Here is a 72089-nt window from a genome sequence, read left to right as displayed (position 1 = left end):
AATCAACACTCCTGCTTAGCAAGGATTGTGCTCTAGTAATACTCTACACTGAGCATCACTTTGATTATATGGCACCGATACTTGTGCTGATGCTAGGCCTCCCCACCCAACATCCTCTGCACTGTTGAATCATGTATTGTTGCCCATGGCCCTGCCACTGCCACTGTTGCATCTGTACAACAACTCCCTCTACATTTGTGCTATTGTTGGTCCTTTCTCCCAACACTACATTTGCACTGCAACCCCTTCTCATCATGTTGCATCGTGCTACTGCTAACCGCTAATGCAATGCAACTCAGTTACTAAGAACTAATTGATCCACCAAACTACTGACATCCCTTTCAAGCTAGAAACACTCCCGATGCTGAAGCTCTCTCTGTCATTATCTCATGCTCCCTCTACTACCTCTACGCTGCTGCAACAACTCCCTGCCTCTCGCACCACTGCAAACCTCTCTGTGCCATCCTGCACTATTACAACCTCCTCCATGCCTCTCGCACTGCTACAAACCTCTTTGCACTGCCCGGGACTACTGCACTGTAGCACTCTCTGCAGCTCCATTCGCATCCCTTTCTACCGACATCCGCCATCCTTCTACTTCTCACTTCGGGGCTCCCATAGCCAGGTATAATCCAAGAGTTTGGGTACCTCAAGGATCCTACCCCTCATCGCCTGTAGTCTTCCTAACTATAGATCGATGTCTCCCCAACTCTTCTCTAGAGGTACATGAGAACTCATGGCACAATCATCATCCTCTTCTACCTCCTTTTCTGCCTTCGTTGGCACTGCCTTGGAGTCGGACGTCTCTCCCTTATTCTTCTTCCTCGGAAACTGGTTCACATAATGCCCAAGTTCCCCACAGTTGAAGCACTTTATCTTGGAGAGGTCATTTTTCTTCCTCTTCTCTTGCTTTCCCGCAGATGCTAGAGCTACATCCTCTTCCTCCTCTTTCTTAATCCAGACTCCTTTGCTGCTACTTCTCGTCTTGGACAACCCTCTAATCTCTTCTTGGCAAAGAGCTACCCACAATTCTTCCCAATCTGGAAGATTCGGCCTGCCCAGAATACTCTAGACAAATGTCTCCCACTCCTTGGAGATTGCATTTATGGTGGTCCTCACCAACAACTTCTAATTCGGTGTGGCCCCTATGGAAGTCAGTTGGTCCCGGATCTCCTTCAATCTACTGAGGAAGTGATCTATCTGCTCCCCCTTCTGCATCTGGTATGATCGCAGATGATTCTCTAGTAACATATTCATCTGCACGGAAGTCTGCTGGTACAACGTCTTCAAGGCATCCCACATTTCCTTTTTCGTCTCCTTCTTGACAATATGTTGGACCACATGATCCTTGACCCCATCAAGGATTATGCATTTTTCCTTGGCCATTGCTTCCTCGTACTTTTCATTGTCAACTGGGTCAACTAGGATAACCATTGTTCTCGAGGCGAAGGCCTTGATGTGATGTCTATCTAGAATGGATAGGATCCTGGCCTTCCAGACGACAAAGTTGGACGCCCCATCCAGCTTGTCCTGATCCCTCAGTCCATTCATGGCCATCTCTCTGCTCTTCCTTTCGACTCCTCTAATTCTCTACTTCCCTCTGGAAGTTCTCTCTTCAACTCCCTCTAAGTCACTACTTCTCGTCTGGAAGTTCTCTGCTAGACTCCCTCTAAGTCTCGATTTCCCTACTGGAAATCCACCTACCAATCGTCAAGTCACACCTCTTCAATCTCCTATGCACCTGCAACACTGATTTGGATTTCTTGGCTAGAAATCCGCCCAGGTAGAGACTTCCTCTACCTTGGTTTTGCCCCATTATGTATTGTTATATCTCGGCAGCAAAAACACCCCACCAGCTTCACTTCCCGCAATCTACGCACAGCTTCCTATGCCCCAACAACTGAAGGACTAAGCCTCTAGGCTCTGCGCAATCCAGACACTGGTTTAAATTCTCCCTTAGCCAACTGCGTCAACCCTCCTGGTGTATGTGTGGCTCTTTGTGAGTTTTTTCTTCCCTCAGCCTCTGCTTTTGCCTCTCTTTGGCCCTAACTAATGACGAAGTTCCTCTGCATCAACCCTTCTCTGCAGCTTTCTGCAAGGAACAACTTCTGTCACTCGAGACAGTTTTTTCTACTGCAAATGCTCTACTTCAGCTGGTTCCTTCAGCTCTCCTGTGATCTGCAACGCTCTGATACCATGTTGAAATTTCTAAGTATTACCCATTAGAAATTTTATCTGTATTCTCTGGGTTATTTCTCCTACTTGTTAATTACAAAAAAGTTATTTAATCATATAAATACTAAACTAAACACGATACAGTCTCAACCATATACAGATCAAAAGCTGAAAGAAATAGAAAACACACAAGTGACACCGTTGTTTTTGGAAAACTCGTCCTCGGAAAAACCCAATTTGGGAAAACGGTGCAGCAATTCTGAGGGTTATATTATTATGCAGTCTTTCTGAGTACAACTGGGTGCCAAACTGGCTCACCCGACAGAGAAAATAAGATGGCAGTAATACCTCTCTATTCCAAAGCAAATATTCGGAAAGTCTGCCCCACGAAACCCTCTCCAACACAATCTGAAGCTCAACATTAGCCCTCCTGGCCTCTGCATCAGCCCTCAGAGGCTCTATGCAGCCTCTATGACCCTCTACCTCACTCTTGCAGCCTCTGTGTGGATGACGCAGGCCCTTCTAGCTTCTGTGCAGTCGCTTCTGCCTCTGCGTGGCTCCCTCTGGCTCAGCGTCTGCCTCTCTCTGTTTCTGTGTTGGTATCTCGGCACTGTTTCTCCCTCTTTGTATCGTACTCACTGCCCCTCGCTGCAACTGATCACTGATTCGATTTCTCTTAGCAAAACTCGCTCTAAAAAATCAAATGATTGATCACTCTAGTGTTTTCTCCAACTGATGCTCAAGCCTCCGCTTATACATTTCATGTTGGTCCTTCAACAGCCGAGATTACATCTCTAACAAATGACTAAGATTATATTTGGCTTGATCCATGTCATTTAAAACCTTCTAACCCAGTTTTATATTAATACTCATTAATATTTTATTTTTCCTAAGTTTAGAGTTAGGAACTCCGTTAAAAATATTAATTATTTTAATATCTCCTAAACCAGGTAGAATCTGCCCAAACCATTTCTGGGTCTTGGAGATCTCATGTGCTTTAGCCTCTCCACTAATTTTCATGGCTAGAGCACATCCGATGCTACCCCAAATCAATAGCAACAACATTGACTTAGAATGAATTATTGACTTTATGTTAGTACAATACTACCATATTATATTAGAATTACATAGTTGTTTTGTAGTTAATTAATATTATATATAGTTTAGTATTAATATATAGTCAAATATATGTATATATAATAGGTTAATATTTAGTAGTATATGATAGGTTATAACATTAGGTGATAATTTATACAAATCAATTTGATCTAACATAAGAATAACAATTAGTATTAACTTAACATAGTGTCATAAGGCTAGCATTAACAATACTTAATATAACTTAGTAGGATTAGATTAGAATAAAATTTAATTTAAGCTAGGATAACCTTTAGGCTAGTCTTAGGTGGCAGGGTAACTGGACTCATAACCAATCGAAACCACCATATCAAATGGAAAAGGATTTTCTCTAATGTCCCGACCGGGTGGCTTCCCCCCCAATGTTGAAGCAAACATTTCGAACCTACAACATTTTTGGCGCTAGAAGGAGGGCTTGAGCTAGTTAGCCCGTGTGAATTCTTGTTTTAACATTTTTAACTAGCTATGGCTCCTACATGCATTCCTAGTTTGGGTCACGCTTTTAGCTCACACAAGCGTACTAGAGGTATGTCAAAGAAATAACTTGAATCCATATCTGAGTTGCAATATGATGGTGAGAGCGACACTATTTCTATTGTAGATCATGTCAATCAATTTATACATAAATGTAAATTTTTTAAAATCACTAAAGACAATGAAATTTGCAGGTTATTTACTCTATCATGAAGAACTGTGATTGGGAGGTGGTGCCGAGACCAAAGAGCAAGTATGTGGTTGGTTCCAAATGGATTTACAAAGTGAAGCATGAAACTGATGGGAGTATCAAGAAGTACATGACCATATTTGTGATGAAAGGCTTCTCACAAGTAGAGGGAGTTAACTATGAGGAAACATTTTCCCTTGTGGCAAGATATTCCTTAATCAAAACCATTTTCCCCTTGGAGCCATCATCCCTGAAGAGAAAATACTTCTTTCCTTTGATGGAAGCACTGATAGCATCAAATCCCACTTCCATTGGCACAATACTACTCCTAGTGACCTCTAGAGCTGCTATACGCTTTCCATTGGCACAAATGTCCTCTTAAACATCGTCCACGGTCTGCTCCATGTATTTTTACTGACATAGCAATTTAACCTTAAGAAACAAATAAAAGTACATGCGTTGATGCTACAACATGTCCTCCAGTTTCAAAATGGATACAAGCATAATATGAGTAGCATCCAACAAATTATCTATGACCAAGCTGACCTAAAAATGTTTTGTAGGGTCATGAGAGTTAGCCATGGATGAAGTGTGAAGGGACGCACAATTTCCTTGAACAACACAGAGGAGAGGAAGAACAAATAAGCTAGAAACAACTTGAGACACCTTTGCATTACCGGAATGGGTGGTTGTAATATGGAAGGAAGATCTACTAACACATGAGCTAGACATCCACCATAAATCTGACTCCATAATCCAAAAGATTGGTTGGATGAAGGATTGATAGGGCATCGATTGACATCGATAAGTTCTTGTTCCTATTTGAAACATTACTCATCATTTCCTAGGAGAGACAAACGGTCTTCCACTAAGAGAGGCATAAATGGATTAGACTCCTTTGTCTCGGAATGATAAAAAATTCCATCAAATTGCAATTCCAATTAATGACAGAAAACAAGGAATTAATAACTGTGGGTTTTGAGAATCAACGAAAATCAAAGTTGAGGATTTTGACCACACTACAATGGGCGGGATTTATGGACATCCATGTGCCCATCCTTGTAATGGAAGTGGAATATATCATGACTCTATGACTTGGTTTATAAATTTTCCACAAATCAATTTTCTGCCTCATGAGAACAATTAAGTCCCCACTCTTTTACATAAGTATTTCAAAATTTATACTAAGAATTAGGATAGAAAAATTCAATTTTGTCCAATTCAATTTTCCCTTGCCCAATTTTGGAGCCTTTTTTTACTAACTCATCCGCTCCCACATTCAACTCCCTCAGTATATGATAAAATTCAATATTTTAAAATTGTGAGGTAGCGTTGATCACTCTTTGAGCCATAGGGAGACATGTGGAACTTCTCAATCATCTGGCCTTGGTCATTTATTGAATGATGATCAAGGAGTCTCCATAAACTGAGAGATTAAGAATATTACTTTCTATGGCCACCTCCAAACCTTTCCAAAGTGAAAGAAACTCAGTTGAATCGTCGTAGCAGTTCCTAACCCCCAAGAAAATTTGGACAATATTTTTTCATTGAGGCTCATGAGAACCCCTCCCTCTCAGCTTGCCTTTGTGGGTTACCTATAGATGCACCATCAAATAAAAGGGAGAATTAAGGTTTCTCCAATCTCCATTTCAAGATTTCCTTTTGACTTATCTCGAGACAAGATACTTGATTCTTAATCGGTTTGCCTTTGCCAACTGCGGATAAAGAAAATTTCCTGTCAACAGTTATCTAGGTACATTTTGCTTCATTTAGATCCTTTAATTCTCTGTCACTGAATCCACAAACAAAAATTGATTCAAACAATAGGGAGGAGTCTTTAGATGCCACCATCGAGGGAGACAACCTCTCATTTTTTAATATTGCTTTATTTCGCGTAAGCTAGATAACCCAATAAATGAATTTTGGGAAGGCCATCCAACAACTAATTAGAAGGGAAGAGGCCTTCCAGTTCTAAGGGTAATGACCCCATTTTTCAAAAATATCAACCCATGATTCCAGGATGTGATAAAGGAAAAAATTGGGTTGAGCGTGGTTCTCCAGGCCTCAAAGGGAAAAAGGGAATTGTTGGAAGAGATGGGGATAGATTCCTCAGAGCGAAAGCACAGGGCACATCTAGAGGGACCAAGAATGTTTCTTTTCTAAAAAGTTTCAGTCATAAGGATTTTTTGATGGACTAGGGACCAACAAAAGATGTTAATTTTTAGAATACATTCATTGTTCTAGATTTTAGACCGAATAGTTTATACTAGGTGGAGGATGGGAAAGATTTTTGACTAATAGGGAGTATCCAAGCCTAATAGAATAAGAGAGGGTCAGGCTCAAGGTCTAGGAACGATGATCCAATAAAGAGGATGAGATTGGAGCCATTCCTTTTAATAATTGAATAATTTTATACCATTGTGGATGGAGAATTTCAGGAAGAGGTGGCATAAACCATCCCTTCCAACGACTTGATTCATCCTAAAGATACTTTGTTAGTCAAATTTTTAATCCCTTTCTCTTACGACCATATAGCTAATTCCTTATATTCCTCATGGGAACCCAATAAACCATAATTACATAATGCATCCTTCCAAAGGTTGATGTGAGCATCATTCCCAGATCTCCATCTGAGATGATTTACAATTAAGGGGGGAAAATATTTACAAAGCTTCCAAATTTGAGAACTCGGGCCAGTCCATTGAACCTCTCCAACTCTTAATATTTGATTCTTCCGAAAGTATTTGTGAATAAATGTCATCTTCCACCACTCTTTTGAATCAGATATCAGTGTCCAAATTATTTTAGATCCCATTGCTGAATTCATGAACAAAGGGTCTTTGACAACTAATCACCATTTTCTTTCTTTAAACAGACTATGTTCCATTGGACCAAATGGAATTTTTTTTCATTCTTCCCCTTTGCCATAATATTTCCATAACATAATGCTCATTTGGGACAACACTGACTTTAGGCAATCATACCAGAGCATATATAGAGCGACAATGAGGAAAGCACATACTTAACCAAATTAACCTTATCGACAACATTCAACTAGGTTTCTCTCCATAATTGAATCTTTTTTTGAATTTGGATAACATATCAGCCAAACTATCACTACTTAGCGTTCCCAACACTTGGGTATTTGAAGAATTTCCAATTAGCTGCAAGAGAAAACTGTAGAATTTTTTAAATCTCCTGAAGAGTAGAGATAGAGCAATTCCATCCAAAAAATTGACTCTTACCCTTATTGATAAGTCCTCTAGAAAAATTTAGGTAAAAATGAAAGGTATGTTTGAACCTCATAGCAATTTTCTTAGATGTCAAACCTAATAAAATGGTTTCATCCGACGAATTGGGAATAGTTGGCATCTTTTGTATTGGGGTTATAGTTAAGCCTTTTGGTTTTCCTTCAACCATGGCTAATGCCAAATTTCTGCTTAGAGATTTAGCCATTAGGATATACAAAGGAGGAGACAGGGGAAATCCTTGTCTTAAACCCTTGGAGGCTTGAAAGAAGGAATAGGAACATTCTTTAATCAAGGGGGTAATCCAATGGTTTCCAATACAAGTAGCAATCCAATTGATGAAATATTCATTGAAACCCAATTTCTTCTTGACATCAAATAAAGAGGAATGTAAGACTTTGTCAAATTCATTTTCCATATCCAAATTTATTATCATACCTGGTTCTCCACACAATTTTCTAGGGTGAATAGCTTCTTGAACCAAAATAACATTGTCAATGATTTATCTATGCCTTATGAACCCTCCTTGATTTTCAAAAATAAGTCTAGGAAGGATTTTTCTGGTCCTATTGGCTATAATATTTGTCATAATTTTGAATGTTGAATTATAAAGAGAAATTGGTTTAAATCTAGAGAAGGATATTGTCTTTGCTTGCTTAGGGATTAAAGTGAGAAATGAAAAATTTGTATTGCCTCCTAGCCTTCATTTCATAATGGAGGAATTTTACATTCTTATTAGGTATTTTTTGATAGTCCCCGAGAAAAGTATGAAAGAACAAATGGGGAAGCCATCGGGACTAGGGGCTTTGTTAGGGTTGAGAGACCAGCTAGAATTGATTACCTCCTCTTCCAATGTCAGCATAGTTAGTTGGAAATTATCTATATCATAAAAAAAGAAGTCAGGACAAAAAGAAAAGAATGGACCTCATCTTGATCATTCTCCTTGTTCTCTATGTATAAACTTCTAAAGAAATAATGGGCCTCCTGATTTATCTCTTCAAAGGATTTCAACTTCGCTTGACCTTCTGGGACTATTTCCTTGACTCAATTTCTGAACTCTCTTTCCTATTCCTTCTTTTGAAAGAAGGTTATATTTCTATTACCCACATTTAGCCATAGGCTTCTGGATTTGAGACACTAATACTCTTCCTCTTGCCTCCCAAGGATTTCAATTTGTTTGCATATCCTTTTTTCTTCTTCAATAAGAACCTCTAACACCTCTTCCTCTTCCATCTGATTTTGATGCGATGCAAGGTGAATGAGGAGATCATTTTTTTCTTGTTTTGTTGGTTTAAAATTAGATTTCACCCAAGAACAAAGAGTCTTCTTAACATTATTCAATTTAGATTCCCACATGAAAGATGAAGAGCCTCACCGAGAGAGAAAAGGCTTGAATATGTAAGTCTTTCACCCCTTCTTTCAGCATCCACCCTCGGTTAAAGTGAAATGGGATAGGCCCCAAAGCCTTTGGTGGATTTATTATGATAGCCACAGGACAGTGATCAAACTCTCGTCTTACAAGAATTGACAAAAAACTATCAATGACCCTAACCAACCAGTTATTTTTTATTAGAGCTCGATCGTAATGTGAGTGCTTCCAATTATTTTATTAGTGTAATTTTCCTTTTTTGGCACAACATCCATGAGATCCCATTCACTAAGGATATCCTCCAATCTCTCTTGAAACAAATCTTTGACATTAGATCCTCCTCGCTTCTCCATGGAGAAGAGAACATTGTTGAAGTCACCACCCACTATAGAGTCACTATGCCATTGGTCCTCATTTAACTTTATTAACGAATCCCAAAATTTCTCTTTGTCACTATAGGTAACCGGAAAGTAAATATTGATATACAATGGCACTTCTCCACTAGTTTTTTCTTTTAGTTTAACAACTATCCAAAACCCGAATTTGAAACTACCTTTTAACTTGTTCATAGAATCAATTTAGAGAGGTATTTGTACCTCTAGAGGCTCTAGACGAACTCTAGGTGATTTAGGAGTTAGAACTCTAGAATGATTTGGCTAAAATCGACATGCCTTCCTCTTTTAACTTCATTTTTTGAAGAAAAAATTTCTGAAGGTTTTTTCGATCTCATGAGATATTTTACAGCCTAAGATCTCGAGGGGTTTCCTTGTCCCCTTATGTTCCATAAAATAGATTTCATCGAAACTTGGAGGCTTTAGATTTACCACTTTTTGACCTGGTAGTTGCTTGTTACATTATCTATGGTTGGTTTCCCAACTTGATATTTTGTTCTGCCTTGGCTTCTTTGACATCTTTGTTCATAGGTCGCCCTTTTGCCTTATGGTTCTCAATCTCTTGGTGTTGTGGGGAAAAGTATCTGATGCGGATGACCCTATCCCTACTCTAAAGGTGACAGTCTTTAGCAACAACTGAAAGTAAAGCTTTGATGTTTTCCTTTATGAAAGTACAGAGAGAAAGAAGAAATGATTAACTAACCTGGTGTCCTTCGCTTAGTCGATCTTGATCCTCTCTCTTTGTCTCTTGTTCCCAGCTCCTTACTCTCTTTGCCGGTCCAGCTACACACAGATCCTGCACAAAACAAGAGAGGAAACTACAAGATACATGTACTCATAACTGATGCATGGATTAGAGTGAATCAAATATACATGTAAATACAATACATCAATGCAATACAAGTATATAGGAGAACATGCAAAACTTTATTGATAGAAGTAACAGGGTTCTGAGAAGGTTACAACCAATGATGGCTCCAATCCAGCAGCACCTCCCCAGCAGCAAGAACTCTCCTCTTCACCTCTAGTAAAACAATCACCCAATAGCTCTAACTGTAATCCAACAGCACCTCCTTGCTTTACACAAAATTCCAGCCCCCTTAGACCTCATAGAAGAGCTCTATATATAGGAGAGAAGAAGAGAGGATGAGTCAGCTTGAGGCTGGCATAGAGCTGACTAGTGTCCTCTCCCTCTTCAGTTAATCTTCAGTTCTTGAGTCCACTTGGAGATCCTTGCTTACACATGGTGATCAAGTACCTCTTACTCATCACAGGGCGAATCTCATGAACCAAGTGTCAGTTTGGAAGCTTCCTGGGCAGTTGACACCTTGCAGTATGACTGTGCCACTTGGCCAATCTCGCCCAGCGCAGGTAGCCTTCATTACTTTTGACTTTCAGCGCAGGTACAGAGTGGGACAGTTGCATTACAGCGCAAAAGCTCAGTTAAGCAGCTGACATGATCCAAAATAAGCCTGTTTTGAAGTGCTTTCAGGTGGAGAACTGATTGGAAGTGCTGTTGTTTGATGACCTTGTTCTTTTAGGGGTAAGAACAACATGTTTAGGGACTGAGGATCCCTGTAATTATTGACATTCCATGCTCCATGATGCGAGGCACAAAAATGTCTATAACAGTTGCCCCCTAAAGTATGAGGCCGTTTATCGGGTGAAATGCTTTATCTAGAGGATCCGAAGTTCGTTCCAGTGCTGAGGAGAGTGCCCTGTAATACAATACAATACAATACATCATTTTTCATTCATCATTATTCTCATGATCTAGCTGAGGCGGGCATTCCCATGCTCAGCTTTTTATAAATACATTTTGGTACATATGACAGACAATCGTCTGAAGATAGACTGATAATTTTCTGCTGAAATTATCATCCTTTGAGTAGGATGATCATCTGCTGCAATGATGTACATGGCAAATGCTTTTATATTTCCTGAATATATATCGCAGCCCGGATGGATGAAACTAGATCCGGGGTCTTCAAACTCGTTCGATCTTCACTCTAAGTACAAGTCGATCCATGTGAGAATTGCGCTGAAGTCGAACATGGAAAGACATCGCTTGATTACCGGTCAATAATGTAAACCGTTAACAAGCGCGAGAGGAATCACCAATAATGACGATGACCCTCAAGGTACTGCAGTACAATTCACGTGGCGTGAATAAAGGACTTGGCGTCGAACGCCACGCAAAATCTTCTGGTCGAAGGTCATTGATGTATACCTGTCGCCGGAAGTGAGAAACTTGCCATTGAGGCATGCAAGCTTCAAAGTACTGATGGGGGTGTTCCTAGATCAACTTCTTGGATAATGAGCTGAAGTCGACAAGAAGCGATCCGTCAAAGGAGGGCCTTAATGAATCCCACATCAATGACACGGAACGGAGCTAATGACTTTAGTGGAGGTGAAAACAAATTGTGACATATGATTCAGGGTGGCGATCATGAATGGATGAAGGATAATGTATGGCAGTGGATGGGACACGGTTGACACTTTCAGAAAGACCCCTCTTGAACATATCACGACACTGATGCGATGGATCGGTAGCATTACCCCAAACATGGATGGTGTGGCGAGGACCATGGTGATAGGACCGGTGAATGAAACAAACCAACCCGATGTGATACGGAGGAAAAGTGTCATGTTCAAGAGTGACTTGCTACCATTAAACTTTGAATGTTCTCCCAATTTTTCCCCAGTCATTTCTGACCAGTACCTCTTTATTTTTGTCAAGCTTGAGGAGGATAACATATGCTTGTTCTATAACCTGCCCTTCGGGCAAGCCCATCGCTATGATTTAACGAGCCTAGCGATAGGGAAACTCGTTCTCGTCTAAAGACAAGTTTGTCGCTATTTAATCATTTTAACGAGTCTAACGACAAGGAAAACTCGGTCCTTTTCATTTTTAGAGAGTCTGAAAAGGTACAGAAAGTCAACTCCATGATTCCTTTTTCGTCAGCAAATCCCTGAAGTCCGAAAAAGTATAAAACAATACAGAAGGGATGGCTGTTCGGTACTTTTAACGAGCCGAACAAGACAAGCGCTCGATCCTTTTGTGCAATAATCCCTCAGGTCCAAAAAAGATTAAAATTTAGAGGAGGGATAGCGTTCCGGTCATTTAACGAGCTGGAAGGCCAAAACTCGGCAAACTTTTCATATTTTACGAGTCAGTGAAAAGAGCTGAAAGAAGACTCGTCTTTTGAGGAACGAGTGATAAACAGGGATAGCTACAGATTCCAGGTACAGGTTGGAATTTTCCAATCACGGCAGTGTCGCAAGGATGGCTAGGTGAAATCACTCTTCGCAGCTGTTTCTCAAAAGAGGTAAACACACAAATGGAAGTGAATGATCGGCCAAATGAACAGTGGAGGTGATGGATGAAAACACGATCAAGGTTCTTATGGCTGATGAATTTACGATCTCAAAAGGTTATTTACCGGTTCATTTTTTCCATGAGCTTGAACTCTGAGGGAAACTTTTGCTCACACTTTTCTATTTTTTAACGAGCATAAATTCAGTCCTAAAACTGCTCGGATTTGCGTTTATTTTTTAACGAGCATGAACTATATGCTAAAACTGCTCGATATACCAGTCATATGAAGAACGCCTCTTGTAAGGACCAATTTTTATAGAGCTTATGCCTTACCACAGCTGTGCTCACTTTTAGCAAATTTTACTTTTGCCCCACAGGCTTTCTTTCATGCAAGTTTGGACACGGCTAATCTTAAAACCAGATAAATAACCGCCCCTAGCTTGCACTCCAGAAAGTTTGCATGCCCCCAGGTATAGGATAGAATTTCGAGGCTGCCCCTCCTCTCCCCTACTTCTGCTTTTCTTTGGGTGTTCACATTTATTTGTCATCTTGCTAATCTAATGCTAACGATACTTGTCTTCTCGTTATTTTAAGGGGTCTTACGCAGTACTCAGGCTTCCCGTCGGCCCACTTTTAACAAACAGCTATTTATGACAATAGAAGAACACTATTCAAAGATAAAACATTGGTATTATTGAGGGAGGCTTGCCTCTTTCTTATTATTCCAAAGACGGTTCGATTTGCTCCCGCAGATCAATCTCTTTCTTCGGCGGTGCCTATCATTGGGTTGTCCTAAGATGGTTACCCTCTGTCACAACAATACGGTCTCCTTCTTAGTAGACTGCCCCTGCTTATCCTTCAAAACATATGTTTCGATGGGCGAGGCTTGAATTTAAAGATGGTGACTACTTGTTGTAATAAGGGAATTCCTACTTGGGCATTGCCCACTTTTTTAGACAAAGGTGAATGATTCCCAAACACATAACTTTAACAAAAGATCATTATTCCAGAACAACCCCACTTCCTACGGACGGGGTACGGACTAGTCATGTTCTTCTGCGGAAATTCTGTCTTATACCCGGAGTTTCTTCTGCCCGAAGCAGACCAGGGTGCATGCCCCCTGGGTCCTAGTCTTTCTTTCCGAATCACTCGCGCTCATCGGGAAGGAGGACCGGGGGCGGAGGCGAATCTTGAGTGAACAGACCATTTAGGATTGGTATTTGACTATTTGCGATGCGAGATCCCGGAAATGAAAGTTGGTCTACGAGCTTGACCACCTTTCCTTCATGTGGAAAACACATTACTCTAAAGAGTGAGGAGACTATCGCTCCCATGCAATAAATATAGTCGCGTCCAAGGAGTAGGTTATAATCCAAGGGTCCTTGAACTACCAACACGTTCATCCTGACGGTCTTCCCCTTCAATGTAACAGGTACATCGGGGAGGGTCCCTAATGGTTGACTGGTTCCTTTATCAAAACCTGAGAGATTTCTCAACTCAGGTAAAAGCGCCGGGGAACCCAGTGCTTTCCAAGCAACAGAGGAAAGGATACTCACAGACGCCCCTTCATCAATGATAGTACCTGCCATAATCATTCTATAGATCTGGACAATGATTCTGAATGGTACACTGGCTGGTAACCGGGGTCTGCCTAGTTGATTCCAATCAAAGGATACAACCAGGTTGCTTGGCGGTGGGACCGAATATACGGCCGGATACGACTCTGATGACGTTCCTTCCTGCGATAAAGGAATGGGCGCATTGCCCTGATGAAAAGAACCTGGATGGTGTCATCCTTGTTCTCATCAGTGAGGGTGTCGCATGAAGACGACTCTTCGGCGACGGTGTCATTTGAAGACGGGTCTTCAATGACGGGGTCATTGGACGATAGAACCTCTGAAGGAAGAACCGGGCCAACTGCCGTATCGACCTTTAGACTTTCGTCTAGTCTAGATTCAGTAGGTTCACTCTCAATGACCGACACTTCAGCTGACCACTTGAGTGGTTCAACCGGATTTTCAACTATCGAGGGATTAGGCGCGAGTTTTTGATATCCAGGTGGAAGTCGCACCGGTGACACCGGGCGATCTTCCAAAACTCTCTTGGCCTCATCTAAGAATGGACATTTGTGAATGGCATGATGACCTTCACACAATAGACAGGGTGATCTTGGTCCCCTTCTTCGTCCTTCACTCCCGCTAGTTGACGGAATGCAATCAACTTGACAACCAGAGGTTGATGCTACCGGATTGTGCAACCTTGGGGACCAGTCCCTTAGTATCCGGGGAATACAAGGACAATCACGATGGAAATGGATCCCTTTGCAAATGACACATGGCGATTTAGGCCCGGCCGGTGCTGTGTGTGGGTTTTTGTCAGCTTTCTTCTTCTTGCCCCCAGTCGCCTTCGCCAGAGGCTCCTTCTGCTTCTTTTCTTTCTTCTTCTTTTCCTTCTTCTCCTTGGGAGGCTGACTTTTGCCGGCTCTACCTTGCGAAGATGAAGGATCAGAGGAAGTATCATAAGAAGTGGAAGGCTGGTGGGTAGTTCTAGATTGTTCTGACTGTTGATTCGACTGCTCAGGATTAGTGGCGATCTGGACTACATTAGTTGAAAAAAGCCATACAGGGAGACCAATTGTCAATCCTGGAAGAGACAATGTAGCCATATGAGGCGCACCAACATCTCCCCAAGAGGAGAAGGGATTTGGACTTCCGCCAAGGTTACTTCCTTGGTTGGTGGGCTCCATACTTTTCAACTGAAAGATCAACGTGGGAATAACAGGTGATTATGTTCCGCTTTAAAATAAATTTTATTAACGACGCTTTTAGACACAAACTTGCTTTTTCATGTTTTAAGAGTCGAGAAAAAGCTAAAGATGACTCTAGTCGCCTTCGATGTATTAACGAGCCCGAAGTGACAAATGCTCGGTTGGACTTTTTCAGTTATAGAGTTTGAAAAAGGCCAAAAGAAACTGCTCTGGAGATCTAGGCAGAGGGTGTGCCAAACCTTTCGCGAAACCACAGAATACGTTTTACGGTACGGGTGGTCGATCTTCGTGAATGCTGTGTTCACTGCATCGCGATCAGTAGGGCGGCCGACACGGTTTCCTAAGGATAAAGGATAAAAACCTATAGGGGTCTCCCAATATACGCGACGGTACGCGGGAGCTCAAGTCCGTGTTAGTGCCACCGACTCTCAGGAGGAATCACCCACCTTCGTAGAGATCGACAATCACTATGTTTAACGACGCCGGAACACGTCTCTACCTAGACCTCTAGATGTTTGCGTTAAATTCCAAAGCGTTGTTATGTAAATTGAGTTTATTTTAATGTTGATCTTTCTTAACAGTTTGCCTTTCAGGTTCGCCACGAGATGTATATATACAACTTCCTATATGCAATCTAAGAATGAGAAGCAAATCTTTTCAATCTTTCAACTTTGAAAACCTTAATCTACTTGAGGGAAAAGAAGGACACAACTTTTTCCACAGATCAAAGAACACACACTAAAATGCACATCTTCTTAAATCGTCAAGCATACAGTCAAATGCAAAATGCACAATGCATGTATTTCTTTTCGTTATCCTTAATGTTGATGCTAGACAAAAAGGAAACTGTTGTATAATTTTGAATCTAATTTCAAGTAGAAATAAACAAGCTTGTCCACAATCAAAAAGACACCTTATGATAGACTCGTTTAAAAACACAGGAAATGTATAGATTCAAACCATGAAATGAAAAGCAAACAAACTCAAACAGCCATGAACAGTAATGAAACTAGCTCTTAAGATCACAAAGACACTTTTACAGTTCAGGATCTAAGAGGCCACAGCTATACTGGTTCGCTTTTCACAATGGGAAACTGTAACTGAAATAAGAAATACTGAAAGAACATTCACAGTTTCATCACACAACTGAGGCGGAATAATGTCAAGGAGAAGTGGCTTACAGCAAGTACAATAACCAGCAAGCAATCAGCCAAAAAACAAGTGCAAACAGGGCCAAGACACAATAGGAAGACTGAGCAAGACAAGGGCTAACTGGACCAGCGCAGGTTCTAGTCTGCCAATTTCACTCTCAGCGCAGTTCCCGAAGGGAGTACCTGCGCTGTAATGCAGACTGCCTGTGTACAGCCTGCACTGACTCACGAGAGTTTCGTCTACAAAGAATTCCGGGTCATAAAAAGCTCAAAAATGCACTGTTTTTGATGAAATAAAAAGCTATAGGTCAAGTACAGGCTAAGGGATGATCAAGAGGATGAAGATCTATCACAAAGAGTAAAGAGTCTTTTGTAGATAGGCTCTTCAAATCTTGAATTTGCTCAGCAAATGAGCAAGAGTAGCAGTCCCTCTACTTCGCTTTTGATATAGTCAAAAGCTTTTCGATTTGGTACTCTTTTCTTCAAGAAATGAATAGCAAAATACTACAAACACCAACAAGATACTAGGCTCCCCAGCGGAGTCGCCAGTTTGTTGTGGGGAAAAGTATCCGATGCGGATGACCCTATCCCTACTCTAAAGGTGACAGTCTTTAGCAACAACTGAAAGTAAAGCTTTGATGTTTTCCTTTATGAAAGTACAGAGAGAAAGAAGAAATGATTAACTAACCTGGTGTCCTTCGCTTAGTCGATCTTGATCCTCTCTCTTTGTCTCTTGTTCCCAGCTCCTTACTCTCTTTGCCGGTCCAGCTACACACAGATCCTGCACAAAACAAGAGAGGAAACTACAAGATACATGTACTCATAACTGATGCATGGATTAGAGTGAATCAAATATACATGTAAATACAATACATCAATGCAATACAAGTATATAGGAGAACATGCAAAACTTTATTGATAGAAGTAACAGGGTTCTGAGAAGGTTACAACCAATGATGGCTCCAATCCAGCAGCACCTCCCCAGCAGCAAGAACTCTCCTCTTCACCTCTAGTAAAACAATCACCCAATAGCTCTAACTGTAATCCAACAGCACCTCCTTGCTTTACACAAAATTCCAGCCCCCTTAGACCTCATAGAAGAGCTCTATATATAGGAGAGAAGAAGAGAGGATGAGTCAGCTTGAGGCTGGCATAGAGCTGACTAGTGTCCTCTCCCTCTTCAGTTAATCTTCAGTTCTTGAGTCCACTTGGAGATCCTTGCTTACACATGGTGATCAAGTACCTCTTACTCATCACAGGGCGAATCTCATGAACCAAGTGTCAGTTTGGAAGCTTCCTGGGCAGTTGACACCTTGCAGTATGACTGTGCCACTTGGCCAATCTCGCCCAGCGCAGGTAGCCTTCATTACTTTTGACTTTCAGCGCAGGTACAGAGTGGGACAGTTGCATTACAGCGCAAAAGCTCAGTTAAGCAGCTGACATGATCCAAAATAAGCCTGTTTTGAAGTGCTTTCAGGTGGAGAACTGATTGGAATTGCTGTTGTTTGATGACCTTGTTCTTTTAGGGGTAAGAACAACATGTTTAGGGACTGAGGATCCCTGTAATTATTGACATTCCATGCTCCATGATGCGAGGCACAAAAATGTCTATAACACTTGGCTGGATGAGTCACTATTCTAGTTCAATCCATTTTTGGTGCTCCTTGTGAGGACCTTACTAGTTCCTTCTTCTAGTTGCTCTCATGATTCAAGACCTTTGTTTAATCCTTTATGGGCTTGAGGACTCGAAACCACAAATTGATCCTTTGACTAAGTTAGACTTGCAACCAAATCCAACTCAACTTCTTGGAGATCTCCATATTCTTCTTCTACCACTACCACTTCTTCCATGGGCACAATTGCCTGGGGCCAAAGCATCCTTCTCAACCCCTTCCTGCAATAGGATGTCAAAAGGGTTAGCATAAGTGGAGGTCATATTTTGTCCAAAAGGTTTGTTAGTCTTGGCAACACCTTTCCCTTTGGTGGAGAGACACTTTTGGTATTTTCATTGACCATCTTATTGGGTAGACCCTTCTCTAAATCCACTTTTACACATATTTTTTGCATAGGAAAATTGTTGCCCTTTAGGCTCATCCCAGTCAAGGTAGTGACTAACACCATTTGATATTGTTTTTAAGCAGTTGTTGCTCCAGTAAGATAACGGAAATCGAGGTATATTGACCCACACTCACATCACCTTAGGAACATCATCGCCTGGGTTGAATCAAGAGACCATGTGTTAAGATACATACCTATGGAGTGAAAGAAGTAAGGTTCGTTTCTGAAAACGACATTGCAATCCTCCTTGCATTCGAAAAGTAGAGCAAAGAACTCAGTCCCCACTTCATATGCATTGAGGTGCCCCTTCATCATTGGCTTCCAACTCTTTTTCTTCCACTGCTCTATGGACTTGGGAGAAGGCCAAAGGCCCATGAAATTCTCGACTAGAGCTCTGTCATGGAAGGTCAGGTAGGTTTTGTGGAAACTTTGAGAAAGGATGATGACAAGTATATTCTCCACCTTTTTAACGAATTTTGTATGCAAATTCCTTTGAACACATATTAGTCTTAAGGTTGGAGATCAACACATGAAAGCAACCTCCTCATCCCCGGGAGGGCTTGAGCCCTTACCCCCTACGACCATTGTAACTTATGTTGAAAAATCATCGACATGCGTAGGGTGCTAGGGTCTGTGAAATCCTTCACATTTGAATAATAAGAGTTTTCTCATGCCTTTATTATTATTATTATTATTACAAATAATTAATATATAAACTAAACATATATACATTTAAAAACATGGAATAAGATTCTTAAACACAAAGATTTACCTCTACTTTACCATAGAAATCTTTAATATGTAAATAGGTTTTGTTACAATACCATGGGCCATGGTAGCTTATCAATACCACATGGAAAAAAACAAAAAAAAAGGTAATTCACTTCATATGACACTCGTTTATACGACATTTTTTTCATTAATCAATTTAATTAAAAGAGAAACAATGACATAATTTTTTTTTGGCTGTGAGGAAACATCCAAATAAGGTGGAGAATTGAACTAGTGACTTAACATCTAGGAGTGCCTTAACAAGACACCAGATCACTATCCATACAAGACCCTTGAACAAAATAATAACATAATTACTTTAAAGAATTTTCAATTTATATATATTATTATAATCTTTTTAAAATATTTCATAAAAAATTCAATTCCTGTTATCTACTCAATAATTATCAATATTTAAATTAAAATTCTAAAAACCCTATTTTAAAATATAACCACGAGTAGTAAATATATTTTATTATTAAAATATATAGGTGATTTTCCGACCTCTGAAGAGTGATTCAAATATATTTTATGAAAAAAAGGGTTATTGAAAGAGTGGTAACAAAAACAAGGCGGATATCTATGCCTCTATCGATTCACATCTTTGTGGGGTTTCGTAAATTGCAGAGCATCTTATCTCTGTTGTGAAAGGACATTTAATGCATAAAAGTGGAGAACGTGGACAGCCACTTGCAGAAAGTCTGTACTTTGTAGTCTGGACGGCATCATTTCGTTGGTAAATAAAATTATTTTAATTAGGTAAATAAAATTAAGAAAATTTATATGGTATTTGTATTTATATTTTATTATTTTTTAAGATATTGGTTTTTTTCTTGAGATTATAGCTATGACTAAATTTATAATAGATGAGTACAACATAATTAATATGAAAGATAATAGGCTTAGGATTTCTTCAGATTTTAGTCAAAACCACTTGCAATTTAATATAGGTTGGTAAAAGAATGCCAATGTTGACTAAACAATTGGATAATGGAGTAGGAGACCATTTTGTAGAATATTGATAACATTGAAAATAATGTCACATCTAAATTCAAGGAGAAATGTTTGTGTGATAAAAAAAAGTAGAGAATAAAAGAAGATTAAGGTACGAGAGAGTGGTCATTAACTCTAATCTAGAAGATCAAAACTAGTTCTATGTTATATCTAACTTAAAGAAAAAAATCAACAATATTAAAATAAGAACATAAACTTTTTAGTGATACACAACATTGGATATTTCCTACAACGTCATGTGATGAAAGAATTTTTCATCTTTATGATACTAAAAAGATGAGGGTTGAAAAACACTTTCTCTTAAAATGTCCTACATGTGCTCACATTAAGTCTCAATTTCACAATATTTTTTAAATTACTAAATTTCTTAACCTATTAGCTCAACAAAACTATCAAAATTTAGAAAAGTTTTTTTCTAATTTTTTCAAATATAAAACTATTGTTTCCCGAAGAAAAAAATAATATTTTTATTTCAAGAAGAAATTATGTACATTCCATATATATATATATATATATATATATATATATATATATAGAGAGAGAGAGAGAGAGAGAGAGAGAGAGAGAGAGAGAGAGAGAGATCAACCTCCTATACAAATACTAACTAAAAATTGTTCATAACCTTTGCCATAGGCACCAAAATAGACTTCTCAATCCATCCATTTATGACTTGTGTGGCAATACTCAAGCTATCCTTTATGTGGGAATACTTCTTTATCAATGTAAAACAAAATAAGTATCAGATCTTATGACGTGTTAACTTTATCCACTCATGATATCAAAAATTTGAAGTTACAAGTCACTTAATTTCCCACTTATTATATTTTTATAAATGAACTTCTTTGTGAATCATGACAAAAGTGTCCAATTGTATCTAAGTTTTGTAGAGTAGGATCCCCTCAAATCATTAAATGTTCATATACTTTCAACCTATTTGTCCATTAGTATAATATGACCATGATTAAGTTCATCCAAGATTTTTTTTCCCAATGATTTGACTATTACCTTGGAATTCCCAACTAATGAACTATAAGTCATCCTTGTTTCAATAAAGAGGTTGATGTTAGGTCACCAATCCTGTCCAAATTTAGTCTTAACATTCTATTGTAAATAGTGAACTAAGCATTCCGAAATAAATTATTGCATCTCATAATCCCATCAACCCCAATCCTCACTTCCACCCTGGACCCAACACTCCAAGCCAATTACTTCTCTAGAATTGGGAAGGAAGGCGCAAGAGAATTCTAATCATTAGAAACATTATAGATGTTTTTGTTCCATGTTCAAAACCAATCCAAGATCAAATCATTAACCATATATTTATTCTCTATCAGCCTACTCCAAACACTTGAATTTAAACATTGCCACAAAGACTTAGCAACTAATGCTTTTCCAAATATGATATCATTCTTAAGACCCAAACCACTCACTTCTTTTGACCAAGTGATTTTTTCCCAATTAAATAGATATATACAGGCTTTATACTAAGCACTTCCCCTCCACAGGTAATTAAAATAGATCATTCTAGCTCAACCATGATTCCCTTCGGAATGCAAGCAAGTGCCAAAATACTAGAAGTTCTTATATAACAATATTAATTAGAACCAAACAACCTTCATGGGATAACCAACTTTTGCACCAAAAATTAATTTTTGATTAAACCTTCCCCAATTACCACTCCTAATCCTATTTCATGTGGTAGTTTGGATTCAATGTAAACCCTAGATAATTACAGCTGAAAGAAATAGTAAACACACAAGTGACACCATTGTTTTTGGACAAATCGTCGCGAGAAAAACCCAACTTGGGAAAACCGGTGCAACAATTCAGAGGGTTATATTATTATGCAGTCTTTCTGAGTACAACTAGGTGCCAAACTGGCTCTCCCAACAGAGAAAATAATCTGGCAGTAATACCTCTATATTCGAAAGCAGATATTCGGAAAGTCTGCACCACGAAACCCTCTCCAGCACAATCTGAAGCTCAGTGTCAGCCCTCCTGGCCTCTGCGTCAGCCCTTTGAGGCTTTGCACAGCCTCTACAACCCTCTGCGTCACTCCTGCAACCTCTGCATGGATGACGCAGGTCCTTCTGGCCTCTGCGCAGTTGCTTCTGCCTCTACGTGGGTCCCTCTGGCTCAGTGTCTACCTCTCTTTGCTTCTACGCTGGTCTCTCAGCACTATATTTGCCTCTCTATCTCTTACTCACTTCCCCTCGCTGCAATTGATCACTGATTTGATTTCTCTTAGCAAACCCCGCTCTAAAAAATCGAATGACTGATCACTCTGGTGTATTCTCCAACTAACCCTCAAGCCTCCTCTTATACTTTTCCCGTTGGTCCTTCAATAGCCGAGATTACATCTCTAACCAATGGCTAAGATTAGATTTGGCTTGATCCATGTCATTTAGAACCTTCTAACCCAGTTTTATATTAATACCCATTAATGTTTATTTTTCCTAAGTATGGACTTAGGAACTCCATTAAAAATATTAATTATTTTAATATCTTCTAAACCGGGTAGAATCTGCCCAAACCATTTCTAGGTCTTGGAGATCTCATGTGCTTTAGCCTCTCCACCAATTTTCATGGCTAGAGCACATCCGATGCTACCCCAAATCAACACTCCCGCTTAGCGAGGACTGTGCTCTCCTAATACTCTACACTGAGCATCACTTTGATTATACGGCACCGGTACTTGTGCTGATGCTAGGCCTCCCCACCCAACATCCTCTGAACTGTTGCATCATGTACTGTTGCCCATGGCCTTGCCACTGCCATTGGTACATTTGTACAACAGGTCCCTATACATCTGTGCTGCTGTTGGTCCTTTCTCCCAACACTACATCTGCACTGCAACCCCTTCTCATCATGCTGCATTGTGCTACTGCTAACCGCTACTGCACTGCAACTCAGTTACTAAGAAGTAATTGATCCACCCAACTATTGACATCCCTGTCAAGCTAGAAACACTCCCGATGCTGAAGCTCTCTTTGTCATTATCTCGTGCTCCCTCTACTACCTATGCGCTGCTGCAACAACTCCCTGCCTCTCGCACCGCTGCAAACCTCTTTGTGCCATCCTGCACTATTACAATCTCCTCCATGCCTCTCGCACTGCTACAAACCTCTCTGCGTTGCCCGAGACTACTGCACTGTAGCACTCTCTACAACTCCATCCACATCCCTTTCTACCGACATCCGCCATCCTCCTACTTCTCACTTCGGGGCTCCCGTAGCTAGGTATAATCCAAGAGTTTGGGTACCTCAAGGATCCTACTCCTCATCGTCTGTAGTCTTCCTAACTACAGCTTGATGTCTCCCCACCTCTTCTCTAGAGGTACATGAGAACTCATGGCACAATCATCATCCTCTTCTACCTCCTTTTCTGCCTTCGTTAGCATTGCCTTGGAGTCAGATGTCTCTCCCTTATTCTTCTTCCTCGGAAACTGGTTCGCATAATGCCCCAGTTCCCCACAGTTGAAGCACTTTATCTTGGAGAGGTCATTTTTCTTCCTCTTCTCCTGCTTCCCTGCAGATGCTAGAGTTGCATCCTCTTCCTCCTCTTTCTTAATCTGGACTCCTTTGATGCTACTTCTCGTCTTTGACAACCCTCTAATCTCTTCTTGGCGAAGAGCTACCCACAATTCTTCCCAATTTGGAAGATTCGCCCTGCCCAGAATACTCTGGACAAATGTCTCCCACTCCTTGGAGACTGCGTTTAGGGCGGTCGTCACCATAAAATTCTAATCCGGCGTGGACCCTATGGAAGTCAGTTGGTCCTGGATCTCCTTCAGTCTACCAAGGAAGTGATCTATCTGCTCCCCGTTTTGCATCTGGTATGATCGCAGATGATTCTCTAGTAACATCTTCATCTGCATGGAACTCTACTAGTACAACGTCTTCAAGGCGTCCCACATTTGCTTTTTTGTCTCCTTCTTGACAATATGTTGGACCACATGATCCTTGACCCCATCAAGGATTATGCATTTCGCCTTGGCCATTGCTTCCTCGTACTTTTCATTGTCAGCTGGGTCAACTAGGATAGCCATTGTTCTCAAGGCGAAGGCCTTGATGCGATGTCTATCTAGAATGGACAGGATCCTGGCCTTCCAGACAACAAAGTTGGACGCCCCGTCCAGCTTGTCCTGATCCCTGAGTCCATTCATGGCCATCTCTCTACTCTTCCTTTCGACTCCTCTAATTCTCTACTTCCCTCTGGAAGTTCTCTCTTCAACTCCCTCTAAGTCTCTACTTCCCGTCTGGAAGTTCTCTGCTATACTCACTCTGAGTTTCGATTTCCCTCCTGGAAATCCACCTACCAACGGTCAAGTCGCACCTCTTCAATCTCCTATGCACCTGCAACACTGATTTTGATTTCTTGGCTAGAAATCCGCCTAGGTAGAGACTCCCTCTACCTTGGTTTTGCCCCAATAGGTATTGTTCTATCTCGCAGCAACAATAGCCCACCAGCTTCACTCCCCGCAATCTACGCACAGCTTCCTATGCCCCAGCAACTGAAGGACTAAGCCTCTAGGCTCTGCACAATCCCGACACTAGCTAAAATGCTCCCCTAGCCAACTGCGTCAACCCTCTTGGTCTATGTGTGGCTCTTTGTGAGCTTTTTCTGCCCTCAGCCTATACTTTTGCCTCTCTTTGGCCCTAACTGATGACGGAGTTCCTCTGCATCAACCCTTCTCTGCCTCTTTCTGCAAGGAACAAATTTTGTCACTCGAGACAGTTGTTTCTGCTGCAAATGCTCTACTTCAGCTGGTTCCTTCAGCTCTCCTGTGATCTGCAACGCTCTGATACCATGTTGAAATTTCTAAGTATTACCTGTTAGAAATTTTATCTATATTCTCTGGGTTATTTCTCCTACTTGTTAATTACAAACCAGTTATTTAATCATATAAATACTGAAATAAACGCAAGACAGTCTCAACCATCTACAGATCAACAGCTGAAAGAAATAGAAAACACACAAGTGACACCGTTGTTTTTGGACAACTCGTCCCTAGAAAAACCCAACTTGGGAAAACGGTGCAGCAATTCTGAGGGTTATATTATTATGCAGTCTTTCTGAGTACAACTGGGTGCCAAATGAGCTCACTTGACAGAGAAAATAAGATGGCAGTAATACCTCTCTATTCCGAAGCAGATATTCGAAAAGTCTGCCCCACGAAACCCTCTCCAACACAATCTGAAGCTCAACATCAGCCCTCCTAGCCTTTGCATTAGACCTCAGAGGCTCTGCGCAGCCTCTACAACCCTCTACGTCACTCCTCCAACCTCTGTGTGGATGACGCATGCCCTTCTGGCTTCTGTGCAGTCGCTTCTGCCTCTACGTGGCTCCCTCTGGCTCGACGTCTGCCTCTCTCTATTTCTGTGCTAGTATCTCGGCATTGTCTCTCCCTCTTTGTCTCGTACTCACTGCCCCTCGCTGCAACTGATCACTGATTCGATTTCTCTTAGCAAACCCCGCTCTAAAAAATCGAATGATTGATCACTCTAGTGTTTTCTCCAACTGATGCTCAAGCCTCCACTTATACTTTTCCTGTTGGTCCTTCAACAGTCGAGATTACATCTCTAACCAACGACTAAGATTATATTTGGCTTGATCCATGTCATTTAAAACCTTCTAACCCAGTTTTATATTAATACTCATTAATATTTTATTTTTCCTAAGTTTAGACTTAGGAACTCCGTTAAAAATATTAATTATTTTAATATCTCCTAAACCGGGTAGAATCTGCCCAAACCATTTCTGGGTCTTGGAGATCTCATGTGCTTTAGCCTCTCCACTAATTTTCATGGCTAGAGCACATTTGATGCTACCCCAAATCAACAACAACAACATTGACTTAGAATGAATTATTGACTTTATGTTAATACAATACTACCATATTATATTAGAATTACATAGTTGTTTTGTAGTTAATTAATATTATATATAGTTTAGTATTAATATATAGTCAAATATATGTATATATAATAGGTTAATATTTAGTAGTATATGATAGGTTATAACATTAGGTGATAATTTATACAAATCAATTTGATCTAACATAAGAATGACAATTAGTATTAACTTAACATAGTGTCATAAGGCTAGCATAAACAATACTTAATATAACTTAGTTGGATTAGATTAGAATAACATTTAATTTAAGCTAGGATAACCTTTAGGCTAGTCTTAGGTGGCAGGGTAACTGGACTCATAACTAGTCGAAACCACCATATCAAATGGAAAAGGATTTGCTCTAATGTCCCGACTGGGTGGCTTCCCCCCCAATGTTGAAGCAAAAATTTCGAGCCTACAACATTTTTGGTGCTAGAAGGAGGGCTTGAGCTAGTTAGCCCGTGTGAATTCTTGTTTTAACATTTTTAACTTGCTATGGCTCCTACATGCGTTCCTAGTTTGGGTCACGCTTTTAGCTCACACAAGCGTACTAGAGGTATGTCAAGGAAATAACTTGAATCCATATCTGAGTTGCAATATGATGGTGAGAGCGACACTATTTCTATTGTAGATCATGTCAATCAATTTATACATAAATGTAAATGTTTTAAAGTCACTAAAGACAATAAAATCTGCAAGTTATTTACTCTATCATGAAGAACTGTGTATGGGAGGTGGTGCCGAGACCAAAGAGCATGTGGTTGGTTCCAGATGGATTTACAAAGTGAAGCATGCAACTGATGGGAGTATCAAGAAGTACATGACCATATTTGTGGTCAAAGGCTTCTCACAAGTAGAGGGAGTTAACTATGAGGAAACATTTTCCCCTGTGGCAAGATATTCCTTAATCAGAACCATTTTCCCCTTGGAGCCATCATCCCTGAAGAGAAAATACTTCTTTCCTTTGATGGAAGCACTAATACCATCAAATCCCACTTCCATCAGCACAATACCACTCCTAGTGACCTCCAGAGCTGCTATACACTTTCCAATGGCACAAATGTCCTCTTAAACATTGTCCACAGTCTGCTCCATGTATGTTTGCTGACATAGAAATTTAACCTTAAGAAACAACTAAAAGTACATGCGTTGATGCTACACCATGTCCTCCAGTTTCAAAATGGATACAAGCATAATATGAGTAGCATCCAACAAATTATCTATGACCAAGCCGACCTCAAATATTTTTGTAGGGTCATGAGAGTTAGCCATGGATGAAGTGTGAAGGGACGCACAATTTCCTTGAACAACACAGAGGAGAGGAAGAACAGATAAGCTAGAAACAACTTGAGACACCTTTGCATTACCGGAAGGTTGGGTGGTTGTAATATCGAAGGAAGATCTACTAACACATGAGCCAGACATCCACCATAAATTTGACTCCATAATCCAAAGATTGGTCGGACGAATGATTGATAGGGCATCGATTGGCATCCATAAATTCTTGTTCCCGTTTGAAACATTCCTCATCATTTCCTAGGAGAGACAAATGGTCTTCCACTAAGAGAGGCATAAATGGATTAGACTCCTCTGTCTCAGAATGATAAAAAATCCCATCAAATTGCAATTCTAATTAATGACACAAAACAAGGAATTAATAACTGTGGGTTTTGAGAATCAACAAAAATCAAAGTTGAGGATTTTGACCACACTACAATGGGAGGGATTTATGGACATCCATGTGCCCATCCTTGTAATGGAAGTGGAATATATCGTGACTCTATGACTTGGTTTATAAATTTTACACAAATCAAATTTATGCCTCATGAGAACAACTAAGTCCCTGCTCTTTTACATAAAGATTTCAAAATTTATACTAAGAAATAGGGTAGAAAAATTCAATTTTGTCCAATTCAATTTCCCTTGCCCAATGTTGGAGCCTTGTTTTACTAACTCATCTGCTCCCACATTCAACCCCCTTAGTATATGATAAAACTCAATCTTTTAAAATTGTGAGGTAGCGTTGATCACTCTTTGAGCCATAGGGAGACATGTGGTACTTCTCAATCATCTGGCCTTGGTCATTTATCGAATGATGATCAAGGAGTCTCCATAAACTGAGAGATTAAGAATATTACTTTCTATTGCCACCTCCAAACCTTTCCAAAGTGAAAGAAACTCAATTGAATAGTCGTAGCAGTTCCTAACCCAAGAAAATTTGGACAATATTTTTTCACTGAGGCTCATGAGAACCCCTCCCTCTCAGCTTGCCTCTATGGGTTACCTATAGATGCACCAACAAATAAAAGGGAGAACTAATGTTTCTTCAATCTCCATTTCAAGATTCCTTTTGACTTAGCTCGAGACAAGATACTTGATTCTTAATCGGTTTGCCTTTGCCAACTGCGGATAAAGAAAATTTCTTATCAACAATTATCTAGGAACATTTTTCTTCAATTAGATTCTTTAATTCTCAGTCACTGAATCCACAAACAAAAATTGATTCAAACAATAGGGAGGAGTCTTCAGATGCCACCATTGAGGGAGACAACCTCTCATTTTTTAATATTGCTTTATTTTGCGTAAGCTAGATAACCCAATAAATGAATTTTGGGAAGGCCATCCAACAACTAATTAGAAGGGAAGAGGCCTTCCAGTTCTAAGGGTAATGACCCAATTTTTCAAAAATATCGACCCATGATTCCAGGATGTGATAAAGGAAAAAATTGGGTTGAGTGTGGTTCTCCAGGCCTCAAAGGGAAAAAGGGAATTGTTGGAAGAGACGGGGATAGATTCCTTAGAGCAAAAGCACATGGCACATCTAGAGGGACCAAGAATGTTTCTTTTCTAAAAAGTTTCTGTCGTAAGGATTTTTTTGATGGACTAGGGACCAACAAAAGATGTTAATTTTTAGAATACATTCATTGTTCTAGATTTTAGACCGAAAAATTTCTACTAGGAGGAGGATGGGAAAGATTTTTGACTAATAGGGAGTATCCAAGCCTAATAGAATAAGAGAAGGTCAGGCTCAAGGTCCAGGAATGATGATCCAATAAAGAAGATGAGATTGGAGCCATTCCTTTTAATAATTGAATAATTTATACCATTGTGGATGGAGAATTTCAGGAAGAGGTGGCATAAACCATCCCTTCTAACGACTTGATTCATCTTAAAGATACTTTGTTAGTTAAATTTTTAATCCCTTTCTCTTACGACTATATAGCTAATTCCTTATATTCCTCATGGGAACCCAATAAACCATAATTACAGAATGCATCCTTCCAAAGGTTGATGTGAGCATCGTTCCCAGATCTCCATCTGAGATGATTTACAATTAAGGGGGAAAAATCTTTACAAATCTTCCAAATTTGAGAACTCGGGCCAGTCCATTGAACCTCCCCAACTCTTAATATTTGATTCTTCCAAAAGTATTTGTGAATAAATGTCATCTTCCACCACTCTTTTGAATCAGATATCAGTGTCCAAATTATTTTAGATCCCATTGCTGAATTCATGAACAAAGAATAAACAGACTATGTTCCATTGGACCAAATAGAATTTTTTTTCATTCTTCCCCCTTGCCATAATATTTCCATAACATAATGCTCATTTGGGATAGCACTGACTTTAGGCAATCATACCAAAGCATATATAGAGCGACAATGAGGAAAGCACATATTTAACCAAATTAACCTTATCGACAACATTCAACTAGATTTCTCTCCATAATTGAATCTTTTTTTTTGAATTTGGATAACATATCAGCCCAACTATCACTACTCAGCGTTCCCAACACTCGGGTATTTGAAGAATTTCCAATTAGTTGCAAGAGAAAACTGTAGAATTTTTTAAATCTCTTGAAGAGTAGAGATAGAGAAATTCCATCCAAAAAATTTACTCTTACCCTTATTGATAAGTCCTTGAACAGATAGCGATAAACTTGTCCTTGGCAATAATAATTGAGGTGCAGCATTAAATTAATGTCTTGGCTTTTCGTAAATTGGAGAGCATCTTTTTGTAAATTGCAAAGCATCTTATCTCTGTTGTGAAAAGACATTTAATGCATAAAAGTGGAGAACGTGGACAGCCACTTGCAGAAAGTCTATACTCTGTAGTCTGGACAGCATCATTTCGTTGGTAAATAAAATTATTTTAACTAGGTAAATAAAATTATTTGAATGAATAAAAAGTGAAAATTAAGAAAATTTATATGGTATTTGTATTTATATTTTATTATTTTTTCTTGTAAGATATTGGTTTTTTTTTTTGAGATTATAGTTACGACTAATTTTATAATATACAAGTACAACGTAATTAATATGAAAGACAATAGGCTTAAGATTTCTTCAAATTTTAGACAAAACCACTTGCAATTTAATATAGGTTTGGTAAAAGAATGTGAGTGTTGGCTAAACAATTGGATAATGGAGTAGGAGAATATTTTGTAGAATATTGATAACATTGAAAATAATGTTACATCTAAATTTAAGGAGAAATGTTTGTGTAATAAAAAAAGTAGAGAATAAAAGAAGATTAAGGTAGGAGAGAGTGGTCCTTAACTCTAATCTAGAAGATCAAAACTAGTTCTATGTTATATCTAATTTGAAGAAAAAAATCAACATTATTAAAATAAGAACATAAACCTTTTAGTGATACACAACATTGGATATTTTCTACAATATCATGTGATGAAAGAATTTCTCATTTTTATGATACTAAAAAGATGAGGGTTGAAAAACACTTTCTCTTAAAATGTCTTACATGTGCTCACATTAAGTCTCAATTTCACAATATTTTTAAAATTACTAAATTTATTAACCTATTATCTCAACAAAACTATCAAAATTTAGAAAAGTTTTTTTTCTAATTTTTTCAAATATAAAACTATTGTTTCCCCAAGAAAAAAATAATATCTTTATTTCAAGAAGAAATTATGTACATTCCACACACACACACAGATATATATATATATATATATATATATATATATATATATATATATATATATAGAGAGAGAGAGAGAGAGAGAGAGAGAGAGAGAGATCAACCTCCTCTACAAATACTAATTAAAACAATGTAAAACAAAATAAGTATCAGATCTTATGACTTGTTAACTTTATCCACTCATGATATCAAAAATTTGAAGTTACAAGTCACTTAATTTCCCACTTATTATATTTTTATAAATCAACTTCTTTGTGAATCATGACAAAAGTGTCCAATTGTATCTAAGTTTTGTAGAGTAGGATCCCCTCAAATCATTAAATGTTCATATAATTTCAACCTATTTGTCCATTAGTATAATATGACCATGATTAAGTTCATCCAAGATTTTTTTTTCCCAATGATTTGACTATTACCTTGGAATTCCCAACTAATGAACTATAAGTCATCCTTGTTTCAATAAAGAGATTGATGTTAGGTCACCAATCATGTCCAAAGTTAGTCTTAACATTCTATTGTAAATAGTGAACTAAGCATTCTGGAAGAAATTATTGCATCTCATAATCCCATCAACCCCAATCCTCACTTCCACCCTCGACCCAACACTCCAAGCCAATTACTTCTTTAGAATTGGGAAGGAAGGCGCAAGAGAATTCTAATCATTAGAAACATTATAGATGTTTTTGTTCCATGTTCAAAACCAATCCAAGATCAAATCATTAACTATATATTTATTCTCTATTAGCCTACTCCAAACACTTGAATTGAAACATTGCCACAAAGACTTAGCAACTAATGCTTTTCCAAATATGATATCATTCTTAAGACCCAAACCACTCACTTCTTTTGACCAAGTGATTTTTTCCCAATTAAATAGATATATACCTTTATACTAAGCACTTCCCCTCCACGGGTAATTAAAATAGATCATTCTAGCTCAACCATGATTCCCTTAGGAATGCAAGCAAGTAAGTGCCAAAATACTAGAAGTTCTTATATTACAATATTAATTAGAACCAAACAACCTCCATGGGATAACCAACTTTTGTACCAAAAATTAATTTTTGATTCAACCTTCCCCAATTAGCACTCCTAATCCTATTTCATGTGGTAGTTTGGATTCAATGTAAACCCTAGGTAATTTAAACTAGTGTGAAAGGTAAAATTAAATAAGGGCAAAACAAAGTTAGGGTTGTGCGGAGGTAATGGCATGCAAAAGATGTGGTAAGATGGAAATATCAATGAGTAGATGAACATAAACAATTTATTCCTTAATGATGTCTTTTATTTTCCTCAATTCTTGTTCGCCTTGTACAAAGAAGAGTTTTAACAATAAGACTAATTAAAAACTTGTTGTTTCATAATCACTCTATTTGATGTGTGACCTGAAAATACATCAACAATCCTATGTACACCTACATTAAATTTCAATTTCAAAATATTTGTTTTGCATATTTTATTAACCTTTTAACTCATCAAAACTATGATGCTTTCGAAATACTTATTTTGAAATGATTCAAAATAAGTTTTTAATTTAAAAAATATAGCTTTACTTCTACTTCATTTTTTTTTTATAATTCAAAATCGACTTTATGAAACTTTAAAATGTGATTGCTAAATAATACCAATGTGGGATTACTAGTTTCATAATACCAATGTAGATCCATCTGAACTATGGATCAACAAAGTGTCGAGATGGATCAAATCTCTTAAGATGCAAACTTCTTTTTGAGTGGAAAATTTGAGGGAAAGTTTGCGCCTTGAAAGATTTTATTTCTATCGATGCTTGGTAGATCAAGAGTTAAGATGGATCTATGTTAGTTCCTAATAATGCTATTTAGATTATATATAAATATTCTCACATCTCTATATAGTTGTTGTTGTTTTTTTCGTATCTAGATGAATCGAAAACTGGGTTGGGCTTGTACTTACATGACATGAGGTCAATTCATATCACTGCCACTATACCTCTAGGTGAACCCATGCACATCCAAACACATGGTCCATATGGCTAGTCAGAGGGATTTGAATCTCGAACCACATACTTCATAAAGACTTCATATCACAACGATCACTAATAAACCGCCCCTTAGGTACATGGATATTCTTAATTACATACATATACACTTAGTGTATATATAATTATATAATATTTATTCATTAAATTTAAATATGATATTTTGAAATATCATGCTTATTCATATGAATTATTATTTTTTATATATATATATGAAGTTATAACATATCATTGTTACTAATATGAATCATCATTATTTAAATTTCTTTCAATGTGATATTTATATTATAATTTTTTTTTGTCATGAAATTGTTTGTAATTCTATTAATAAATTTTAATTTACAATATAACAAATTAAATTGAATCCATTTATTATTTTTGTTACTATTTGTTTATTTTTTTTAATTGAGTCTACACTATGTTTTCTAATGCTTTATAGGTCATCTCAACTAATGTTACTACAACATCTCTCCAGCACTAGGTTGTAGATATTTTTTTGTGAAATTATGTTAAATAATATGGACATTAAAATATTTTATTTATGACTTTCAATTTTCTTTTTGGTTATTCACATATTTTTTGAAAAACCATAGACCAATTCTATATTAAGTATAGAAGAAATTACACATCTCCTTCACCTTTATATTAAATTATAATATCAAATTTTATTTTAGATTTCAAATATCACTTCCATATTAAATAGTAAATTTTTTTATATATCTTCCTTATATTTAAAGACAAAATAATTTTAAACAAAATTATATATATGTTTAAAATTTTATATATATATATATGAACGAATAGATCTTGACCCTTTTCTATTAAGTGTGGGAGCTCATATATATATAACTTTTTATTTATAATCAATATTATTATATTTTTAATTATTAATCAATTTTATAATATAATATTATGGAAAAATATTTTTTCCACACCAAATTGTAAAGCCTTGAAAAAATTCCATAAATATCAAACGTGAAGGTTAAAGTGGAGACATAACCTTCACTTTAAATTTATGGAAGAAATTCTTGCGAGTCTCATCAAAGGTTATTCTTTTTATGTCTTTCGTTATTGAGTTACCACATTCTTAACTTCTTATTTTGTGTTTTTTTTAAGGATGAAGATCACCTCTTGGGTCGAAGATTAAGACTTCCATCACTTTTTCCTTTTGCTTTTATATCTTATCAAAGGTCACAATTCTTCCACAGTTTTTTTTTGTTTTATATTAAAAATTTTATAGGAATAACCACTAGTTTTTGCTTTATGTAACGTTGAGGAGGTACAAATCAGCTTTCAGCTCAAATCCAAAATGATTGCATAATAGATTTTTCTTTATATAACGCTTATGAGAGAAGAATAACGTTTCATCTCGGAGCAAAGCAGTTGTGTATTTCTTTTGAAGGGATTATAAATTAATTAATTTATTTAAGGTAAGCAAATAATTTTTTAAAAAAATTATTTTTATTTTTTAAATTTATAATTCATTTTAAAAAGTCAAAATAATTTATTAGATATAAATTATTTGGTTGGTGTGAGGTTTATTCTTTGTCAAATTTTAAATTCAAATTTTATGAGAGAGGTTGAGGGTAGGAATCAATCATGGTCGATAAAAACTATTTTAAGGGACATCCAGACTCAATTGAGTCTTGCACAATCTTGGTGACAACATCTTGTAGTTGGATAGATTGTCTTTCCATCCAACATATGGGTTGGCCCCAACCTAAGCTCAACCTAAAATTAGAATAAATAAGTAAATCATAATAAGTCCATAAAAATGATAAGCTAGTCATTATTGGTTATTATTCATTATTATGAGTTGAAAATCAGGTCACTTGAAATAATTCATTGGTGCTTTGTAAATGGGTAGACTCTCACCCTTGCCAATGCCTTTGGGTATTGGGTCATTAACCTATTTCCTTACATCTAAAGAAGATGGACTCTTAGCAATGTTGAAGAAAGTCATTATTGTGATCGTCACTAAACTACTTCCAAGATGTCATTTAAAAAAAAAATCTAGATGAATTAGCCACTCGTTGGGATTACCTAGGTGATACCTAGATTCAAAGCCAGTTGGTTGTCACTATAACCCCTAGGCTAGTGTAAACAATCTACACGCCAACCCCTAGTAAGAAACTCATGATTTAGAAAGGGTCGAGATGTTCGAAGACACGCCCACAATGAGGACACCACTCATGAAAGAGAATCTACTATTGTAACTTTATAATGGTAGGCCAAAATGTCATGTGTGTGAATTGAACTTGGGTGGAGGAGAACAAATTGTCCATCCAACCTCTAAAACTTTTGTTTTAGATGTTTTTTAATAATATTTAATCTTAATCCCATACACAAAATTAAATGCTAACCCTAATTAAAATTTAAGTTCTTATTAAAGAACATATATATTTTTTATTTATTTCTATAATAATTATTTTTTATTATAATTTTAAAGTAATTTTATAATAACAATATATATTTTTAAATCAATAAGTGTATAATTTTTTTTAAATAAAATAAAATAAATATATTAAAAAAATTATAAATAAATATTTTTATAAGATAAATATATTAAAAAATACTGAAAAAAACTATGAATAAATATTTTTATTAATATTTATATATATTAATACTTATATATATAAATAATATTTATATATATTAATACTTATATATATAAATGATAACTAAAATTTTGAAAATAAAATAAAATAAATATATCAAAATAGTTCGAGAAAACACCATGAATAAATATTCATGGTAATGTTTATATGTATACATGATAACTAATTTAATTTATGAAGTAAAACTCATAATGTTGTTCTTACAATAACTAGTTTAATTGAAACTTAAATGATACGTTAAGAATTAAATTATAATAATTAAATAATTTTTTATTTAAACTGCAATATATATAATATCATATAAAAACATTTATATATTAGTAATATATTTATAATTTTTTATTAATAAAAATATTGATGATATTTTATTTTTTATATTAATTATGTTATATGAAATTAAAAAAAACTAATATAAGGAAATAATTAATATTTTAAAGAATTTTGATGAATTAATAAATTAAGAAAATTAGTGTTGTTGTTACAAATATTTTGAAATTAAAATTTAATGTGAATATGTGTGAGATATTTTAAGAGAAAATATTTTTGTCCTTCATCTTCTTAATATCATAAAGATGACAAATTCCATAGTATTTAAGAAAAAGTTTAATACCTTGTATCATCATGAAGTTTAAAAAAGTTCATCTTTATTTTAGCAATGTTGATTAGTTTATTTTTAATCTTCTAGATTAGTGTTAATAACATCTTTGTACTACTTTAATCTCCATTTTTGTTCTTTGTGATACCATGATTTCTCTTTGAATTTGGATGTGATATTATTTATAATGGTATCAATATTGCACACAGAAATAACCTCCTCTTTCCTCCAATGATTTAGCCAAGGCTTGGCATCTTTATGTCAATCATATCCAATCGCCATTTTGTTGTCTTTTCCACCATTTAAAACACCCATCATTAATCATTTTACCTCATCCTTTCACCATTATTGCCATTCCTACTGTATTGCTTCATGAATATACTACAACATGTCTAGAAATGTTAAGTAGTAATTATTATTTATTTCCTCTATTTTTGATGAATTAAGAAGGATTATGATTGGTTTTACTAATAATGGTTTTGTCTAATTCAGTTCCTATAACTCCTTACAATTCTGATAACCAACTTCCAAGGTTTGCATATGTGCAGGCTTCCAATCCAAAATTTGACACAAGGGACTTGTTTCTGAGAAAGTTGAGATGGTTTGGCTCATATTCAAACATCCCCAAGTCACAAATGCAAGCCTCTAGCTCATAGTCAAAGGTCTAGTCAAAATAAATAATAGTTTGCAGGAAGAATCAAGCAACTAACTTTTGGTGCGATTTATGAGAAAATGAAAAATAAAATGGAAAATATGAGAATTTAGTTCTATTTAGAACATCATCAATTAGGTGATCTATGAGAAATTTCTCTAAAATATGTGTGATTTGAGAGGCATGAACGGTTTTTTCTAGGGTGTTTCTATGGTCATGACCGTTGTCAAGTTGCACTCTGAACTGAAAAACTAGTTAGCAAAACAAACCAAACCAAACATTTGTTATTTCTCTATTCTAAATTTGTACAAGGGTCTGTGGGATCACCTGTTGATTACTCAATTTAGATCTACAACAATGGTTTTCATAAACATCTCTTTGCATTTTGTAATGTATAAAAGACAATATCTAGGCCTTCGAGCCTGGTTAAGGAGATATATATTTGCTTTAATAATGTGAAATGATCCTATTGGATCATTGGATGCACTCCTGCTTATTTAGATTTCAATGTAATTTGTGGAATGAACAATAAAAAAATGTTATTGATGCCTATTTTGTGTATTGTGTGGTGAGTCTCTATGTGAACTTGATCTCTTTTAAGGAAACACTACTGGTTGGAAAGGGATCAACAACAAGCCAACATATTTCCTCTCTATATTTTCGTATTTCTAATGTAATTGTGGTATGTCATTGAGGTTTTGTAAGTAAGGGTTTATGTTATTGCTTCATTCATTTTAATTTTGTTACAAGTTTCTGGTTTTTCTGGACACTTGATGCGTGGGTTTTCTTTGCGATACCAACTCCTTGATACATATATAATGTGTGGATCACTTATGTGATTATTGGGTTTAACATGTAATGCAAGGCTATGTTTTGTAATGTCTACATTTTATCCATAATATATAGATCCACTATGTGGTGATCTTGTCTATTTGAATGGTGAATACTTGGTTGACATATGACATGGTTTATGCATACACCTGTCCTTAGTTTGTGGATATGGGATTGAATAGCCTAGATTAGAGACACAACTATATTATAGAATCACAGTTTGTTGATTGAGTGATGGCAGTGCTGCGCATGGTGTGGTAGATTTTTGTTCTTTTCGTAATTATCTGATTCCTTATGCTATGTTCCAGATTGCCTTCAAGTTTGCAGGAGCAAAACTAGTCACTGAAGGATAATATTGAGTCATTGCAACCTTTCATGACTATGGAAATACAATCTTTTCTTGAGTATGAAAGACTGCAGTTAATAAGGGAAAGGCCCTGCATTGAATGCCCAATGATCACGGTAGATTAAGATTTCCCTTTTTGTTAATAAACTTGCCTATTAAAGGATACCGATATGCTTTGTAACTTTGCATGTAATACTTGGATGAGAGAGCTGAGAGGCAGAATGAAGAGAGTGTGACATGCGGGGGCTTTGGAATAGGTACCTAGTCAAACTGTTGGGCGTGGAGCATGATTATTTAGAGGTCTCTGTTTCAACCGGATGTATACCCCAGGAATATTGTACACCCCTCCATGCGGGGGGGTACGGGGGGGACTTGTCCCCCCTGCGGGGGTTCAGGGGGGCCGATCCCCCCCAGCTGGGGGGTCCAGGGGCCAGCGGTCCCCTTGCGGGGGTTTTGGGGGTAGTGCCCCCAAAGCTAAAAACAGGTGTAAAATTGCCTTATAAAAGTATAGTAATTTCTAGTCAATCTGGGTCGTTCATTAGGCGGATGATTTGACGGTAGAACTTATGTTTAGTTTAGGGTTTCTTGCCCTAGAAGGCAACCCCTCTCTTTGTATGAGGGCATTGTATTGAGGCTGTGTAATAGATGTGTATTCTCTGAGCAAGAAATAGAGAGATGAGACTGTGAGAGAAAACAAAGGATATTACAACGGATCTGTTGTAGGTTGTGTCTCTTCATTTTGCTGGATAATAGAAAGGAAGGACTGATTGTTCGGGGTGGATGTAGCCCAAACTGGGTGAACCACGTATATTTGTGTTTCTTTGGTTTTATGTGTTTGTGTTTTTCCGCATATTATATGTCTTGCATTTCTCTGTCATAAATAATATTTTTCTAACACAAGTATCTCTTTTTCTATAAGATTCATTTCTTTTCCCAAAATGTTGCTAAATGCAAGGGTACAAGCTAGTTGAAGACAAGACTTATAGATAGTTTGTAGCAACTTCTAAATCCTTACAAAAGCACCCTTAAACTTGTTGTCCAGTGATTAAAACCCTCGGTTTATAACAATGAGTTGTTTGGATTTTATATCGAATTGCTATTGCAACGATAGGATAGCAAACCTGTTGATATTTTGTACCTCCGCACATATAGTGTAGCATCTTGAAGCCTACGTCCCCCACTTGATAATTTATGTTGGAATTATGGATGCAATAAATTTGACCAACAACCAACACCACATACTTGAGGATCTGCTTATACTTTTGCCATTGAAAAAACCCCATAGGATATCAAAATTCAATTGAGCCATAGATGGATCTGTGGGCTTTTTTATTTATGATAAAATTTATATCCTTTGGTGATCTTTGATATCAACCATGCCCTCATTTAAGGTGGGATTGGTTAGTTTGAAATATGATGGAGTTGCTAGCCTACTAGATCCTTCCTTGTTTTGAGTTATATATATATATATTCCTTGATTCAACCTAGACAACAAGGCTCAAAAACCATTATAAATAATGCCCATTTTGAGATCAACACATCACATGAGAGGATTAAACTTGGGTAGAAAAGATAACAATATTTCTCGCCACCACTCAAAGTAAACCCAATTGACATGAGTTGTATTTTATGTGTGTGAGAGAGATTTATGTTTGAATTAAGGTAGTTATTGTATGATAAACACCATAAATTTTCCTAAATTATTATTTATAATCAATACCCCAAAAATATAATAAACATCTCTACTAATATCAATAATATTTATTTACACGCTTCAAAATATTTTTATCTATTTAACTTTTCATTTTAGTATATTTTATTATGTATAACAATAATTTATTGTAAATATATATAATTGATTTTAACATAATTTTATGAACTTAAAAAATATAAAACCATTAAAATGAGAATAAAATAAAAATATTTTAAATTTTAAATCTCATATATTTCATTATTGATAATCAACTTATTAAATACAAATATATTAAACAACAAAATAAAATAGTGAATTCCCCTAATAAATTGTAGTTACTCATTTACCATCATTCAAATTATAATTATATGTATATATTATTTAGGAAATTAATTTAATTAATTATTATTAATAATTTTGAGTATTTGTTTGGTTAATATTTAAAAAAAATTACACAAATTTTATTATTTAATTTTTTTATAAATATTTTCAAAAAATTAGATGTAATGGTGGAAAGTGATGAATTTTTCACCATATCTTAGCTTGAATGATTTGATGAACAATTGATTTACTTTTGGAGAACAATTTGTTAATTGATGTAATAAATTTAAATAACTAACCCATTTCTAATATAATTGTAATAGTGATAACCAATTTTAAATCACTAATTTCCAAAACTTCCCGTTCCTATTTAATTTTTTTTATATAAATATATACCATCGTTTATTTAAAAAAAATATAAATGCTTAAAAAAATATAAATGCATAAGATCTTTTGTTTTTTCTAATATAGTCATTATGTAAGGTGTGGTTTAAGGTAAAGGAAAATTCTCAACGTGGGACTTTTTCGTTTACTCCAAAGAAAGTTCTTTCGTCTATTTGGATTGAAGTGAAAAATTGGTTATCCCCTCTTCGTTACTCCAATATTGTTTGAGAAAATAGGGAAAATTATCCCTGGTAACACCCAACTTCAGTGTCTTTTCAAAAGGTTTATTATTATTATTATTATTTTGAAATGTGTTTTATAGCAAAACGATTAGAGTTTTGGAAGGCCTTGTTCCATGGATCGTATTTTCCACTGAAATATGAACGATGCCAAACTCAAGTATAACTTAACTTAACCAATATTGTAATTTAATACAATATGTTTTATATTTTATATTTTATATTTGTTTAAATGAAGTATTACTTTGTCATTATTCATTTTAATTAATGCAAAATTATATACTATAGAATCTTATTTGAGTAATTCTTATAATATAAAAAGTAAGTTATGCTAGACATTCACTTTCATGAATTGAAAAGCAATATAATAATATTTATATCAAATAAATTATTACAAACATTAAAACCAAATTTAACAATGCTATATTCAATTTATAATGAATATATTTAAATAACTAAATATACTAAAATAAAATAATATTTTCTATCATAAAAATAATGTAAACTTAATTATCATAGTAAAGTTACTTAATTATTCATTCATGTACATCGTATTTATAAAAGAAATTTAAATTTAAATTTAAATCTCAAAATAATAGGTTGACTAATTTAAGAATACAAATTTATATCTTTCCGAATAACAAACATAGTTATGAAAGTTATAATAATTGCAACAACTTTGCATACAAGTAACCATATAACTCAAACCAAAATATCTTGAAGTTTCAAAAGTATTTTGACATTTCTAAGGGTATACCCTATAACCGAAACTAAAATATCTCGAGGTTCTGAAACATCTTGATATTTTTAAGGGTATATTTTGATTGAGTTAAAGAAATCAAGTGCATTTTATAATTCAATATGAGAGTGATGTTTAATGTCCTTGTTTAAAAGTGATATGGCATATGAAATAAGTTGATCTAAATTAATATTAAAAAAAATAGTATAAATCTACAATATATAGATTTAAGTAGTCAAATAATTGTATGGAGGGGGGCCTTTGCCCCATAAACAAGGGTCTCATACATCAATTTGGTGTCTTGTTAGGTTTTATATATATATATATATATATATATATATATATATATATATATATATATATATATATATATATATATATATATATATATATATATATATATATATATCAACACGTTACTCTTTATAGTCGTGCGAAAGTGATCAACTTTGAAGCTGCTAAGCTTGGTTGTTAGCCTAACTCCTAGGGCTGTTGTCTTGCCTATCTACTACTACTGTATGGATAGGTGCTTGAATGGCGAGGATACATCGCTTTACAGTCGCAAAAAAAGTCCCTCGGCAAAAATGTGACCCTTTAGGGAATAACACCCCTCTGGTGTGTATATATATATATATATATATCTCTTAGTGTGAGATTTTAATAGAAATCTTTTATGCACTGAGAGATTTGCATCTCGATATTTTTTATCCATCATAGTGTCGTTAGACATAATGATACTAAAGAACTTAGTCTAGGATTATAGTTTATGTAGTAGGTATATACTTAGTCTTCTAAAATAAATATTTTTAAATTACATGATACATCTAATTTCTCAAGATAAACAATTAGAAGAGTAGAAAGATCCATCATTTATTGTACATGAAGACTTGTCATATTCACATGATTATGCATTAAGATTCTCATATCAAATTTAGTGTAGGAAACTAGAAACATGTGCTTATTTATGCTATCTTCTTCTCATGTGAGAGTCATGTTGAGTTTGTAACCTCTTGCATGAATAATTTAAATTTTCATTAACTTGATTAAATAATGTTTTGTATAAGAATACATCATCATCATAGTGGTATCATAACTCTATGATGTGGATGGTGAAGATGAGATTCAAATGCTGAAGACTTTGAAAAACTCCACAAAATTGGAAGTGAATGTATGTAATGTTGGTTGTTATTATATCACTATCCTATCTTAAAATGGATTAGCGTGTTGTTAAGGAAATCATGTAATGGTTGATCCTGGTTTCGTCCCTAGATTTATAAGCATCGACATCCAAATGGTGGTTGATAAAATTCTTCGCCACATCAACATTGCAGTTTAGTGCAAGAAAGAGTTGTCAGCTCTCCAGGGTGTTGTAAGAGAGATTGAACCTATCATCACCCACATCCAGCAATATCACTTGCAAATAAATAGAATGAGATGTATTTCCACTTCTCATAGTGACAATAATGTTTCATATGTTAATTTATGGCTACAAAATCTAGATTCTCTTCTCTTACAAGCATCTCAAATGGTGCAATAGTGCACAATATACAACTTTAACATTTTTTCTCATTATCAAATGAGCATTAAGATCGCCAATCTGAAGTCAGATATTGACAACCATCTCAAGTCAATTTCCATGATTCAGTTGGGGCTTACTCATGAGGTTCTTCTTGGGTTGTCCACACTGAGGGAAAGTGTTCAAGCTTCAGCTATTTCCTCTGCTTCTACCTCCATGCAACCCATTTCTCCAACTAGAGAGGTCTTTTTCATCGAGGAGCCCCTCATAGTTAGACAAAAGGAAACCTTTGCAGTACTAGAGAAATTTGTGGTGGAAGCATATGGAGAGGGTAACTCTCTCTTCTGCATCGGGGTAGTTGGAAAGGGCGGAGTAGGAAAAACCCTCCTTAGGAGAGTCTTCACCAGTCAAAAGGTGGGAAATCTCTTTAGAGATGACTTATTTCTTTAGCTGACTATTTCATCTTAGAAATGACAACAACTTATCATTAAATGTATTGATGTAATTAGTAAAAATGAGTTACTATTCAGTCAGTTTTGTAACTATAGGAAGTTACATAACGAAATAGTCCATATTAAATTTGTGATTTCCATAGAGGCTTGATGTAATGTTTGGAGAGTCACTTTTGACCTGGAGCAATAAGAATCCCAATCCCTTGCCCCGTGGAGGTTTTCTTGACACACTGTCAGGGTTTTACGAAGTAATTTCTTTGTGTTTTCTTGTGTGATTCAATTTCCAATTTCTTGTGCATTTATTTCTTGTTTAAATGTTAATGGGCTCAAAATACCAACAAGTGGTATCAGAGTTTAAAGTTGTGAGGGTCGTGAGGCAGTTGTAAAGAAAAATTTGAAGTCTAAAGCAAGAGTTGTAGAATTCTGTCACCACAGATACTGACTGAAAAATGAAACGCAGACTGCAAACCGAAAGAGTCTGTAGACAATAAGAATCCACCTTGTTTAGCTAGACATCGATTGGGAGTCATCATTGACAAAAGCAGAGCCGCCGATTTAAAAAGGAGTCTCAAACAAGATGAGCTGAGTAGAGGTCAAAACATAATGAGCCAAGACAAGGGCAATTTTTTTTAAGATTCGTGCGATGTCGTTTTTCCTACTCTCATTGAAGTCTAGCTCACGAGATGAAGTTTCAAAAGTCTGGCAGGGGTCATTAGAAGTTATTTGGAGTCCACATGAATAAGCGAAGACACCGCTGAAATAAATCTGCAAAAAGAAAGCAACCACTCAAGCCATGTCCACCACCAAAGATTGTCGAGGAGTGTCGACTTGATTAATCTAGTGTGATTAATCTCTTGAAGAGTAGTCCAGTGAAAAAAAAAGGTGTTGCAACCAAGTGCTAAAGGAATTTGGGAGCCATCTGCTTTGATTGAACTACCAGCCTCCAAGGAAAGTCATTGTTTGAAGGAGTTGTATTGATTGGGAGCCGTATGAGCCACCATCCATTAAAGCTTGTAGCAGCCAAAGCTAAGGGCATCATGAATTGGTGAAACTGACAGAAGTAATCGATTGCCCCAAGTATTTTTTTTTGGGAGCAAAAAAAAAAAATTGCTTGTTGAAGAACTTTCAATTCAGAAGAATTAAGTTGGGTTTTCTAAATAAAAGTAGGGTTTTGAAAAATTATCTCAGAAGATTCTTAAATTTTTGGTTTCTTGAAAGAAAAATTGAGTAGGGGGTTTGAAGTTTTTTTTAAAGTGGAATTCGTTATTAAAAAGAGAAACCCTAGTGAAAGAAACCAGAAGAAAGAAACTGAGAAAAACCCTAGTTGAAGGCCAAATTAAAAGGGAAAACCTTAGTTGGAGGAGTCAACAAAATTTTGTCATTAATAAAATTATTTGAAAAAGCCCGTGTAGGAAGAAAATGGCTAAAATGACTAATGCTAATTTTGAGGTGGAGAATTTCACCGGTAAGAACAATTTTGCATTGTGGAAACTGAAGGTACATAATTTGCTGGTGCAACAAGGGTTGCACAAATCTTTAGATGGGGTTAGAAGAAAGTCTATTGGCATGAAAAATTTGGATTGGGAAGACTTAGATGTTCGAGATCTCAGTACCATCCGGTTGTGCCTTGCATATGAAGTTCTCTTCAACATTGTTGAAGAAACCTCAGTAGCAAGTTTGTGGGGGAAGTTGGAAACATTGTATATGACCAAATATTTAACCAATAGAATTTATTTGAAGAGGAAATTGTATAGCCTTCAGATGAAGGAGGGTACTAAAATTACAGAGCACTTAAATGTATTTAATACAATTATTTGCCAGTTGTCAAATATAGATGTTAAATTTGAGGAAAAAGATAAAGTTATTACCTTGTTGTGTTCCTTACCCGAGTCTTGGGATCACTTTGTAGCTTCTATCAGTTTGAGCACAACCGAATCTTTAGAATATGATTATGTTGTGGGAGCTCTATTATCTAAAGAAGTACGAAGGAAGTACAACATTGAAAATTCCGTGCCAGAAGCCATGGTAGCCAAAGGTCGGTCCAAGGAAAGAGGGGAGAGAGCAAAACGTTATTCGATATGAAAGTCAAAGGGCAAGAAGTGTAAAGCCAAATTCCGGTACTGCAAAAAAATAGTACATCGCAATAAATATTGTTGGAAAAGTAAGGTGTCCGTTGAAAACCCAAAGAAGGAAGCAAATCAAGTTGAGTCAGGTATGATTGATGAAGTTTTATCTGTTGAATTAGGTATGGTAGATGAATCTATGTCTATTTGCAATGTTTCTCATCATTATGAAAATTGGTTTCTAGATTCTGGTGCTTCTCATCACATGATTCCACACAGAGTTTGGTTCACTTCATATCAAGTTGTAAATGGTAGTTTTGTGTTTATGGGTAATAATGTATCTTGTCAGACTGTTGGGATGGGAAATGTCATAATTAAAATGTATGATGATATAGTTAGGACATTAACTAATTATAGAAATGTACTTGAGTTGAGAAAGAATTCGATTTATTTGGGAGTATTGGACTCAAAAGGTTATAAGTTTATAGGTCAAGGTGGAGTGCTAAAAGTTTCAAAGGGGGCTCTGGTTGTTATGAAGGAAGAAAATATCGGAAACCTTTATAGACTTAAAGGAAGTACTCAAGTCAGTGAGGCAACAAATGTATCTGAGAAGGAATAAGAAGATACTCACCTATGGCATCAGTGGTTAGGCCACATGAGCGAAAAGGGCCTTCAGGTACTGATGAATCACAAATTGCTTCCTAATTTGAAATCATTGAGTTTGGATTTTTGCAAACATTGTGTATATGGAAAACAATGTAAATATAAATTTAAAACCGGAAGTCATAATAGTAAAGGAATTTTGGACTATATTCATTATGATCTTTGGGGACCATCTCCTACAATATCTTATGGAGGTGCATCTTACTTCGTAACATTTATTGATGATTACTCCAGGAAAGTCTGGGTCTATATGTTAAAAATAAAAGTTGATGTATTTAATGTCTTTAAACAGTTTAAAGCTATGGTTGAAAATAAAATAGGCAAATCAATTAAATGTTTAAGAAATGACAATGACGGTGAATTTACTTCCTTAGAATTTGAACAATATTGCAAGGATGAAGGGATTGTTATACATAAAACTATTGTCTATACTCCTTAGCAAAATGGCATTGCTGAATGTATGAATTAGACTCTTATGGAAAGATCCAAAAGCATTATTAATAATGATAACCTGCAGAAGGAGTTGTGGGCAGAAGCAATATCTACTGCTTGTTATTTGGTAAACATATCACCTTCAGTTGCCATTAATTGTAAAATTCCTGAAGAAGTTTGGTCGAGTAAGGCTTGTGATTTTTCACATTTAAGAATTCTTGGCTGTGATACCTATGCTCTTATTCCAAATAATCAATTTTCTATGTTAGACCTAGAAGAAAAATGTTATGTCTTTGTTGGATATGACTATGCAGTGAAAGGATACAGGGTGTTGGATATTTTCCATTTAAAATCATAATTTTTAATTAACATATGATTTATATAATATTTTGTTATTTATTTTAAATTTATATATTTATTGTCTACGGGGTCTTGTCAGGTGCTTTGTTAAGGCACTCCTTAATGTGAAGTCACCGGTTCAATTCCATGACATGATGAAGATGTAGATTAACATTTTTTTTAATTAATTTTGAACCATATTTATCTAATGTTTGTAATGTTTAACGTTTTCACTTAGTGAAAATAAATAAAAATAAAAATAAAATAAAATACATATTTATTTTATTTTGAACGAGACAAAGTGTTAAACATTACAATATCTCTACCATAATGGGGCTGGAGAGCATCTCTCCACTCAATTAAAAAAAAAAAAAGTCATATATGTACAAACAAACACATCCTGATAATAAATTAACAAATTTATTTCTTTTAATTAATTTTGAACTATGACTATCCAATGTTTTTAACAAACACATAACTTAACTAATATTGATACAATATGTTTTATATTTTTAATTTTTAATTTGTTTAAATGAAATATTACTTTGTCATTATTCATTTTAATTGATGCAAAATTATATATTATAGAATCTGATTTAAGTAATGGATTTTTTAATATAGAAAAGTAAGTTAGGATAGACATTCACTTTCATGAATTGAAAAGCAATATAGTATTTAGATCAAATAATTTATTATAAACATTAAAACCAAATTTAACGATGCTATATTTAATGTACAACTAATATATTTAAATAACTAAATATACTAAAATAAAATAAAATAATATTTTCTATCATAAAAGTAATATAGACTTAATTATCATAGTAAAGTTACTTAATTATTCATTCATGTACATTGTATTTATAAAAGAAATTGAAATTTAAATTTAAATCTCAAAATAACACTGTTGAAATGTGGCAATAAGAATATCCCAATTTTAATTTGTCCTTGAATTAAAATTTGAATTTAGTCTCACCAGCTGCTTGGAAAATAATTAATTAATTCATCTTGAGTTAATTAGTTGGTAAAATTCAAGCTAGAAGTCTTTGTGAAGTCATGCAACAGTTATCCCTTAAATTAAGGAGATTATCCTTTGATTAAGGAGATAAGAGTGAGTTGTAATTGAGTTGTAATTAGTTAGCTTAGTTAACTGAGTTAAGTCCAGTTAAATTAGTTCCAAACAGTTTGAGGAACTAATTGTGAGTTCAATTAGTTAATGCATGCATGCATCAAACTAGTGTACTCCAGATAACTGAAGATTCTCTCATCGATAACTCATGCATGTCAGTTCAGAGAAAGACCCAGTTGAGATTAATGACAGGGACAGTGTACTATCAATTGCAAGAATTTTCCTATAAGGAAAACTCTTGCATGCAGAAGGAATTCATTCCTTGAGATTTGCGTAGTTTTACAGTGTGTGAGATTAGTGTCACACAAGGTTACAACTGGATCACCTAGGGAAAACTGCGCAAGGAAATAGGAGGCTTGGAGGGCAAAGGAGAAGGCATATGAGCAATCTATTTTGTCTATGAGTAGCAGTGAGGGATTGTACTGAGAGCTGGATAGCTGTGAGAGCTAAAGCTGTGTGTAATCCTAATATATTTCCACTTGTATGATAATACAAATAGCGGGGTTTTTAGCTGAGGCTTTCCCCAGAGTATTCTTTTGTGTTTCATGTGTATTGTTTCTTCTTCTCTGTTATATGTGTTCCGCTTGATCTTCCTCAAATCTATTAAGCTTCCGCAAGTTTGATTATAGAAGTAGATTAAGTATTTTTCTTTAGTTATATTGCATAATCAGATTGATCTACAGTGAGAATTTCTACATGGTATCAAAGCAAAGGTGATCGAAACTGTGAACAATATACTGAGAAGGGAAATTCGAAGTTTGAAGTTCTTGGTTGTAGGTACAAAATCAAATTCTCATCATACTTCAAAGTTCACCAATGGAATTCAATGGCTTGAGACTCGAGTATTCTGGATGGAAACTTGAATTACATAGCATGGAAAGATCGCATGGAAGCGGTATTAGAAGACAATGGTTTGAAGGATTTCATTAATCAAGAAATCGCTAAGCTAGCTGCAGCTAATGCACAAGAATTGGTTGAATGGAAGAAGTGTGTGGAAAAGGCGAGACAGATTCTTCTAGAGGGAGTTCGAGACCATATTGTCTCGAGTCTCCATGGGAAGGAGACTCTGTTTTCAATGTGGAAGACATTGAAGGACCTCTATCAGAACAGTAGCAACTAGAGGAAACTGGCGCTCAAGGATAAGCTTCGGAAAATCAAGATGGAGAAGGGTGATACTATTTCTACATATCTGAACAAGCTCACCACCTGCAGAGATGAGCTTGGTAGTGTGGGAATAACTACAGCTGATGATGATATGGTGAGTCTTGCTCTCCTCGGTCTTCCAAAGAGCTGGAATAGCTACCAGGACTTTGTGAATGGAAGAGAGAAACTGCCGGATTGGGAACGACTGTGGTCGGATCTCATGCAGGAGGAGATTAGGAGAAGCACTCGAGATGGTTCTTCATCAAAGAATGATGATGAAGAAAATCTGGCCTTAGCAAGTAAGGCAAGGAAAGGGAAAGGGAAGGCTTCCCATTCCAAATATAATTCTTCTCATGGAGGGAAGAAGATTGACAAATCTAAAGTGAGATGCTTTAATTGTCATGAGATGGGCCATTATGCAACTAATTTCCCATTGAAGAAATCTAAGAATGGATCCTCCAAAGGATCAGAAGGTGAGGCATTAGCCTCTCAGTTAAAATTGGATTTTACCCTCATCGCATGCATGGTTTTATTGATGGTGGGTTGTGTTTGGTATCTTGACAACGAAGCCTCATTTCACATGATCGACGATAAAAGTCTATTCAGTACCTTGGAGGAGAAAGACCTCAAGATGCACACAGAGATGGGTGATGACGGAAAGTACAGTGTTTTAGGAGTGGGCACGGTTGCTTTTCAAAGGGAGCATGGATCTCCTCCCACCTTGACAGATGTGAAGTATGTGCCTGGACTGAAGAAGAACTTGGTATCAATCGCGATGTTGGAGGACAAAGGCTACGATGTTGTCTTCAGTAAAGGAAAGGCGTTCCTGAGACACATAGCCATGGGTCAGACCAAGAGGATTGGGATTTGGGTGAAGAATCTCTATAAACTAGAGGTAGATGACTGTGCTGCATTGAGTTTGAAAGCAAAATTGGTGCAAAGCCAAGACATTGGCGAGTTATGGCATAGGTCGTTGGGCCACTTGCATCATGGGGCCTTGAAGATAATGCAACAGATCTCTAGCAGACTTCCCAAAGGTAAACTTGAGAAAGTGGACACATGAAAAAGTTGTACCTTGGGAAATTATGCCAAGTCTTCCTTTCATGATCGAGACAGTCGAGCTGAATCAATCTTAGAGCAAGTTCATACTGATTTATGTGGACCATTCTCGACGGCCTCCACCACGAAGCAAAGGTATTATGTGATTTTCATTGATGATTTTTCTCGTAAATGCTAAATTTATTTCATGCAGAAGAAGGACCAGACGTTCTCAAAGTTTTGTGAGTTCAAAGCTTTGGTTGAGAAAGAATCTAGGAAGAAGATCAAGGCCTTGAGGAGCGACAACGGTGGAGAATATGTCTCTCAAGAGTTTAAGGACTTCTATGTAGTGGAAGGAATTAAATGGGAGTTGACGACACCCCATAACCCACAACAAAATGGGGTGGATGAGAGGAAGAATAAAACAATTGTAGGGGCAACACGGGCGATGTTTCATGACCAAGGCCTACCACTTCATTTGTGGGCTGAGGCATGCAACACAACGGTCTATTTGCAGAATAGAAGCCCACATCGCATACTTGGGATGAAGACACCAGAGGAAGCTTTCTTCGGTAAGAGACCAGATGTGGATCACTTCAGGAATATTGCCATGTGACCAGGGATACCCGGAAGAAGCTTGAGCCAACAACAAAGTTGGGGATACTTGTGGGGTACACTGATACACCTCATAACTATTGGGTGTACTTGCCTACCAGTTGAAAGACCGTGGTTCACAGAGATATCAAGTTTGATGAACAGAAGGACATGAGAGTTTCCCTTGAGAGGGAGCTCCAACTATAGGCTGTGGAGGAATTTTTGGTTCCTAAGGAGGAGGAGCCTCAAACTGATGCGGAGTAGCTGCACACAGAGAATTATGGAGTGGAGACATCCACTCAAGCATAGTCTTCCAGAGAGGGACGGAAGTGCACAAGAGAAGCGGAAAGATTGTTGTCGGGTGCAAGAGAGAATGTGGGAGAACCATCTTCTCAGCACAGACATAGGAGGTCACCTGAGAGGTACACTGGATACATGGCCCTTGTTGGGGAATGTGTTGAGAATGAGCCATCTTCTTTTGAGGAAGCAGTGCAGCAGCTGATTTGGGTTGATGCTATGGTGGAGGAGTATGACTCCATAGTTCGGAACAGTGTTTGGGATGTGGCTCCAAGGCCGGAGAACAAGTCAGTTGTGAGTTCCCGTTGGCTTTACAAGATAAAGCAAGTTGCTGATGGTAGTGTGGAAAAGCATAAGGCAAGATTTGTTGCCTGTGGTTTTTCACAGGTCGAGGGGATAGACTATGATGAGACTTTTTCTTCGGTTGTAAGGTACTCATCTATCAGATCGATGTTGGCACTATCAGCACAGATGGGTTGGAAGATCCATCAGATGGATGTGAAGACTACATTCCTCAATGGCAAGATTGAGGAAGAGGTGTACATAGAGCAGCTAGAAGGTTTTGAGACCTTCGATCGTGAGTCGCATGTGTGCCGACTCAAGAGAGCTTTGTACGGGCTGAAGCAAGCACCTCATGCTTGGTACACTAGGATCGACAACTACTTCACCAGGTTGGGCTTCACAAAGAGTGAAGTAGATGTGAACCTATATCACATCATTGTGAAAGGTAAGCCATTGATCATTGTTCTTTATGTTGATGATCTCATATTAACAGGTGATGATCAGTTGATCATGTCTTGCAAGGAGGACCTTGCAAGAGAATTCGAGATGAAAGACATGGGTCTCATGCACTACTTCCTTGGCATGGAAGTGTGGCAGAAGGATGGGGAAGTGTTTGTGTCTCAAGGAAAGTATGCCAATGAGATACTCAGGAGATTCCACATGGAGAAGTGCAAGCCCATGCAGACTAGCAGGTGACTGGAGGAAGGAGGATGCTACTTCAGGTGAAGTAGTAGAGGCTACTATGTATTAGCACCTTGTGGGTTCACTGATGTATTTAGTGAACACACGACCAAATTTGTGCTATGCGGTGAACCAGATGAGTCAAGCAATGGTTCAACCTACCAAGATGTTTTGGAAGGAAACTAAGCATGTTTTGAGATACCTCAGAGTCACATCTCAATATGGATTATGGTAGAGATGAACAGAGGGCGTGAAGCTACAGGGCTTCACTGATGCAGATTGGGCAGGGAGTCCATTAGATCGAAAGAGCACATAAGGAGGAATTTTCAACCTTGGGTTAGCTGCAGTTTCTTGGTACAACAAGAAATAGAGGCCAGTTGCACTCAGCTCGGCAGAGGCTAAATACATGGCTGCAAGTTAGGCAGCATGTGAGGCCATCTGGATGCGGAAAATTCTAGTTGGTTTGTTTTGATCAGAGGATGGATCCAACTATGATCTATTGCAATAATCAGAGTTGTATCAAACTCTTTGAGAATCTAGTATTTCATGATAGGTTCAAGCACATTGACATCCGATATCATCATCTCTGAGACTGTGTGGCGAGGAGGATCATGTTGTTGCAGTATATTTCGACTGAGGAGCAAGATGTAGACATTTTGACTAAGGCATTGTCAAAGTGTAAATTCGAGTTCCATAGACACAGGATCGGGGTGGTAGATTGTCCATTTCTTGTTGAGAGGGAGTGTTGAAATGTGGCAACAAGAATATTCCAATTTTAATTTGTCCTTGAATTAAAATGAGAATTTAGTCTCACCAGTTGGCAGCTTGGAAAATAATTAATTAATTCATCTTGAGTTAATTAGTTGGTAAAATTCAAGCTAGAAGTCTTTGTGAAGTCATGCAACATTTATCCCTTAAATTAAGGAGATTATCCTTTGATTAAGGAGATAAGAGTGAGTTTTATTTGAGTTGTAATTAGTTAGCTCAGTTAACTGAGTTAAGTCCAGTTAAATTAGTTCCAAACAATTTGAGGAACTAATTGTGAGTTTAGTTAGTTAATGCATGCATGCATCAAACTAGTGTACTCCAGATAACTGAATATTCTCTCATCAATAGCTCATGCATGTCAGTTCAGAGAAAGACCTAGCTGAGATTAATGACAGGGATAGTTTACTATCAGTTGCAAAAATTTTCCTATAAGGAAAACTCTTGCATGTAGAAGGAATTCATTCCTTGAGATTTGCGTAGTTTTACAGTGTGTTGGAGCAGTGTGTGAGATCAGTGTCACACAAGGTTACTGTAAGGTCCCTCCCTTAGGGTCCTCTACTAGATCTATAGTCTCAAATTTTAAATGCAATAAGAGGGAGTAATTTATTTTCTTACAAGACTTTTAACAATGATAAATTACCATTTAAAATCTAATTCCTACAATTTAAATAGTGAACATTTCATTTCCATCACTTACATGAGTAGTCTATGCATAGAGGAATACCTGTACCGATGGCTCGGTGGAGATGCCCTTGAGCTGCTGCTCCTGCTGGAACGCTCCTCTTGACTATCGACTAGATTTACCTCCCAGCCAACAAGGAAGTAATTCCTAGCCCAGGAAACCTCCACAAGCTCCCTAGCCCTCCGAGCCCAAGTCCAACCAGATGTAGTGTGTGTCTAAGACCAAGATAAACAATACTCCCTTCCTCTCTCTCCAACAATTCCTAAAAACCACATCCAACCACAATCAAAAGCAAGACCCAACATCCCGCTTTCTCCCTTCCTCCTTCCCTTTTAATGCCCCTCCTCTCCTCTCCACCTCAAACACCTCTTATTAATGTCATAACTTCTTCCTCATCCTTACAGTTGACTTCTCTTCTCCCAAGTAAATCTGAGAGTACATTTGGGAATGTGATATCGATATAAAATTGGGTAATTAATGGGAGAGGACCATGTCTTCTCCCAAGTAAATGTGAGAGTACATTTTGGGGATGAGAGATGAATATATAAATTGGTAATTAATGGAGAGGACCATGTCTTCTCCCAAGTAAATGTGAGAGTACATTTTGGGGATGAGAGATGAATATATAAATTGGTAATTAGTTGGAGAGGACCATGTCTTCTCCCAAGTAAATGTGAGAGTACATTTTGGGGATGAGAGATGAATATATAAATTGGTAATTAGTTGGAAAGGACCATGTCTTCTCCCAAGTAAATGTGAGAGTACATTTTGGGGATGAGAGATGAATATATAAATTGGTAATTAATGGAGAGGACCATGTCTTCTCCCGAGTAAATGTGAGAGTAAATTTTGGGAATGTGAGATGAATATATAAATTGGAATAATGGAAGGAGACTATATCCTATCCAAGATTCAATTTGAGAAGACAAGTTGGGAATTTGAATAATAGCAATAATGAATTTTATATCAATAAATAAAATTTATAGTTCCCTAAATGAAGGTATTCACCAATATTTCTCAATATTTTCAGTTAATGTAAACATTAATAAAATTTTCATGATAAGATTAAGTGGGGCATTACATACACCCCTCCTTCAGAAAACTTCGTCTCGAAGTTAGAGTGAAAAGATACAAGGAGTTCGAAGGCATAACAAAATAGAGAGAGTTATAGTAGTAGAATTTGATAAGTCAGACAATGACATTACTTCCCATCAAGAGTCTCCAACTGATCTATATCCTCCTATCCATCCTGACCTACTTCCGTTCCCACCCTATCCGTCCTCTACTACTATATGCGGTGGCATTGACTATACCAATCTAACCACTGATAAAACCAACATGGCAGAAGCGTCGACTATATCAACCTAACTTCCCCAGCAGGCAACTGGCAATCGTCATCACACGTCTAGGGGAGCATGTCCACCACTGCCCTCCCACGATTCTAGGTTTCAGAGGTTACGCGGTGGGAAATGCCTCCACCCCTCCTCACAACTAGGGTCAACGCCCTAATACGGACCACACTACAGTGCTGGTTGGACTTGTCATCGAATAATCCAGTCAGGTCGTCTTGCCACCTTCCCCATGAGATGTCTTGACCTTCCCTCAATGGAAGAGTAGATCTCGGCTATCATATAGTTCTTTCCCTCCTGCAGGTTAGCTCTCATTCATGCATTTATATAACAACAAGACATATAATCATCATATTATTAAGTCTAGTATCCACATGTCAATCTTGCAGTTCATACTGGAAATAAATCATAAATTCACTAAGTCATTCATTTAAACAAATCATATCCACTTGAGCCTTATATGAACCAAAATAATTATGATAAGTCACGCACTAGATAATTCATCACTAAGTGAGTCATACATTTAGGCCATACATCAACCATTTCTATCATCAATATCAAATCTGTCAATTGATTTATATAAGTAGTTTCACGTGTCCAACCAAATGCATCAATATTACATAATGTTCATAAATAAATAACATGGAACTGCAAAATAGAACCTTAACATAGGTAGCTGTCTAAGTAAAAAATGGGCATCACAGATGCTCAAAAAGTGATAACCTTGTGAAACCCCTTGACAACAATTAGAGTTGAAACAAGATTCAACTGTCTGCAATGGAAAATAGCATTTGAACCCAGATATACTACAAGGTGGTACCAAAGTAAAAAAAAGACCAAAATATTTGGCAAGCAACGGATTGGTGCACTATCAATTCCACTAGAAAGTGCTAGTATAAGTTTCATGCATATAATTTCTTTAATACTTCAGTGAATATGATCAGCTCAATCTCAAGTCCATGGATGCTAGGCAATATCTTGACTCGGTCACCTACTATTTTATTCCCTTCTTAGTTTGATTGCTTCTAACTCTACGTAATTTGAATTTGCCACTAACTCTATTTTTTTCTGGTGATTAAATACACTCAACTCTCATGTTACCTTGGTCTTTGGACCCATTTTTGTTGGGTAATGGACATACACAATAGTAGAATATTTGCAAAAAGAGAAGAGATAGAAGAAATGGAGGTATTGCTTGTTATAACTCAATATGGAAATTGTCAAGACTAGATATATAAAGAGGAGTGAGACTACCTCGTACAACCACCCTATTTCATTAAGACATGACTAACCCGGTTTAACTTAATATTATTTATAACATGTGACTTTATTAATTAAAGGCACTTATCCATAATCTCTCTCTAATATTTGTCTTTCTAATGTACCGTCTAGAACTATTTCTGAATTGGATCCCACATAAGTAAATTCACTTTGGAAGTCAAGGAATCTAATTCCAAATGGATCAAATGGAACCATTTCTCCTTTGTGTTGGGTTTACAATAATTGATCCAGTTATTGATCCGTTTAGTTAACAACCATTTTCCATGTTTTCTGCATCTTTGTCAGTGACATGCTTTAAGTATTGACTTCTTCCAAGACTTTTGTTCAAGGAAAGTCATCAACTGCCTTTCGTTCAAGCTTCAAAATCTATCGACTTTGGACAAACATCCTTGAAACAAACATGAAGCCCTCATGTTCCATTCAACTTTAGCCCATTACAAATCCCTTGAGATTGAGTCAAATCTATTCTCGCATTGCCTTCGAGCATTCAATTCCAAACAAACTGATCAGATCCAGATCAAGGTCAAATGCCATCATTTAACAATCATCAATGGTTGAGATGTGTGGGAATAATATGCCAAAGATACCTGTTCCAAATTGTAGTCTACATATGGAAGCTGAGTTGTTATGAGCAGAGACTTCAACTGAAGTGAAGACCTAAAAATTCTTGTGTACCAGAGACAATTAAAAATTATAGTGCCATTTTGCTCTTCTACAGATATAAAATAGGAAAATTTTGTGGGTGGATGAAACTACTGCAGGATGCCGATCATTAATAAAATTATGTCATGATAAGAAAATGTATCTTATGGAGGCAAACAATATACCAGAAATGTCCAAGCCAGGTGATGTTATTCTGGGAGATGTTGGCATTGAATAGGAGCTTTACAAATCAGCCTTTGGTGAGATCAAAGATGATGTGAATGAAACTAATGGAGAGTTCTCATGGTTGTTTCAAGTGCTAAATAAAGAATGAAGAGAGAGATTGATCTAGTATATCTCCTGCCATTGATCTAATTGCAAAGTCAAAAGAGAAATGCTTTTCAAAAACAGTAAAGAATGTAGTTGAGGGTTTGGAGGTGGATGTGCCTTTGGGATCCAGATGTCATGTTAACTCAAGTACTATCATGGATAACTTTCCCCCTTTTTCTTTATAAAGGATGATAAAAGGGACTATGTAGGTAATTCCAAGCAAGATTATGTGGTCCTAAGCTGTGTTGTTGCAGACAGTTTTGAGGATGACCAGTGTTCCAATGATGCTGAAAAATGAGCAAAAGGGGTCAATGGATTAGTGAATCAACTTTTTGACCTATGAAAGACCTGCAAGTACTTGCCAGGTCCAAATTTGACATGCAAATACTCACAGGTAAAATGCACCTTGGCAAGTTTGACTCACTGCCACTTTGTAACAGCACAAGCAGGCCAGTGAATCAGGCCCACGAGTCCAAGTCAAACCCATTGACTCCAGTAACCATGTCTACAAAGTACATAGGCATGGTCAAGTGATGTTAGCACTCACAAAGAGCAGGTTGATCAAATTATTTTTTTGTGTCCCTGAGCTGAAGTGTTTTAGCTGACATACATATTTCCATCCATATATGAGGTAACATGCAGATTAGTTGGCTATTCTTACCAAATCTTGGTCTTTCTGGATATCCATTCATCTTTGTTGCAGAGTCACACACATCATGCAATGGAAGTGATAGATGGCTAGAATTTGGCTTATTCATGGATAGCGTTCTTAATCGTTCTGGGCAAATTCGTGTCCCTGGATGCTTGGCTCTTCAAGGGGCTGTGGCATCTGTTGCTCAGGTGATAGGAGGATTTCTTTTCTCGTTGAAGCAGAGGACTTTTGGTCTTGTTGTTACTTCTACAAAATCAGGCTATTCACAAGATTCCAATTATAGAAATTGTCTTTCCCATAATGGACTTAGGAAGACATGTACAAAATCTGATATTGTTAATGGAAATATATCTAAACTACAGGAAAATCCTGTGTGTAAAGCAGATACACTCTCTGATATCCTTGGGAAAATTATGTCAATCATGGGAGGAAATCTACAGAATGAATATGAGCTCTCTCCATCATATTCTACAGTAGATCTTGCCACTGCACTTGTTCCCTCATTTGATGATTCGTCTTCCAAGTTATTGCCCATTCTAGTTGAAGATACAAATAAGGAAATTAAGAAAGAAAGGCATGAATCTTTACGAAGTTTTTGTGAAGTTCAGGGTCATGAAGAATGGGATAAGCTTTACTTGACTCTGAGGAAAGATGGTTGTGTTAGTGATGTAACAGAGCCCAGGATTGGAATAAGATTTCCAACAGCTCTTATTAGTCACTATTGTGGAAGAAGCAACACAAGTCCAATTTCCCAGGTGCTTGTTGGTATTGGTTCTCGGTGAAAACAGTTGCTAAAGTTAAATATCTAAAAATATATGCTTTTGGTTTATATGATCACCCCAATTCTGTATGCAAGAAACTAGGTGAAAGGTATTCTAACTTGTCGTTAGAAGAGTTGAAGAATCACCCAGATCTTTTGAAGACCTGCTGAGACATGATTTGCAGATGACAGTTCGACTTGTGGTACACTACAAAGGATTAAAACTCAGTATGGTGTGGAATGCTTTTGAAGGATCGTTGCGGAGACATCTAAGAAAGATTCAAGGAGTGGCAGATGATGATGGAATGATTGCATTTTGTTCATACTTTTCGAAAGATATTTCTCTTTCCTCGGGAACTACTATTGATTTTCATCGTTTGTCAGGAGGGAAATTACAGACTAAGGTTTGTGGCGAGGAATTGGGGACAATCTATAGTCATGACCTATGTAGGGCATTTGATTTGTACATTGGAGAAGAGCTTGTGTCATTGAGAGCAAAACAGGATATAGGGGAAAATATTGGTCGTGCTCTCCAAAGATGTTGAGGAAATTCAATTCAATATATATATATATATATATATATATATATATATATATATTATTTATTTATTTTCTTGAGAGATGGATGCTTTTTGTTACTGGAGTTCATTGCAAAAGCAGTGATTACAAGAAGTGCAACTTTGAGAAATGGCTTAAACTGGCAGTCCAATGAAGGTTTCCAAGAGCATGTCTTACGCCAGAGATCTTTATTTTCCACACACTTATGATTTGGAGAGGAGACAGTCACATGGCGACTCTCTTCATCAAAGGGAGTGTATTTCGGGTTATTTGATTTCAAGCCAGGTATTCAATAATAGAAGAAATAAAGATTTGACTGTGAATGGTATTGGATCAACTTATATGGTGCATAAGTCAGCATCTGATTTGAACTTTGTAACACATGGAAAAATCACCCCCTGTTTTGTATTAACCAAAAAAAATTGTCTGCATCATGATGGCAAGTACAAAACTGGTTGCATAACAATCAATGCACAGAGTGGAGGCAGCAACGAAAGAAAGAAGAATGTAAGAAAATGTTGTTGGTTGTAGAGTGTTGCTCAATGATCTCTCTATTGTCTGTCCTCTTCATGTCGTCTTTATAGAATCCTGAAAACTTTAAACCAGGTCAACCTAACCATGCATTCTCATGTAAACAACAATCGCCAAAATAATTTCACAGTGCTGTTATGTGGCCATCTACAGGCCACTACAACACTTAAATCTTAGTGCTAACACCAAATAAAAAATATTTAAGGCCAAAACTGTGCATGGAAAGGCTGGTCACTAGCTGATACAAAATAATTTTGCTGTCGATTGTCATTAAACTGTAAAGTATTGACCTTGTACATGCATATTAACAATGCCTTAATCCCTAGTTAACTGTTGTTGGAAAATAGACCTGTTTTATTTCCAAACAGTCAAGAATTAGGAATCGAGCTATTTTTAGTGGATGACTATGCTGGAAACTGCAAGATAAGTGGCTGGTCTGATAGAAGATTGTCTTGTTGCCATTTGTCAACTTTTGGGAGGAAATTGCTGTAAAATGACTGCCAACTCACAAAAACTGCCAATACAGACTGATGCCCATTTTACCAGAGAAACCCAACACTAGAGTTGGAATTTTGACGAATTGATTTTTTTTTTTAAACACATATAAACTACTATCGCATAGTGACATCCTCAAGATGAATATATAAATTGGAACAACACTGATGAAATCACCAAGCATCTTAGCTCCAGTGTATCTACCAATGAGGAATCACCAAGCTTTTTAGCTCAAATCAAGCATAAAAAGGAGGCAAGGAGGCAATTCAAGAGGTCAATGCAAAAATCCCTTCTTCAACAATCTATACTTCCTGCTCCTTTATTTTGTTTCTGAGTCCTAAGCTACAGTCAAGTGTCTTTCATAACGTGAGAAGATTCTTAGGTTGTGATACTTTTCTTGCCCCCTTAGACTCTTTGGAGTTTGGATGGCTCTTGATTTAAATTTTCTCAAAAAAATTGTACTCAAGTTAACTCTAATTAATAAAAGTTAGTGTGTTTGAACTTTGATCTATTAAGTGTTTTAATGAAAGAGAATTCCTTCGTTTTTTTGGCTCACTTAGCTTGGAAATTCAGATATAAATTTCATTAATTAGAAAGTTATAAATTATGATTCCCTTGTTGAATTTCTTCTTTACCAGCTTCTTTTCTCACACCAAAGGATAAGGACCTAGTCAACCAGGCAGAGTAGACAATATTTCACAATTTATATGCTGATTTTAAGATATTTATTCGTATATTTCAAGGATCTGTTCACAGATCTACGACTATGAATTGCAACTTTGAAGTTTTTCTACATTATTTGAAGCATTGAGTTGTAGATTTTTAGAGTTTTGATTAGTGATAGACATTAGGGATATTCCCCATACTTGGTAAGCACGAACATTTCACTAAACCAAGAGGGATTGTGTCGGTGATAGAGGCAGCTTCCCTAAACTGTCAATTTGAAACTCGTTGAGGCTCATTGCTCAAAGGACAATTTTGAGCCATAACGCCAAGTAAACAAGGTTATTTTTTTTTTTTGCAAAGCCAAATAGATCCATCATGTATGCAAAAAAAACCCATCTGTCTTGGCTCTATGATTCCAACACCTATGAATTAATTGACAATAAAAAAAGTAAAATCTTTTTGTGATAAGCTCTCAAAAGATGTATGGCAGAAGCTCTGGTTTAGCCCTTATGGACACTAACATAGTTTTTGAAGTTGACAGTGACGTTTCAGGTTTGGCTCGCAAAAAAATGTACTCCGTTAGGAAGGGCATCCCACAATATGTCAAAATGAAAAGTTTAATGAAGAAAAGAAGCAATAATACACTCATCGTCAATAATTGTGTCCAAAAGTACACATGTATTTTGCCATTGGACACATCGCTTAACATCTAAGGAGTTACAAATATACATAGATCATTAAGCTTTGAAGTAATGGCAGACTTGAGATAGGTCAAATGCTTGCCATGCATAATCGCTAAATTATTTACCAGAGTTTCTCATTTGTAATCAAGCAAAATGTGGGTAAACTATATAAGGTTGCGGATGCACTAAGTTGATGAAGGATTTTGAGATAAGTTTGACCAATTAAGCTGCAGGATTTCAGCACCTTAAGGAGATTTGTAAGGATGATATAGACTTCACAGAAGCTATTTGGACTATATGGTGCTAGACAATTTTATTATTATTATTATTATTATTATTATATTTATTTATTTATTTATTTATTTTATTTATTTTTTATTATTCTATTATTATTTATTTTTTTAATTTTTAATTATTATTTTATTTTATTTTTAATTTTTTAATTTTTATTTATTTATTTATTTTTATTTTATTTTATATTTATTTATTTTTATTTTTATTTTTACCTTTATTTTTATTTATTTATTTATTTATTTTATTTTATTTTATTTTATTTTATTTTATTATTATTTTTTTTCGGGTAAACAATAAATGTTATCAAGAGCGGCGCACGACGAACAAGAGGAGCAACAGACAATGATTACGCATAGCTGCATTGATTTTTATGAGCTTCCTTTGCATCGAAAGATTTACATGTCGGGTGGGAACGGAGATGTCAATTTTATGGAAATATCGAAATCGAGTCACTTCGATACTAGGATGGAGGTAGACGGGTCTTCATTCAATGATTTGATGGATTTGACTACCAATGAGAAGTTAGAAACTAAAGAATGGATCTCAAATCTAGAGATTGTTGCTGCTCAACAAGATGGGTTGTTATGTCAAGATGATATGTTCAACCTTGCTGAACTATCGGTTGTTGAAGACTAGACAGAGCAAGTGATATTAGAAACCACTATCTGCAATGAGACAACTACAGAGATTGTGGTATCTCATGAATCTCATGCATTTGGAGCTATTGTAGAGATGAACAACTGTCATTCATTAGTCGATTCCGAAGTAAAACCTCAAGTTCCTAGTTTACAGTCCCAACCTTGAGAAGAGGTTATAAAAGTGCCACAGTGGAACAGTCAACACTTGTCAGTACAGAGATTGAGGATACAGGCAAAGCCCAAGAATCAGAAAATAATCATACTGCTCAGATTGATGCCAGAGATGTAATTCAAGCTAAAGATGCATTTGATATTGGTGCTGGCGACAAATGTCAAAAGGAGTCTGTGCAGTTGAATCAACTTATTCTAGATAATTGTCAAAATGTAAAAGATGTATCCACAACAAATTTAGCGAGTACAACACAAGAAGATCAGCCACATCTGAGTCAGCCTGAAACTGAACAATTAAAGTCTTATGGGGAGCAGAAGTGCCCTGAAACAACAACAATGAAAGAAGAGGAAGAAGTCTCTAATCTAAAAGAGCCTGGATTTGAAGCTTTGAAAGGAATGAAAGCAACTTCTGATATAAGTACTGGTGATGCAGATCAAAAGGAGCTTGTATAGGCCAATCAAGTTACTGTAGATAATTCTCAGTGTGTAGAAAATGTAGCAACAAAACTTGCAGCGAGTAGAGTTTTAAAAGATCAGCCACATCTGAATCAGCCTAAAAAGAAAGAACAGAGTTGATTTGGGAGCAAAAGCAGCATGATGGAGCAGTGACGAAAGAAGAGGAGAAAGGCTCTTGTCAGTACCTTGAAGAGATGCCGGGTACAACACAAGCTGCCGGTGCTCTTGATGACAAGACAGAGGTTGCTTGTGATGTTGATGGCAAGTTAGAGATTGCTTGTGGTGTTGATGGCATGCCAGAGATTAATGATAATAGGGTATCCGCTTCTGATGGACAATTACCTTCTACTCAGTTTGAAAATATGCAGTCTGAAAATGTTCTGCAAAATACTAGCACGTTGGCTAGTCTAGAGGCAAATCCTAATCTCCCTCAATGAGGGATCACAGAGTGCAATGTTGAGCTCGTGGAGCATGGAAATGTTGAGGAGTCTGCGAATATTCTGAAGAAGATGTAAATAAACCCCCACTACTGCTACCCCACTGTTGCTGCAACAAGGGCAACATTGAGCGATAGATAAACCCTTTTCAGATGATTTGAGCAGTAGGGTTGATCTTTCTGAGGTTTTTTTTTGGTTTCTAATATAATTAAATTTGTTTGTAATATATATATATATATATATATATATATATATATATATATATATATTATAGGTCCGATAGACCAATTTGGTCTCAGTGGACATTAACCACCACCATCATCATCATCATATATATATATATATATATATATATATATATATATATTCTCTAGTAGGTAGGCTTCAAGGTCCAGATTTTGAACCAATGCTCTGATACCACGTGTAAGGTCCCTCCCTTAGGTTCCTCTACCAGATCTATATTCTCAAATTTTAAATGCAATAAGAGGGAGTAATTTATTTTCTTACAAAACATTTAACGATGATAAATTACCATTTAAAATCTAATTCCTACAATTTAAATAGTGGACATTTCATTTCCATCACTTACATGAGTAGTCTATGCATAGAGGAATACCTGTACCTATGGCCCGATAGAGATTCCCTTGAGCTGCTACTCCTGCTGGAATGCTTCTCTTGACTACCGACTGTATTTACCTCCCAGCCAACTAGGAAGTAATTCGTAGCCCAGGAAACCTCCACAAGTTCCCTAGCCCTCCGAGCTTAAGTCCAACCAGATGTAGTGTGTGTGTCCAAGACCAAGATAAACAATACTCCCTTCCTCTCTTTCCAACAATTCCTCAAAACCACAGCCAACCACAATCAAAAGCAAGACCCAACATCCCCCTTTCTCGCTTCCTCCTTCCCTTTTTATGCCCCTCCTCTCCTCTCCACCTCAACCACCTCTCATTAATGTCATAACTTCTTCCTCATCCTTACAATTGACTTCTCTTCTCCCAAGTAAATCTGAGAGTACATTTGGGAATGTGATATGAATATAAAATTGGGTAATTAATGGGAGAGGACCATGTCTTCTCCCAAGTAAATGTGAGAGTACATTTTGGGGATGAGAGATGAATATATAAATTGGTAATTAATGGAGAGGACCATGCCTTCTCCCAAGTAAATGTGAGAGTACATTTTGGGGATGAGAGATGAATATATAAATCGGTAATTAGTTGGAGAGGACCATGTTTCTCCCAAGTAAATGTGAGAGTACATTTTGGGAATGAGAGATGAATATATAAATTGGTAATTAGTTGGAGATGGCCATGTCTTCTCCCAAGTAAATGTGAGAGTACATTTTGGGGATGAGAGATGAATATATAAATTGGTAATTAATGGAGAGGACCATGTCTTCTCCCGAGTAAATGTGAGAGTACATTTTGGGAATGTGAGATGAATATATAAATTGGAATAATGGAAGGAGACCATATCCTATCCAAGATTCAATTTGAGAAGACAAGTTAGGAATTTGAATAATAGCAATAATGAATTTTATATCAATAAATAAAATTTATAGTTTCCCAAATGAAAGTATTCACTAATATTTCTCAATATTTTGGTAATGTAAACATTAATAAAATTTTCATGATAAGATTAAGTGGGGCATTACAGTTACATCTGGATTACCCAGGGAAAACTACGCAAGGAAATAGGAGGCTTAGAGGGCAAAGGAGAAGGCATATGAGTAGTCTCTTTTGTCTATGAGCAGCAGTGAGGGATTGTACTGAGAGATGGATAGCTGTGAGAGCTAAAGCTGTATGTAATCCTAATATATTTCCACTTGTATGATAATACGGATAGTAGGGTTTTTAGCTGAGACTTTCCCGAGAGTATTTTTCTGTGTTTCATGTGTATTTTTTCTTCTTCTCTGTTATATGTGTTCCACTTGATCTTGCTCAAATATATTAAGCTTCCACAAGTTTGATTGTAGAAGAAGATTAAGTATTTTGCTTTAGTTATATTGCATAATCAGATTGATCTACAGTGAGAATTTCTACAAACACATTGGCTAATTTAAGAATACAAATTTTATTCATCTTTCTGAATAACAAACATAGTTATGAAAGTTATAATAATTGCAACAACTTTGCATACAAGGAACCATATAACTCAAACCAAAATATCTCAAGGTTTCAAAAGTATTTTGACATTTCTAAGGGTATACACTATAACCCAAACTAAAATATCTCAAGGTTCTGAAATATCTTGACATTTTTAAGGGTATATTTTGATGGACTTAAAGCAAGTTCATTTTACAATTCAGTATGAGAGCGATGTTTAATGTCCATGTTTAAAAGTGATATGGCATATGAAATAAGTTGATCCAAATTAATATTAATAAAAATAGTATAAATCTACAGTATATAGATTTAAGTAATCAAATAATTGTATGGAGGGGGACCTTTGTCCCATAAACAAGGGTCTCATACATCAATTTGGTGTCCTGTTATATATATATATATATATATATATATATATGTGAGATATTTTAATAGCAATCTTTTATGCACTGAGAGATTAGCATCTCAATCTTTCTTATCCATCATAGTGTCGTTAGACATAAGGATCCTAAAGAACTTAGTCTAGGATTATAGTTTATGTAGTAGATATATACTTAGTCTTCTAAAATAAATATTTTTAAATTACATGATACATCTAATTTCTTAAGATAAATAATTAGAAGAGTATATAGATTCATCATTTATTATACATGAAGACTTGTCATATTCACATGATTATGCATTAAAATGTCCATATCAAATTTAATGTAGGAAACTAGAAAGATGATCTTATTTATGCGATCTTCTTCTTATGTGAGAGTCATGTAGAGTTTGTAAGCTCTTGTATGAATAATATAAATTTTATTTAACTTGATTAATTAATGCTTTATATAAGAATGCATCATCATCATAGTGGTATCATAGCTTTATGATGTGGATGGTGAAGAGGAGATTCAAATGCCGAAGAATTTGAAAAACTCCACAAACTTTGAAGTGAACGTATGTCATCCTGGTCGCCCAATTTTGTTAAGGAAAAAAAATGCTATAAATTTATGTTAATCTATACATTCAAATAGTACTTATGTAGATTGAAAATTTTTACAACTAAGGGAAACACTATTGGCAATGAATATGTTATTAAGTATTATGTAAACTCTGAGGTTCGAGGTTCAAATCCCCTCAATTAACCTATGTTTATAAAAGGGGTGTACATAGCACCTAACACCTAGAGGCTCTTTCTCTCTCTCTCTCTCTCTCTCTCTCTCTCAGGGGTGAGGTTATGTTGTGGCCACAACCCCCCATAATATTTTTACACAAAATATGGGAACCCTCTAGTTTTGTAAATCTCTCTTCTTTGAAATTTTGATGACTCATGATTCCTTTGGTCTTTATCACTTGCCTTTTGGACTTTTGACATATCCTTCTTAATGGTCATTATGATTTTCATTTTGCTTGTTTGATTGTTTTTCTCTCTTCTCCATCCTTCACATTCATGACGATGTTCTTTCAGTGGACTGGAAAAGGCAATGTGGCACCTTCGGTTGCCACATCACCTTATGTCTTGCTCTTGTTTTTGCTCAATCGATGTCTCCTCCACATCAATTGCCACATCACTTCATGTTGCGGCCTAAGGTCTTGCATGATCGATTGTTGCTTGGTCCTCTTCTATTGCATGATTTGGGGCGTACCTACATCAAATTAAGGGCTTAAATCATGTAAATATATATGTTACTTTTTATTCTAAAAATTTGTAAAATGTGTAAAAATTAATTATACTGGTTAATTAAATTTATATGTTACTTAATTCAATTAATTTCTATTTTAATCATTTTCTTTATAATTTATAATTTTAGTTAATTAAGACTTAATAAACTTGTAAATATATACGTAATCATTTAATTTATTAATTGTAATATAAAAATTACAGATCATATTGTATATAATGTAATCTTTGTTAACAATTTATACTGTTATGGATATATTATATTATATTATGTATATATTATATTATATATGCCCACTATGTTCAACGCGGTGTTTTACTAAACCACTGCATAGTGGACGAGAATGACTCAATCGAGGAAGGGCAACGCGTAAACATAGAGATCAATTTGCTAATTCAGGTTGAGTTCATTGCTCATAATTTTAGGGGGCCATCAATTTTGCATTTTCTCGAAAGTTCAAGAGCGAAAGAGGCGCTGGTTCAGAAGTATTTTTTAAACAGAATGCATGCTCTGTTGAAGAGTGCACCAGATCGTAATCGCCAGGAGAGCGATCCACACTAAAGAGGTATTCATGCTACAGAGAGGGGGATCCACTATAAATTATACCACTATAATCATCCACTATTTTGCAGTTGTAGGAAGAGAGTTAAATTTTAGAAGAGATGGAGGGAAGAACACTACTGCAATCTCTGTATCTTAAAAGTTTCTTGACTCTCTTTTGAATTAGTAAATGGAGAGTTTGATTTATGTGCAGAATTCAAGCACTATTGTATTTATCATGTTCATGAATATAAATAATTGTGTGTACTCGTTTCATTTTTGTTTGATGAGTATGACTATTTCATTCGTAGCACTAATGTTGTTATGAGTTTCTCATGTTTATTTTATGCCTTGTCAAGTTAATTTATAGGTTTGACAGAAATGGATTTCAATCATGGTATGCCATTTAAACAAACTTATTTTCAATGGAGTAAATAGCTAACTGTTTACTCAGTGATGGATCAGTTTGGCCCCATTGATGTTTCTTCTATTGGACTATTCCAATAGTTGTAACATAATATTTCATTTCAAATACAATTATGTTGAATAACTATTTAGTGACTATTAGTCAGATGGTTACTCATGCATATTTGTTTTCTCAAGTCACCAATCAGCTGAACTAATTCTTTGATTGGTAGGCTTCATTTCCACCCTAAATTCAAACTGATCTCCTCTCTCAATCAGTATGTAATATTTTCTCTCTTGATTAAGGGTAAAACTAACTTTCTCTTAGTCAAGATAATTTTTTCCTATCCACTTTCATCATAGAATAGGATTTAATTTTCATTCATTTTTATATAATGATTTGGATAATGTCCTCCTTTATGGAGGCAAAACCTTATAGTTTGATCTTGATCTTTCATTTGAATCATCAAAATATCAAGCTAAAGGGATTGTAGAATATATGTGCATAATTAGTGATCTTTAACATATGACATTTTAACATTTGATTATAGAATTAGTTCTAACATTTAATTATTAATTGGGATTAATATTTACAATTTAGAATTAACATATAGAGAGATATAATATTGTCAAAGATTATACATATAATAATACAATTGCATTAATGTTACTATAATTTAGTATTACTATTATTTAGATGTAATACTAACATATATTATAGTAGAGCAATTCTTGAAATTTCTAAGTATTACCTGTTAGAAATTGTATATGTATTCTCTTGTTTATTTCTCCTAGTTAATTACAAACAAGTTATTTAATAATATAAATACTGAAATAAACACAATACAGTCTCAACCATCTACATATCAACAGCTGAAAGAAATAGCAAATGCACAAGTGGCACCATTGTTTTTGGACAACTCGTCCGTGAAAAAACTCAACTTGGGAAAACCGGTGCAACAATTCTGAGGGTTATATTATTATGCAATCTTTCTGAGTACAACTGGGTGCCAAACTGGCTCATCCGACAGAGAAACTAAACTGGCAGTAATACCTCTCTATTCGGAAGCAGATATTCGGAAAGTCTGCCCCACGAAACCCTCTCCAGCATAATCTGAAGCTCAGCGTCAGCCCTCCTTGCCTCTGTGTTAGCCCTCTGAGGCTCTGCGTAGCCTCTATGGCCCTCTGCATCACTCCTACAACCTCTGCATGGATGACGCAACCCCTTCTGGCCTCTGCACAACCACTTCTGCCTCTACGTGGCTCCCTCTAGCTCAGCGTCTGCCTCTCTCTGCTTCTGCGCTGGTCTCTCGGCACTATATTTGCCTCTCTATCTCTTACTCACTTCCCCTCGATCACTGATTCGATTTCTCTTAGCAAACCCCGTTCTAAAAATCGAATGATTGATCACTCTGGTGTATTCTCCAATTGACCCTCAAGCCTCCTTTTATACTTTTCCTGTTGGTCCTTCAACAGCCGAGATTACATATCTAACCAATGGCTAAGATTATATTTGGCTTGATCCATGTCATTTAGAACCTTCTAACCTAGTTTTATATTAATACCCATTAATATTTTATATTTCCTAAGTTTAGACTTAGAAACTCCATTAAAAATATTAATTATTTTAATATCTTCTAAACCGGGTAGAATTTGCCCAAACCATTTCTGGGTCTTGGAGATCTCATGTGCTTTAGCCTCTCCACCAATTTTCATGGCTATAGCACATCCGACGCTACCCCAAATCAACACTCCTGCCTAGCGAGGACTGTGCTCTAGTAATACTCTACACTGAGAATCACTTTGATTATACGGCATCGGTACTTGTGCTGATGCTAGGCCTCCCCGCTCAACTTCCTCTGCACTGCTACATCATGTATTGTTGTCCATGGCCCTGCCACTGCCATTGCTGCATCCGTACAACAACTCCCTCTGCATCTGTGCTACTGTTGGTCCTTTCTCCCAACACTACATGTGCACTGCAACCCCTTCTCATCATGCTGCATCATGCTACTGCTAACCGCTATTGCACTGCAACTCAGTTACTAAGAAGTAACTGATCCACCCAACTACTGACATCCCTGTCAAGCTAGAAACACTCTTGATGCTGAAGCTCTCTCTGTCGTTATCTCATGCTCCCTCTACTTCCTTTGTGCTACTGCAACAACTCCCTGCCTCTCGCACCGCTGTAAACCTCTTTGTGTCATCTTGCACTATTGCAGCCTTCTTCGTGCCTCTCGCACTGTTGCAAACCTCTCTGCGCTGCCTGGGTTTACTGCACTGTAGCACTCTCTGCCGCTCCATCTGCATCCCTTTCTACTGACATCCACCATCCTCCTACTTCTCACTTCGGGGCTCCTGTAGCTAGGTATAATCCAAGAGTTTGGGTACCTCAAGGATCCTACCCCTCATCGCATGTAGTCTTCCTAACTACAACTCGATGTCTCCCCACCTCTTCTTTAGAGGTACATGAGAACTCATGACACAATCATCATCCTCTTCTATCTCGTTTTTTGCCTTTGTTGGCATTGCCTTGGAGTCAGACGTCTCTCCCTTATTCTTCTTCCTCGGAAACTGGTTCGCATAATGCCCCAGTTCCCCACAGTTGAAGCACTTTATCTTGGAGAGGTCATTTTTCCTCCTTTTCTCCTGCTTCCTCGCAGATGCTAGAGCTGCATCCTCTTCCTCCTCTTTCTTGATCTAGACTCCTTTGCTACTACTTCTCGTCTTGGATAGCCCTCTAATCTCTTCTTGGTGAAGAGCTACCCACAATTCTTCCCAATCTGGAAGATTCGACTTGCCCAGAATACTCTGGACAAATGTCTCCCACTCCTTAAAGACTGCATTTAGGGTGGTCCTCAGCATCAACTTCTGATCCGGCATGGCCCCTATGGAAGTTAGTTGGTCTCGGATCTCCTTCAATCTATTGAGGAAGTGATCTATCTGCTCCCCCTTCTGCATCTGGTATGACCATAGATGATTCTATAGTAACATCTTCATCTGCATGGAAGTCTACTAGTACAACATATTCAAAGCATCCCACATTTCCTTTTTCATTTCCTTCTCGAAAATATGCTGGATCACGTGATCCTTGACCCCATCAAGGATTATGCATTTCGCCTTGGCCATTGCTTCCTCGTACTTTTCATTGTCAGCTGGGTCAACTAGGATAGCCATTGTTCTCAAGGTGAAGGCCTTGATGCGATGTCTATCTAGAATGGATAGGATCCTGGCCTTCCAAACGACAAAGTTGGACGCCCCATCCAGCTTGTCCTGATCCCTCAGTCCATTCATGGCCATCTCTCTACTCTTCCTTTCGACTTCTCTGATTCTCTACTTCCTTCTGGAAGTTCTCTCTTTGACTCCCTCTGAGTCTCTACTTCCCGTATGGAAGTTCTCTACTAGACTCCCTCTAAGTCTCGATTTCCCTCCTGGAAATCCACCTACCAACCGTCAAGTCACACCTCTTCAATCTCCTATGCACCTGTAATACTGATCTGGATTTCTTGGCTAGAAATCCACCTAAGTGGAGACTCCCTCTACCTTGGTTTTGCCCCATTAGGTATTGTTCTATCTCGGCAGCAACAATAGCCCACCAGCTTCACTCCCCACAATCTACGCACAGCTTCCTACGCCCCAGCAACTGAAGGACTAAGCCTCTAGGCTCTACGCAATCCCAACACTAGCAGAAATGCTCCCCTAGCTAACTGCGTCAACCCTCTTGGTCTATGTGTGGCTCTTTGTGAGCTTTTTTTTCCCTCAGCCTTTGCTTTGGCCTCTCTTTGGCCCTAACTGATGACGGAGTTCCTCTGCATCAACCCTTCTCTGCCACTTTCTGCAAGGAATAACTTTTGTCACTCGAGACAGTTGTTTCTGCTGCAAATGCTCTACTTCAGCTGGTTCCTTCAGCGCTCTTGTGATCTGAAACGCTCTGATACCATGTTGAAATTTCTAATTATTACCCGTTAGAAATTTTATATGTATTCTCTGGGTTATTTCTCCTGCTTGTTAATT

At 36.6% G+C, this 72089-nt stretch overlaps 1 pseudogene; it reads left to right on the top strand.

Moving 5' to 3' along the window:
- The first annotated feature begins 57776 nt into the window (after window positions 1-57776).
- Window positions 57777-58977, top strand: LOC149187630 (fatty-acid-binding protein 2-like; annotated as a pseudogene).
- The last annotated feature ends 13112 nt before the right edge of the window (window positions 58978-72089 follow it).

This window comes from Pinus tabuliformis, chromosome 3_1, assembly GCF_031772625.1.
Source record: "Pinus tabuliformis cultivar Carrire ecotype Pingquan chromosome 3_1, CPIR1, whole genome shotgun sequence".
Taxonomy (NCBI): domain Eukaryota; kingdom Viridiplantae; phylum Streptophyta; class Pinopsida; order Pinales; family Pinaceae; genus Pinus; species Pinus tabuliformis.
This window is presented reverse-complemented; position numbering and strand designations above follow the sequence as displayed.